Source organism: Urtica dioica, chromosome 10 (genome assembly GCF_054948205.1).
Source record: "Urtica dioica subsp. dioica isolate 48M chromosome 10, U.dioica_male_clone48M_v1_H2, whole genome shotgun sequence".
Classification (NCBI taxonomy): Eukaryota; Viridiplantae; Streptophyta; class Magnoliopsida; order Rosales; family Urticaceae; genus Urtica; species Urtica dioica.
Genome location: NC_142765.1, coordinates 17,189,578 through 17,260,842, shown reverse-complemented (window position 1 = coordinate 17,260,842; position 71,265 = coordinate 17,189,578). Strand labels below are relative to the sequence as shown.

At 36.1% G+C, this 71,265-nt stretch overlaps 5 protein-coding genes across 8 annotated transcripts; 1 reads left to right on the top strand and 4 right to left on the bottom strand.

The window, feature by feature from the left end:
- Window positions 1-7,378: 7,378 nt before the first annotated feature.
- Window positions 7,379-10,029, bottom strand: LOC149383615 (membrane-associated kinase regulator, putative (DUF1645)). The gene has a single exon (XM_089629500.1). The coding sequence runs from the start codon at window positions 9,844-9,846 to the stop codon at window positions 8,953-8,955; it is 894 nt and encodes a 297-aa protein (XP_089485626.1). The 5' UTR covers window positions 9,847-10,029; the 3' UTR covers window positions 7,379-8,952.
- A 7,465-nt stretch (window positions 10,030-17,494) lies between these two features.
- Window positions 17,495-18,667, bottom strand: LOC149383614 (uncharacterized). The gene is made up of 4 exons (XM_089627854.1): window positions 18,579-18,667; window positions 18,402-18,506; window positions 17,844-18,338; window positions 17,495-17,515 (listed from the first exon to the last, which is right to left on the bottom strand). Exons 1-4 carry the CDS (start codon window positions 18,585-18,587, stop codon window positions 17,495-17,497), a joined length of 630 nt encoding a protein of 209 aa, XP_089483980.1. The 5' UTR covers window positions 18,588-18,667.
- Window positions 18,668-25,097: 6,430 nt separating this feature from the next.
- Window positions 25,098-28,050, bottom strand: LOC149383613 (putative inactive poly [ADP-ribose] polymerase SRO5). Its single transcript, XM_089629484.1, has 5 exons — window positions 27,146-28,050; window positions 26,623-26,870; window positions 26,388-26,524; window positions 26,205-26,300; window positions 25,098-25,490 (listed from the first exon to the last, which is right to left on the bottom strand). Exons 1-5 carry the CDS (start codon window positions 27,679-27,681, stop codon window positions 25,470-25,472), a joined length of 1,038 nt encoding a protein of 345 aa, XP_089485610.1. The 5' UTR covers window positions 27,682-28,050; the 3' UTR covers window positions 25,098-25,469.
- Window positions 28,051-30,487: 2,437 nt separating this feature from the next.
- Window positions 30,488-67,359, bottom strand: ATM (Serine/Threonine-kinase ATM-like protein). 4 transcript variants are annotated; one of them, XM_089628892.1, is made up of 80 exons: window positions 67,258-67,359; window positions 66,998-67,155; window positions 66,420-66,528; window positions 66,172-66,315; window positions 65,326-65,487; window positions 65,026-65,221; window positions 64,722-64,878; window positions 64,290-64,429; window positions 64,140-64,191; window positions 63,762-63,865; window positions 63,530-63,628; window positions 63,030-63,086; window positions 62,861-62,942; window positions 62,299-62,373; window positions 61,892-61,933; window positions 61,690-61,757; window positions 61,079-61,127; window positions 60,416-60,487; window positions 59,900-60,055; window positions 59,701-59,790; window positions 59,407-59,594; window positions 58,289-58,889; window positions 58,135-58,206; window positions 57,864-58,028; window positions 57,404-57,529; window positions 56,830-56,957; window positions 56,261-56,417; window positions 55,862-55,908; window positions 55,717-55,780; window positions 55,499-55,573; window positions 55,194-55,313; window positions 54,825-55,007; window positions 54,327-54,448; window positions 54,175-54,244; window positions 53,922-54,049; window positions 53,433-53,574; window positions 53,215-53,355; window positions 52,787-52,885; window positions 44,502-44,548; window positions 44,226-44,409; window positions 43,912-44,130; window positions 43,493-43,564; window positions 43,200-43,269; window positions 42,818-42,935; window positions 42,599-42,722; window positions 41,858-41,992; window positions 41,634-41,735; window positions 41,316-41,363; window positions 41,086-41,190; window positions 40,764-40,850; window positions 40,040-40,336; window positions 39,548-39,657; window positions 39,069-39,135; window positions 38,915-38,989; window positions 38,453-38,575; window positions 37,830-37,994; window positions 37,651-37,749; window positions 37,132-37,283; window positions 36,808-37,006; window positions 36,679-36,723; window positions 36,494-36,577; window positions 36,323-36,406; window positions 36,080-36,160; window positions 35,906-35,995; window positions 35,747-35,809; window positions 35,353-35,493; window positions 35,140-35,196; window positions 34,986-35,045; window positions 34,528-34,622; window positions 34,309-34,417; window positions 33,841-33,930; window positions 33,344-33,423; window positions 33,160-33,238; window positions 32,524-32,570; window positions 32,335-32,434; window positions 32,096-32,227; window positions 31,873-32,007; window positions 31,734-31,799; window positions 31,512-31,655; window positions 30,488-30,835 (listed from the first exon to the last, which is right to left on the bottom strand). In XM_089628892.1, exons 2-80 carry the CDS (start codon window positions 67,073-67,075, stop codon window positions 30,758-30,760), a joined length of 9,018 nt encoding a protein of 3,005 aa, XP_089485018.1. In that variant the 5' UTR covers window positions 67,076-67,155; window positions 67,258-67,359; the 3' UTR covers window positions 30,488-30,757. The 4 variants fall into 4 exon arrangements, with proteins under 4 accessions (XP_089485018.1, XP_089485022.1, XP_089485019.1 ...); XM_089628896.1 differs by having other exon boundaries at window positions 38,489-38,575; window positions 66,998-67,359; XM_089628893.1 differs by having other exon boundaries at window positions 58,135-58,200; window positions 66,998-67,359.
- On the top strand, window positions 46,177-49,927 carry LOC149383612 (uncharacterized). Its single transcript, XM_089628808.1, has 5 exons — window positions 46,177-47,221; window positions 47,345-47,355; window positions 48,568-48,733; window positions 48,845-49,781; window positions 49,861-49,927. Exons 1-5 carry the CDS (start codon window positions 46,177-46,179, stop codon window positions 49,925-49,927), a joined length of 2,226 nt encoding a protein of 741 aa, XP_089484934.1.
- Window positions 67,360-71,265: the final 3,906 nt, after the last annotated feature.

Here is a 71,265-nt window from a genome sequence, read left to right as displayed (position 1 = left end):
GCTGACGCTTTTGATACCTGGACCAGCTCACCTAGAAAAGACATGGACGTGTTTTTAGAACCACTAGTTGAAGAGCTGAAAGAATTGTGGGATACTGGGTTCGAAGTGCGAGATGGGGCGAACGATGAAGTGTTTCGGTTGCGTGTCACGCTTCTATGGACGATAAACGACTTTCCGGCTTGATCGTATTTGTCGGGATGGAGTGTCCAAGGGTATCTTGTGTGCCCCGCGTGCAACATTGAGACGCCATCTATGAAAGTCAGAAACAGGATCGTCTACTATGACCATCGTCGATTCTTGCCTAGGCCTCACCGATTGAGGAAAAGCATTGATCACTACATAGATCGTCACAAGAAGCGCCGTAAACCTGTCAAGTTGACTGCGCAAGACATACTCGATCAGTTTGCTAGTGTTTCTTCCACGACAACTGGTAAAAATGCCGGTAAACGAAAACGTGCTGAGTGGAATTAAATTGGACCAATCCATTGGTTGCCGAGATGCGAGCTCAGATGGATGCCCAACAAGCCGAGCTGCAGGAGATGCGGCAACAGATCGCCTTCCTCAGCCAGATGCACAACCAGCCTCCCACGACTCCCAAACCTCCGCCTGCACCGCAACCAAGTGGGACTGATCAGCATACGCTAGGTTCCACGCCGGGTTCTACGCCTGGTTCTATGGATTTCTTGCGAGACCATCCCTACGAAAGCGGCGAAAAGAGCGGCAGCGCGTCAGACAATGGTGGACGAGGACGCGGAAGCGGTTCCCGAAGTTCTGGCAACTTATTCGGTAGAGGGAATTCTACTATCGATAAGTTTTATAGGAAAAAAAAATTAGGAATTAATTTTTTTTCGCTTTTTTAGAATGAATTTGTATTTTTAATTAAGAATTCTATTTTCAGAATATTATTTCTAATTAATTTAGAATTTTTTTAATTAATTTTTATTTAATTCTAAATGAATTTTGATTTAATTTTCTAATTTTGAATTTACCCGCCAATTTCAATAAATTTGGCAGGAAAATAGCTTGGGCAGTTGGTGCGACATGTCGCACCTGAAAGTGTCGCACCTAAAGGTATGATTATTGCCTTTAGCGACGGGCTTTTAGGTGCGACTAAGTCGCACCTAATAAACTTTTAGGTGCGACATTATACATATTTGATGCGACATACGTCGCACCAGATGACGATTTTTGTCCTAGTGTATGAGATGTGGGTGATGGCTTCAAGGATGATGAAATCTCGTGGTCATCTTCTTCCTCCAGTCATCTTGGCGGTGGCTTTCACCATTGTTTATCAAACTTATTTGGTCACGAGATTATAGTGTTTTTTTTCATTTTTAGAGTAATTGTAAATATTTTTATTTTATTGATCTGTTTTTCTTGGTTTGGATTGTTTTGGAGATGGATTAGCCGTCGTTCACTTTTTGATTGTGGATTAGCCATCATCATCTCTGTAGTTATCGGACTGAAGTTGATTGGATCTATCCGTTAATAATGGATATTTTAAAAGAGTTACAGAGTGTGCTAGGATTTTATTATACTTGTGGTACTTTCTTTTTGTCGAAAACATGAAATGTGTGATCATCTTAATTTAATGTTACATTCACCTTTATTTAAGTCATTTTATTTAAGTCAGTAGTGTTTTTTTTACTAAGGTGTTTTATGACCACCCGTAGAATTTCAATATATATATATATATATATATATATATATATATAAAGGCACGAAACCACACAGTGTTTAAGGGGTATTATAACCATCTTTAAAAAAAATTGCATTTTTTCATAGTTTTTAATTTTTTTTTAATTTATCACAAATATTTACAAATTATCACTCATTCAACTTTTTTTTTCGCATATTAGCCCGCTATAACTTAAATTTATGGCTTCGTGTGTGTATATATATATATATATATAAACATATATCACCAATCATTTCCCAATTATCTTTTTTTTTCCTCTCTTTCTACTTTTAGTCTTTTATCACTTTTTGGGTTTTGGCATCGTTCCGGCTGATGATAAAGTGATAATGATGTACAGAGAATAATGTTGGGTCAGTTTCTCTAGTTAAATAAAAAAAAATTCCAACAATTGGGATTAACCTTGCAATATTGAAGAATTGTATAGCGCAGAAAGGCATAACGAGAATTAATTAAAGGCTTCATCAACTACTTACTTGCGAACTTCAAAAAAAAAAAAAAAAAAATACTAAACAAACAATGAAGTTTTTTTTAATATTTCTATTGTACATGATGAACTATATTTAGCTCGTGATGTAATAATACATATAAAATTGAGTTTTGTCAATGATCATAATAAATTAACCAATCGTTGTGAGTGTGTGTGTGTGTGTGTCTATATATATATATATATATATATATATATATATATATATATATATATATAAAATCATTGAAAGTTGGTTGCCATACCATTAAATAGACATATGAATTCTAAATTTTATCACAGACAAATACAATGTGATAATTGTTGAATTGCCAAGCAGTATTCCTGTATAATAATAAAAAAAAAAAAGTTATCACTATTTTTTGGAGCCAAAAAAAAAAAAAAAAAAAAACCTGTTCATAATGAATACGTGTAAACATTACTCATCTACTAAATCTTTTGGTCATTATATCAATAATAATAAATAAATAAATAAAACTAAATCCTTTGGTCATGAGAAAAAAGACAAACTAAGATCATGGAGTAAGAGATAAGTCACGTCTCTTTCTTAAGAATCTTTTTTTTTTTAATTATTTTTCATTTATAAATTAAACTTTTTCGCATAACATGATTTTCCTCAACTTCACACTAATTTATCGAACAATATAGTAAAGAGAATCTTTTTTTCATAGTGTCCCCTTTTTCAAGGTTTAATAGAAGCTTCTGTGTGCTTCAATCAATCAATATTAACTCATGTCATTCGTTGCAAGTTAAATTTTTTGTCACGACGTTTCTTTTTTAGTAGGGCATTTTATTAACAATGATACAAGTAGATATATACAAATATGAAGACTCTACTATGGCATCACACAAACAAACTTCAAAAATTAAATAAATATGAGCAATGTTACCCGTGAGATTCGATAACACGTCTTATCCGTAAAATGAGAAGTGATATTATCAATTGACTCAAACAAACTTGGGTGACGTTTTTGCTACGAAGCAAGTGAGCTAATTAAAATGTATGTTTAGTCAAAAGTTGTGAATTTTTTTTCTACTATAATATTGTCAATTTTTATTTTATAATCATTGAAAATATTGAAATTATGTTTAGACAGAGTCAAGATGTCGCACACAATAAAGAGTCAATATATGCGACAACTTATTATGATGCAAATGATAGATAAACAAATAAACATGCGTCAATAAAATGACAGAAGATGTGGTAACTCAGTTCGGTGCAACGTCACCTACTCTGGAAGACATTGTACTTAGTGGAAAGAAAATTCAATATATGAAAAGTAGTAAAAGTACAACAATGAACTTATATGAACAATTCATACTTCAATTCCATTTTCCTAAAATACTACTCGTGAATTTCAACTCAAGCTCTCCTGAATCTAAGTTCTCCTCACTTCCACTCTCAAACATTTTCTCGTGTGTTTGGTAGATCTCAACAGCAAGGCACGTGAACAAGCAACCACGCAATTACAGAACTCACAACAATCCTCTCACACTTGATGAATCAGAAGATGTGTTTCGAGAACTACACCACAAACCCGATCGTGCACGTGTAAAAACCCTAAAAGTGTGAATGAATGTCTCAAAAGCTACTAAGGGTGAAGCGCACGGCTTTTATAGTAGTCTTCAACTATTGAAGTCAATCTAGGGTTTTCTTACTCATACATGAAAGAAAACTAATGTAGAAAGTCTTCCGCGAAACATTCTAGCATTTCAGAAAACTTGCCAAAAGTACAATTATGCACACAGAGACAAAGATGTCTCAATATATCTTGGAGCATGTTATCAAACATCATGCTAGACAAATTTGTAGTAAAAAATAAGCCAACAACACACGTATCAACAAATACATTATTGATTATAAAATGTTTGATCTTAATTTTAGATTTTTAATAATAAATCATTTTGGTCATAGTAGATCACTTCTTCTAGAACGATTATTTCTTATTTTAAATCAAGAGTAGGGGACTTTTCTTTAGATCATAGATAACACGACAAATATAAATATCAAATACCAATCCACCAAGAAAATGAGGACCTGCATTTTATAAAATTTAAAATAACTAGAATCCATTTATGGCATATCATGTATAAAAAATTGTACACACTAATTTAGAGGAACTCTAAAGTTTCTTTAATAATCCCTCTAAAATTATTTGATGAATACACAACCCACCATTAGAAAGACCAAACCTTGAGACTAACAATACGATAAATATATCTTTATGGCATAAACTCACAATTGACATGTAAAAGCACATAACCAAAACCATATAAAGGTGGCAATGAGAGTATAGACGACAATTTTTTTTAGTGCCGTCTATTTCTTTAGCCAAATCATGACAAGTCACGTGGTTGTGGCAAGGAATAGACCGTTTTTTAAAAAAAAATGAGCGATGAAGCTCGTTATTAGAGTTGTCTATTTCCTTTATCAACGTTTTCGTCGAATTTATCAGTATTAATGCTTGTAAAAGGTTAACATGTCAATTTTAACTTGTTAAACTTTTGGATTTAACATAACTTTTGTAGTAAGGTTCTTAAGACAATTTCCGAAAAGGAAGAAAAAAAATAGTTAAATTTTCAATAAAAATATATCTAAGTGAACTCTCATTATAATGCAACATTGTCATCGTGATTCGTCTACTGACTTGTACCAAGATATCTAAGTGAACAATATCTCATTATGATTTGTACCAAGATTTTGGACCAAAATCTACTAAACCCAAATAAATCCTAAATTATGATTATCTATTTTCACTAAATACAAAAATATCCTTACTTTTAATAATATTTGATTTTCTTTCTTATTTAATTATTTGACTTTCTTTTCGTTTTGGGTTCAGCTCTCTTCCACTCTTCTCTTTTCGTTTTTCAGTTCCTCATCTTTGTTTGGGTTCATCTTTGTTTTTTCAATTTATCTTTTTAGTTTAGGGTTAGAGATTTTCATGAAAAATATTTGATCCTATTCAAAGTGTTTAAGTCGTTGAATTTCTGTGGTTTTTGAAGTTAAAAAACAAAGAAAAAACGATTCTCGAGATTCTGGAAAATTTTGAAAAGCATCTGAAAATTTATGGGTTTTCGTTGAAGATTTATTGACATTGATGTCAATAAATATGCATTTTTATTGACATTAATGTAAATAAATCTTCAACGAAAACCCAAAAATTTTCAGAAACTTTTCAAAATTATCCAGAATCAAATCTTCAACGAAAACCCAGAAACGTTGAAGATTTATTGACATTGATGTCAATAAATATGCATTTTTATTGACATCAATGTCAATAAATCTTCAACGATTCTGGAAAATTCCTTTGAAGATTCTGAAAAATTCCTTTGAAGATTTATTGACATTGATGTAAATAAAAATGCATATTTATTAACATCAATGTCAATAAATCTTCAACGATTCTGGAAAATTCCTTTGAAGATTAATCTTCAACGATTCTAGAAAATTCCTTTGAAGATTTATTGACATTGATGCCAATAAATATGCATTTTTATTGACATCAACGTCAATAAATCTGATCAACGAAAACCCATAAATTTTCAGAAACTTTTAAAAATTATCCAGAATCCCGAGAATCGTTTTTTCTTTGTTTTTTAACTTTAAAAACCACAGAAATTCTACGCGGAATCCATGGCGGGCTATTCCGGTGGACACTTCGAGGTCGCCGCCGCCGGGATGGCCATGGGCTGCTCTCCGGCGGCCATGACCGTCGTTCCCAGGAGCTTTAGCGTCGAAGATTCCCAGGGCTGCTCTCCGGGTTTTTGTAATGATGTTTGTTTTCATAATATAAACTAAATAATTGTTTTTGTTTTATTAATTAACTAATAAAAATAAACTAAATATGAAGGATAAATATGTAATTACTCATTTCATTAAGTCATAGTTTAGGATTTATTTGGGTTTAGTAGATTTTGGTCCAAAATCATGGTACAAGTCATAGAATATGAATAATCCCTTACTAATATTATATGTGTATCTTTGTCGTAATATAGTTGGAAACTTGGAATGGGAAGATTATTATCTGCTAATCAGCATTTATTACCTATTTTTTACTTAATATTTTTGCATCTCTTTGAGCTGAAACGACTTTGTTTGTGGACACTCAAATTGTAATTTGATTTTCGAACCACACAATGACCTGATATTGTGGAACATGACATAAGTATTGCGTACACAATCGCTGTTCGAATGTTTCAATAGATTTGATATATAGTAATGTTTCTTATGTAGAATTAATACATAGAACAATCTTGAAGCTTGTTTATTGTTGTTTTGTAGTTGTTGTTGTTGTTGTTGTTGTTTTTTTTATTTATTTTTTTATTTTTTTTATTTTTTTTGGGTGCGCGTGCGATTTTGGCCATAATAAACTAATAAAGTAGTACAATAAGTTAGAGATGAATTAGCAGCTAGTGTTTACAAAAAGTAGCGTTGCTTGCACAAAGAGAACCAATTAGCATACTAACTCCAATTTACTTAATAATGAAAGGTAGGAAAAAGATGTGTGAAAACTTGATTTCTTGAATAATACTTTTTGACAAGTTAAACTATTTGTGCTGTATAAATGCTAATCAAGTTGATTATATTTTTTTATGCTGATCTATGCGTTGGGTTTCTTCACATATTGATATTGACTTTTCAGCTTAATTAAAGCCATATATATTGTAAGTAATGGTCGTAAATTACATTTTATCTTGACTTTTGATTAAAAATTAATAATAATCTTGTCTTGTAAGTTTACCCATCGTAATCGGTGATCTCTAGAGTTGGCCTTTTATTCCCATTTGATTATTGTTTAAAAAATAATAGTGTATATACTATATACTTATATTTATTATTATAAAAAGACCATGTGTATATCACCGCCCATTAAACATTTAATCCTACTCGCCGAATTCTAGTAGTATTTGAAGACGAAAAACATGCATATCGCCATATTTTATGGGTATAACCTCTAAAATACGGGCACAAATACCATTAAACAACTAGATCATATATAGTTTTTTTCAATTTTGAACAACTATTTTGAAAGATCGTATTGCAAGGACGCGTGGAAAACAAACTGTATATGTTATTGGTATATATTTATTCTATTTTTAAATTGTATTAGGTCACGTACTCATTTCTTTATTTGGAACAATTAAATACGGGATAATAAAAAAAACACAAATAGATCAAGCTAACTATAAACATCGAATAATTTCCCAATCATCCAGACTAAAGTATCTAATGGGCGAGATCCCAAAAAAAAGTACAAAAGTACGAAAGGAAAACGTGATAAGTGCAAACTGAATAAAGCACTCGTTGATGCTATGATTTTTAATCCGCACTAAAAATTAGTGCGAGAGAGTAATCATATTAGATGTATCGGAATCTTTGTAATTGTTTATCTTTCAGGAGTTTTAGTTCTCTTAATTGATTATTTTATGCTCTTTCTCTGAACAGTCTCAGTATTATATAAGATTTTATCTACATTGCGAATTTTCTGTATTTACTTTTTTTTATCAATATCTTAAATAATACATATTTTATTCATATATATATATATAATATAATGAATCATAATCTAAAAGTATTGTTCACAACTTATTCTTATCCAATTATATTATGACACATCATATTTTTTTTCTTTGCTTTGATTTTCCTTCTTTCGCTGATGTCAATCGATTCCAATTATGATACATCATTTTTTTTTAGTAACTTCTTTTTTTTTTGCTTAGGCTTAAACTGCCTTGCTGTTTGCTTATAGTACCCCATCTTTTTCATTTCCAAACGATTCCTTTTTTTTTTTTTAATTATTATTTTCATTTTCATCTCCAACCGCTCATGTTCTCTCTCTCTCTCTCTCTCTCTCTCGCTCTCTCTCTCTCTCTCTCTCTCTCTCTCTCTCTCTCTCTCTCTCTCTCTCTCTCTCTCTCTCTCTCTCTCTCTCTCTGTTTCTCAAGGCAAGGCTCATTCGTCTCCCTCTCCTTTTTTTCTCATCTCACTTCAAACCTCTTTCTCTACGTTCCTCTCCTCCATCTCTGATTTTTTTTTTCTCATCTTCATCTTTCGTGTTATATGTCACTAAACTTCAACGTATCCTCAATATATACACTAAACTTCAATTTATCCTCAATATTCTCCAACTAGCGTACATACTATTTTTATATGTCACTATAATGTATTATCTTATTAATTATTTATTCAAATTATTAACTTATCCTCCTTCTACAGATAAACAATACTGGATTTTCAAGGAAGTATCCTATAATAGAGACCCCAAGCTATTTTCAATCATATTGCATTTTTCTAGAATATTTAAAATATCTATAAATTAGTCTATCACCGTGTGAGAACCCACACTTCTTTTCCAAAGTGGAAAAGAAAAGTAAAATCCACCAAATAAGGTTGCAAGATATATCTCAAAATTAACATAGCCAGAAAATTACACATATTCAACTCGCACATCACACAGCATGTACCCAAAAAAAAAAAAAAAAAACCTAGCTAATGAAAGCACTCAAACCCTTATTAAAAAAAAAAAACTATAAAAGCATTGATCACTATATATTTATATTTATGTATGGTATACCTCTTCAAAAAAAAAAATTGAGTTTAGGTGGTATTCCTATGGTAATATTACACAAAAACGTAACAAAATCATTATATTACAAGTAATTACACTCAATAATTATCCTACGTAATGTATAAATGAAATAAAAAAAACGCGATTTAAATAAGCATTCTTATATATATAAATAAATTTTTAAAAAAAAAGCGGTTTCAAAATGGATGTAAATTCCTACTTAGACCGTTGACATTGGAAAGAAACCCCACCAAGTCCTTCTTCTTGTTGTACGGCCTCTTTTCCTCCTCCTCCGTCGTCTCTTCCGTCGCCGCCGCAACTTTCCCGCCCTTTTTCGTCGCCGCCTCTTTCGGTCCACCGTCGCTGGTGCTCCGATTCAGTATAAAGTCCCGAAGATTCCACCGCCGCGAACCCGCCGTCGAGGTCGTCCTCGTCGTCGTCGTTGTTCCGGTGGACCTGCTCTTCTTCTTCTCGGAAGCGGAGATCCGATTCTTCTTCTTGTTCTTACTGTTGTTTGGATCCCACGCGCAGTACGTGCCTGGTCTCAGACCGTCGATGATGAGCTCGTCGTCGACCTCCGACGACGACGAACACGACGTCGAAGTCCACTCTTCTTCTCCCATCAGCTTCCCCAGAGGCTGTCTCCGCCGAGGCGGAGGCGGCGGAGAAGGAAGAGGAAGGGCGATTCCGTCATTTCCGCGGCTCGTCTCTTTCAATTTCGCCGTTTTCGCTTCTTCTAGGTCAACCAAGGTCTTGCCAAACAGAGGATACACATACACAGCCTTGATCTGACCGTTGTGGAAGATCTCGTCCGCCGATATCGGCGAGTCTCTCGCCGCCGCGAACGCGAATTCGAACTCCGATTCTCCGTCGTCGTTTTCATCTCCCGCGCTGTTGTCGTTTCGGCTGTGGAGCCATGGCTGGTCGTCGTCGTCGTCGAAGAGAAAATTGGCGGCGGAGTCGGGGTTTTCGCGGCGGAGCTCGCTGACGACTCTGGCGGCGATCTCGGCGAGGTTTCCGGCGGAGGAGGAGGAATAGGCGTTGGTGGTGAAGCTGGGGGAGAGGGAAATCAAGGGACCTGCTTGCAACATTTTGTTTCTCTTTGGGGCGTAAAAGCAAATAGTTGCTTTGTTTTCCTCTCTTTTTTAACAAAGTGAGAACTTTTTATCAGAGGTCTATAGGATGTGTGATGTGTGTGTATATATACATAACATATATATTTTATGGCTCTCCTCTACTGCGTGGCTCTGGGTGATATATATATATATATATATATATATATATATATATATATAATTAAGTGTGAGTTTTATTTTATTTACACAAAAATGATTTATTTGTTTTTTTGTTTTTGCAGAGAGAGAGAGGTTAGGTGGAAATGACCAAAAGTGTGGGGCTTACTTATTTATATATTGTTTATAGTGGAAGATGATGGGATAGTTTATTTATTTAAAGACAATAAAAATAAATATTATTTGGGTGGATTTCTCTCTCTTTTTTTTCTTTTCTTCCTTTTTAATAAAGATTTCTCTTTTTTTATGTGGTCCTTGATTCCTTATTCTTATTGTAGAAAATTCTGAAGCCAAAACTTGGATGGATAAATGTTTAAACTATGATGGAGAGATATATAATCCAAAAGGTGGTAATTAAGAAAAAAATTATATGCATGGAAGTTGTTCTTTTTTGTCTTAAAATAAAATATATTATTTCATCGTTTTATATTTATTATTTCAATCTCCGGTTTGTTATCACCTTATCATCAACGCGACTCTAATGCCGCCACCTGTCGGTTGTGATATGTTATAAATAAAAATTCTTTTATAAACGTGTCTTATTTAAACAAGGCACAATTGTTTAATATTATAATATATTATCAATTAGGTACCTAATTACATTGGCTTTTGCAAGAAGTTGTAAACCGTACGTCATAAGTATTTTTATACTATTTGTCTACAATATATACATATCCCCCCTCTTTGATAGTGTAACGTACATTTAATTATTTAATGCGTAAAGTATATGATTTTGATGTTTTGCAGCTGAAATGTATTGGTTGGTATGTGTGTGAGAACAAAACTCAGGGGAAATCTATTCATCACGAATTTACTTGTAGCTGAGGCTTTTTGCTTCACTAGCACGTAAGAGTGTTCACATGTATTATCATTGATTATTAGTAATATGACTATTATTGTTGTTGTTAATGGGAAAAATCGCATGTGTTTTTGGCTGCTTTTTTCAGATATTTTTTCATGCCTCTAATTATTCTTTTAGTTTGGCCGAACCATATCCTTCGCTGGATCAATTAATATGGCTTTTTTTCTTTCTGAAATGTCAAGTGTCACAAACTATAATTTTAAACTTCCAATATTTGCATATTTGTTATTTCTCTTGTTTTCTTTTTAACTTTTACAGTGTATGAACCATGAGATGTTTGTGCATGCGTGCAATAGCATATGAAAATAATTTTTAGCGACGGTATTTTAGCGTCGTTTTCTCTAGAAGTGTTGTTAATCTCAATATAATTCGATTGTATTATAGTAAATCAATTAAAATGCGTCATGTCAATTTTAGTTAACGCCGGTGTAATTATTTAGCTGTTTGCGATAGTCGCAAAATTGGTGTTGCGACTTTTTTGAGCGCCGTAGTAATATTTAGAGGCTCTTCATTACTTTTTATTCCAATAGGACTCGTATTTCAAGTTTCAACCAAGTAATTAGTTTAATCATCCAATACTAAGAAAATATAATGAAAGGTCAATCACATATGCACCATATTATGTATATATGATGGTAGAGCCGTGAATATTTCAAAGAGTTTTTTTTTTCACAAGAATAAAATATAAACCACGTCCTTGCATATTTTTATATATTTTTCTTAAACATATCGAATATCAATATTATTTTATTTGTGAAAATATCATGGATATCTTATATAAAACATTACGTAATCGAATTTGGTAAGCTTATTTTTGGGCAAACAGGTATTTTTTTTTTTTTTTAGTATTAGTACTGCATGTGAAATTTCATGGTTGACCTGAATAATACGGGATCCACGGTTATTCATGGTCCGGATACTGGTGAGAATATCAAATAAATTACATCAAATAGCAAACATTTAACCGTCTTCCAAACTAAGTCTTAGTTATTAACTATTATTGTAACGTTTGTTACATATATGATAAATTAAAGTATCATTTTTTAAAATATTTTATTATATTAAATAAGTGAAATTCAAAATAAATTGTTGTTACATGGAGTTTGGCATTTTGGTTCAGGCAATCCTCTTGTCCCCCATGTTGTTCATCACATCACACAGGATATTTGTTATTTATCTATGTCAGGATGCGACGTGACTTCGCTAACAACTTTTTAACTGGCCACGGTGGATGCACTACAACATTTACAACATTTACCGACGATTTTATTCGTCGGTAATAACCCTAAAATCGTCGCTAAATGTATTTAGCGACGATATTAGCGACGATAAAAGTCGTCGCTAATTCGCCGTGCCTAAATATATTTAGCGACGATTTAATCGTCGGTAAATATTTAGCGACGATATTAGCGACGATAAAATCGTCCGTAAATGTTGTAACCAGAAGTTTTTATTCATTTTGAAACAGACAATTAGCGACGAAATTGTCGTCGCTAATTACCGCGGGAAAAAATCCCGCGTCAATTAGCGACGACAAAGTCGTCGCTAAATGTTGTGACGAGAAGTTTTTTTCGTTGTGAAACAGAGTTTTAGCGACGATTTTGTCGTCGCTAATCACTAGGACAAAAGACGTTATCCGGTGCGACGGATGTCGCACCCAATGCCTCAAATGTCGCACCTAATGGTTTATTAGGTGCGACAATAGGTGCGACACTGTCGCACCTGATAACCCGTCGCAGAAGGTATTGGGTGCGACATGTCGCACCTAATAGGTACCCCATTAGGTGCGACATTTTCAGGTGCGACTAATCGCACCTAATGCCCAAGTTATTTTCCTGCCAAATTTTGTAGAATTGGCGGGTAATGGCATATCGGGTGCGACATGTCGCACCTGAAAGTTTTCGCGCCATGGTATTCGGTGCGACAATGTCGCACCCAATACGTTTGTTTAATTAAAAAAAAATACAAAATTAAAAAAAGTAAATTAACAAAATAATATTAATTAAACAAAATTCTAAATGAATTAGAAATAATATTCTAAAAATAGAATTCTTAATTAAAAATACAAATTCTTTACAAAAAACGAAAAAAAATTAATTCCTATTTTTTTTTCTTATAAAACTTATCGATAGTAGAATTTCCTCTGCCGAATAAGTTGCCAGAACTTCGAGAACCGCTTCCTCGTCCTCGTCCACCGCTGCCTGACGCGCTGCCGCTCGTTCCGCCGCTTCCGTAAGGACGATCTCGCAAGTAATCCATAGAACCTGGCGTGGAACCTGGCGTGGAAGGCGATCTGTTGCCGCATCAGTTGCAGCTCGGCTTGTTGGGCATCCATCTGAGCTCGCATCTCGGCAACCAATGGATCGGTCTGAGATGACGAACTTGACGAGCCTCCATCTAGCGTTTGGGCAACACCCAACGATGACCTTGGGATCGAAGGCCCTAAACCGACTTCCCAGTCTCTGCGCACTCCCAAAACATCGCGCATCGCGTACATCTCCGCATCTTCTTGGGAGATCACGATGTTTTGCTCCTCCGCTTGCCGCAAAATATCTATCGTCTGGGCGGTGACTTGATCCTTCAAAATAAAACCACAAAAAACTTATAAGATAAGAAGAAATAAAGTAATTAAATATAGTAAATAAAAAAAATTAACTTACGTATTGCGTCTTCGCGAAGTCCGTCGTCCACGATCCCTTAGCGTCCTGGTGTTTTTCTAACCATATCGCTAAAGCCGAGCCTATACTCCCATCTTCTCTTCGCTGTAATTTTTCAACATTAAAATATGAATCACATATATATTACATATTAATTTTAAGAGACTTACGTTCCTCGAGCGATGACCAAAAAAACTAAGCGAGCCTTGCCTCGCCTTCGTCTTCTTCATCTTCGAATTTTCCCGGTTGCGGAGAGATTTCGCCTGCAAGACATAAATACGTGAAGTTTAATTTTAAGAAATTCGAATAATCATCGGAAGTTCAACTCATACCTTATGCTCTGGCGAGTCGAACACCTCTATTGCTTTCAACCAGGCTTCCTGGTTGTAGCCATCGGGAGTTTCACTTTTAGCGAGGTCCTTACTCCCGCAAAATGTCTTGAAGAAGAGCTGCGACAACCTCGACTTCTGGCCACGACGCATCCTCTTCGCATCGCGAATGATAGCCATATCAATCTCGTTGCGAATAGGATCTGCAGGCACAAGCTCGCCACTCTCGGGATGTGCATAAACGAAGTTATACTCGTTATGAATCGAGTTCATAAGAGCCGCCACACTCTGCGCAGGCACATGATTCCAGTCTGGGAGGTCGACTGGAATGGTACTCTTGATCAGGTTTCCTAATCGGTTTTGGAACGTCCCGATCAACGGATTTTGCTCCCTGACGTCTTGGTAGAACGCCTGCGCATTCTGATCGTAGCGAACTGTGTTCGCTCCAGGGGTCCCAACACGAGCTCTCGCAGAAACGACGCCAGTCGTTGGTCCCCGCTTCTTCCTCGGCATCTGCGGGGGGTCATGCTCTCCTCCAGATGGGTCCTGACCTGAAGTAGACATCCTGCAAAATGAATTGTAGTTAGTATCAAGTACTCTTTTTTCATGCACAACCAAGGTGGCAAGTTGTACGCAGTTAGTACCACGGGCCACATACTATACGCTAGACTCATTTCCCCAAACGGGTTGAACCCATCAGAAGCTAGTCCCAGACGTACGTTACGAGGCTCTGCAGCGAAATTTGGGTGTCTCTTTTGTGATACATTCTTCCCCGTTGGCTTCCATCTGCTCTCATTGCAAATTGGGCACACTTCAGCTTTCTCGAGATCTTTTCGAAATAACACACAATTGTTGATGCACGCGTCAATCATATCGTATCCCATGCCGAAACGCTTCAGCTTCGCCTTTGCCTCGTAGTGTTTTTCCGGAATTCGATTACCAATTGGGTGAGACTTCCTCAAGAGCTGCAACAATTCTGTAAACGACTTGTTCGTCCAATGGTTCGTGACTTTGATGTGCATCAACGAAACCAAGAACGACAAAGACGAAAACTCTTTGCACCCAGGGTACAATTCTGCTTCCAACTCAGCGAACAAATCTTCCACCTGCTCATCTGCACGCACTTCACTCGGAGTCGGATCCGTAAAATCGTCGAAGTCCTCGTGATCCATTAGATCATGGAGAGCATCGTGCAATCCACCGACTCCTCTTTGGTTAGTCTCGCTGGCAGCTTCTATCATTCGACGTTCGCCGTGATGATACCATTCGGTGTATCCCGGAGTAAACCCCTTGTTCAAAAGGTGATTCTTTACGACCCCGATGTCCAGACATCTCACGTTATTGCAAGACTTACAAGGACAACGATAATGACCGTTTTCGTTCGGGAGTCTGCTTGCAACGCGGATAAACTCGTTAACCCCTGTTTTATATTGCAAACTCAACCGATTGTTCTCGGTAATCCAGTCCCTACTTGGATTTGACATTCTTCTGAATGAGACAGGAAATTGGGGGATAAAACTGAATCGTTAGAATTCATTTTGTAGGATTGAATTATTAGGAAATTGAGAGGTAAAATTGAGAGTGAATCGTTAATATTTGAAATTTAGAGTGAATTATTATGAAATTGAGAGTGATGAATTGTTAGGAAATTGATAGTGGATCGTTAATATTTGAAAGATTCGAGAGCGAATTTGTAAGAATGAAAGAGAAATTGTGATTGACATGTATTAATTTTGAAAAGTGGTTAGAATTCGTTAATATATACAAATTCACTACTGATTTCATTAACGAGTTAACCAATTTCGACAAATTAGTTAATTCGTTAAAATATATTATCAAAAGAGTTAATTTTCTTGAGATATACGTTTTATTCTACCGAAAATTCGGCAGAGTTTCCCCTAAAATATTGACTAACCAAAATCTGCAATTAAAACAAAAACACATATATAACCAACCAAGACTATCTTATTAACATACTAAATACTAAATTGAACCAAGACTATCTTATTAACATACTAAATACTTAAACAAATCATGTTACAATTACATTAAATTACACTAAACACGTTACTAATTAATTTAATATATTAACTTAATTAATCTAATCTATCATATTACACATTATTAAAAAAAATTGACTATTACTATATGCTACTATTTTCATCAAAGTTCTATTATCATTTAATCTAACATGTTACTATTTTCATATATATTACTAATTAATCTATACGAAATAATCTAAAAATATTAAATAATCTATAAATATTAATAATTACAAATACCTAACGTTTTTCCGAGGCGACGACGAGGCACTGAGACGACGGGGCTACGAGTGACCAAGCTGCGGCGATGGCTGGGCCGAGGGTGGGCCGGGAGCTGGTCTATAGCCCTTCAAGAAGTTCTCTGCAAAAAAAGAAAAGAAGAAAAGGAAAAAAAAAAGATTAGTTGTGTGACCGATTGACAAGGCATTGAAATATCTAACGTGTTTTACGTACGTCCGATAATTCCGATCTCTTCTTCACCTGGTTGCACTGCCAAACAGAATCCCACTTGTACTCCCTGCACCGAAGAGAGAGTGAGACAGAGAGAGAGAGAGAGAGTGAGACAGAGAGAGAGAGAGACAGAGAGAGAGAGAGAGTGTGTGAGGCTTACCTGGAGGACGGCGCCGGGAATGGAGGCGGGGCTGGTCCGCCGGAGACGAGCGTCGGGCTGGAGGCGGGGCTGGTGGCGCCGGGGACGAGCGTCGGGCGCTGGAGGCGGGGCTGGTGGCGCCGGGGACGAGCGTCGGGCTGGAGGCGGGGCTGGTGGCGCCGGGGACGAGCGTCGGAGAGAGAGAGAGAGAAGAGAGAGTTAGAGAGAGAGAGAGAGAGAGAGAGAGAGAGAGAGAGAGAGTGTGAGGCTTACCTGGAGGACGGCGCCGGGAATGGAGGCGGGGCTGGTCCGCCGGAGACGAGCGTCGGGCTGGAGGCGGGGCTGGTGGCGCCGGGGACGAGCGTCGGGCGCTGGAGGCGGGGCTGGTGGCGCCGGGGACGAGCGTCGGTCGGGCTGGAGGCGGGGCTGGTGGCGCCGGGGACGAGCGTCGGAGAGAGAGAGAGAAGAGAGAGTTAGAGAGTGAGAGAGTGAGGTTGGGCGAAGAAGAAGACGCTCGGGTATATAAATACCCTAAAACTATTAGGTGCGACATTGTCGCACCTAATAGTCATAAGTGTCGCACCTAATATGACTTTTAGGTGCGACACTGTCGCACCCAATGTGAAATTCCAGAACCCAAAACATTCGGGGGGAACTTCTGACCGTTTTAAATTTTTTAACCCATTAGGTGCGACACCTGTCGCACCCAATGATATTAGGTGCGACATATGTCGCACCTAATAGTATCCGGTGCGACAATTTCATATCAGGTGCGACAAAGTCGCACCGGATAGCCATAAACATCAGCGAAATTTTTAGGCGCATGGAAGACTATTAGGTGCGACATGTCGCACCTAATATGTTCTTAGGTGCGACATTTAGGTGCGACATGTCGCACCTAATACCCTTCCGCACCCAATATGTTAATTTGTAGTAGTGAATTCACGCGGGAATTTTTCCCGCGCCAATTAGCGACGACGAAGTCGTCGCTAAAACATTGTGTGAATGATAATTAGCGACGATCAAATCGTCGCTAATTATTATTATTATTTTTTTTCGTCGTTAATTATTTTTTTTTACGGTTTTTTTGTTGTGAAATTCTAAAATGAAAAATCATATAAAAACTAAATTATATTATCCAAATCAACAACTATATAAAATCCGGTTACGTACGTTTTCGGTTATCGAGAAATATGTAAATAATAAATACACAAAAGAACTAATAAACCACTAGTCGCGACGTTTGCTTTGTCGTCCCGCCACTCGTTTTCCCCCTCCTCGACGAGAAACGCTCTTCTGCTGGCGCTGAAGTTCTGCAGGCTGCGGCGTCGGAGTAGACTGACTTGGTCCGTCGGGCGTCGTCTGCTGGCTGGCGTCGGGAGTCCTTTGCTGGCCGCCCGTCGGAGTGCGGACGTCGGGCGTCGGAGTGTGGACGTCGGCCGTCGGAGTCTGCTGGCTGTGGGATGACGGAGCCTGCTGCGAACTCTGCGGAAATTGGGACATGAACGAGCTAAGGTTGAGGCCGGGCACCTGACTCTGTATTGTCTCGGCGAACGCGGCGAGGGTCGATGCCAACACCTCCTGCGAGACATATCCTGGTTGCGACGTCCCAGCCTCCGAACCGTAGACTTCGGCGACTTCAGCCGCCATCCGTGCTCCCTGTGGCACCAAACGTCCGACGCCGGTCAAGTGATCAGTCCGCGAACCCATAATATCGCGGATCGCCTGCTGCTCTAGAACGGAAATATCAACGTCCGCTCCTTGGTGCTCAGCCTCCGCTCGCAACGTGTTGAACCTAGCGACCAGTCGATCCTGATATAATTAACTAGTTAGTATATATTAATCGAAAAATAAGAAAAATAAATGTAAACTTACATAACGTGCGGAGGCTTCAGGAGTCAGCCATTCAGACTTGTCGGACTGATGTTGGCGCTTGTAGTTCGCAAACAAGCTCTCGAATGCGCCTGTCTCGACGCTCTTCTGCATGTAAACAAAACTTCAAGTGTTAGATAATTTTAACGATATGATGTATCATATAAACATAAAACTTACGTTTTTCATGCGGTGGGTCGAGAACCCAATCGTCCCCTGTCGAGTCTTCGTCTTCTTCTTCGCGCGATTCGCCTTATTCTTCGCTTGTATAGCCTGTTGTAATATAAGTAAACGTACACGTAAATAACAAATCGTTTAATAAACATTCGAGTAACGTAAATGATTCAGATGAACGAGGACGTCCAACCTCAACGCAGATCCGGAGACAGTTCGGATTCAGATGGCAGAGGTTCAAGTCGTAGATCAAGCGGAGAAGGTGGAGATGAAGGTGGATCAGAGGGAGGTGGTGGAGGTTCATATCGGGCTGGAGGTTCCTTTAGTGCTGGAGGTTCATATGGTGATGTCGACGGTGCTCAAGTTGGAGACGCACAATCGGAAAAAGATTATGATCGTCTTCATCACCCTGCCTTTATTGATTCAGGATACGGGCGCGGAGGTCAGGGCGGAGGTATGAATGATGCCATGTCATTTACGTCTAGCAATGACGTTGATTACTTGTCCTACAACTTCGGATCGGTATCAATTGGTCCTCAAGGCACGGAGTCCTCTTATGATGACGGATCTTCCAGTTACAACCATGATTACTATGGATCAAGTCAAGCTCCCGAAACGGTGCAACCAGTTCCAGGTTATTCCATACATTCCATGTCTGTTGCTTCATCTCAGTATGAGTACGACTATCACTTGGATAGGTACTTCGTGCATGTGCTCATTACATGAGTTGGTATGATTACTGTATGACCGCTGCATACGGTTGCTATGAGTAGTCATTTATATTCCTTCTATGTTGAATTTGTTGAACTATAGTATTTGGTGGATTGTGTTGAACTTTATCATTTTGATTTGTACTATTGAACTTACTTTTTGTTGTGTTTGTAATTTGGTATTGTGTTGAAACATTGTACACTATTTTTAATTTTATGAATTTTATCCTACGTACTTTGTATGTTTTTTGTATATTTCTTTTATGAATTCCCCTTGGTATATACGGTATTTGACGGTATTCCTCTACGGTAACGGTAAGTTCAACTGTACCGGTTTCTTCTTTTTTTTTTCCTACTTTTCCCGATATTCCTTTACGGTACCAGGGGTTACTAGTAAATTCTGAAGCTCGGAACGGTAACGGTAACAGTATTTCGATCCTTGCAACAAACATCATTGTTGAAAATAAATGTCTAATGGTACGAATGACTATGTTGCATGAACACGAAGCGAAACAAACGTCCTAAAACCCGTACGGCATTGAGAGGATGATGGGCTACCATTGAAGATATGCAAAACACGACAATAACTTGACCGTAACATTTTGTAATTATTCTTTCAAAGTCCGTACCTTTTCCATGAACATAAGTTTGACCCATCCTAGTTGAGGAGGAGACATTTTATCTTCGACGAGAGAGTCGAACTTGTTAGAGGTGTGGAGCTAGGAATGGCAGTTTAATCCGAAACCCGTTAACCCGTCGGGTATCCGAGCTAAACGGGCCGGGTGATACCCGCTCAAATGGGTTAACGGGTAATACCCATTATCATTTTTAGCGGGTACGGGTCGGGTGGCGGAAATAACATACCCGATCCGTTAACCCGTTAACCTGACATGTAAACATTAAAAAAAAACCCTAGAATTTTGATATAACTTATACGTACTCTCACACATATAATTTCAGCTTTTATACTACTATATAATCTATGTAGTAGTGACAATTTTTTTCTTATAATATGAGTCAATTTTTTTTATTAAAAAAAAGCGGGTTAACGGGTGCATATTTTTTGCACCCGTCACCCGGCGGGTATACCCGTTACCCGCCCGTTTAAATTGACGGGTTAACGTGTATGGACTAACAGATATTTTTTTTGGCGGGTACGGGTATGGTAATGGTGTACCCGCTAAAACCCGTACCCGTTGCAATTCCTATGTGGAGCCTAATCGGCGTCGAGATGACGATTGAAGACCTTACGACTGAGCCCTAATGTTTTCCCTATAAATACTCTATGCGCCGATGTTCTTTGTAGAGCGCAAGAGAATTGTAAACACATTTTCTCCCGATTTGAGTTTTAGTGAAAATCTGCAGCGGCAAAATGGACATAACTTTCACATTGAAAGTGTAACATTATAATTTTGTGTGTGCTAATTTTTGTTTTTTGCAAATTTATTTTCTGATTTTAGGTCAGATGTGTCGAATCCTTATAAAACTAACATAAGTCAGCATTGGAGATTGCGCCTTTTGAATCTCGAGAAGTGATTACTCGCTATTTCAAAATAGTACTCAACGAGGCAGTACTCTCGTGGACTAATTCATTATGCCTTCCAAATTAGAAAACACCGCTATCAAGCTCTCTTTCTTCTTTCATTAAATCGCTCAAAACTTAGGTAAAATAACCCAGCATATTCCAACTATGTTTTTCCGTAGAAGAGTCTATGGACACATAAACATCAGTCCTTTACTAGGCCCAAGCTGTACTCCTAGAATATACATAATAAGCAAAAGAAAACGAAGAATAAGAAAAGCTGTGCACTTCTAGAAGATAAGTTTTAGATAATATGAAAAATTGACATTGGAATCAGAGCTTCTTTGTCATCTTTTGTGTGTTGACTAAAAGTCAATTTACTTGCTATTGAAACCGTAAGATTGCAAAACTTATATCTGTGTGATGTTGATTGCAAAATTTATACTGGTCTAATGTGCATCCAATTCAAACATGTATATAAATAAGAGAACGCTATACTTTTCATTAGGCAAAGAATAAGACAACATTTGTTACGAAAGTAACAATAAGATCATATTAGTAGACATATTTAATGGATTAAAAATAGAAGAAAATCACTTTTGAAGTTTTGTTTGATGTTACATACCATTTAGAAATCAGAATTAGAAACCAGACAGGCTGTAATGCATTTATATATGTCATGTTTTCGTTGGACTAAGATGCACTAATGTGCTACTAATTACCAAAATATTCTATTTTCTATATCATAATTCAAAATAAATAAATCCCATTATATGTGGTAATTGCATGATTGGGAAAGTTTTTTTTTTAATTTTTCATCCTTGGTTACTATGTATTCAATTTTTTTTTTTTTTTTTTTTTGGCTAAAACTGAACATTAGGCGTAGGCACGGATTATAGTTTTACTTATGTTCTAAGAAAAACAGTATTAAGGAATCCCTTTGTTTAAATTCTCGTTTTAAATGTGTAGAATTCTGAAATGCATAGACACCAATGATAAATATGATAATACACATTCCTAACCAAAGCATGTGCTCATGTCTACAATGAGCTTTTTTAACCAACTTTTTTTTTTTTCCCGCCGGATCTCAAGTTTTGAAGAAGCTCCGAAAGAGTGTAAATCAGCGACGATGCAACTATTGAGAGACCGCTGCTCTAAATTGCGGGATTTTCAAATTTATTTTTATTTTTTTTACTTATGCGTACTTTTTTTTTCCCTATAAATTGTTAATTTTTCTTTAAAAATGCTAAATCTTCCATAAAATATGAAAAATTCAGATTTTTATCAATATAAAGGCGTTTGTGACTTCTAAGTACTAATGTGTATTGATTATTTAAAGAGTGTGAAAACAATATAGTGTTTTGTGTCATAGCGCCTTACGGTGTTTGATCTTTCTGATTACCAAATTTGAACCAAATCCATCAACCTCTATTATTATCATGTTTAAAAAATAAAAATAAACACCTATATTATAACCGTTTCATACAACCCCCCATTCGAGCATTTGAGTGCCTTGGGGACCCTTTGGTAAAAAAATTAACCTCCCACTAAAAGTCATCTACCCGATTGTGTAAGCAAGCTATTGCTATACAAAAAATGGAAAAACTATAATGACTTTTTAAGTTATGGCAAAACGTGTTTTGCTATTATGATATATTGAGCACGTCTATGTTGAATGAAAGATTTCATCATTCTGGGCATTTCTTGCCTACTAGAGTTTTGAAAGGGGACAAAAACAAAATTGAGACAGACTCATTAAAAAGTTACTTCTCATCTTTTTTTTTTTTTTTTTTTGGTTGGTTATCTTCTCATCGTAATATCTAGCCTTTGAGAACAAGTTAGAAAATAGCTTAACATAGCAAACAAACAAAAAGTGGCGAATTATCATACTTCTTTGACCAATCTTACATGAAAATCGCATGACTTTGAGAAGTTTAAAATACGGTGTAATTATTCAAGAATATTCAATCTTGATAGAATATATCCAAAAAAAACAATCAACTCGATTAATTATCACACCTGCATATTTTTATATGTTAGCATTATTTAAAAAATAATTACAAAAATGTAAGACAAACTGCAAAGTATTTAAAAATTAATCAACGGAGATAAAAAAAAAAAAAAAAAAAAGTAGTAAAGTAGACAGAGAAAAGATAACCGATTAAGAAAAAATAAATATAAAAAATACAAAACTTTAATCGGATTATAATAAAGTAAAATAAAGACGTTTGGGCTTTTAAGACGATCTCTTTAAAGCAATATTGTTCTTCTGCGGGGTGCTAGAAATGACGAGCAAGAGCTTCTAAACAGCTATTTGAGATTTTTTTTTTCATTTCTATAAATGAAACAATAAACAATAAACAAAGTTAAATAGAGCCAAAAAATAGTAGATAATTTTTGTATAAAAAATCATAAACTTAAAAAAAAAAAAATTACAACACAATTTTCATGATAAAAATCCTAGACACACTATTTTTAGGATTAATTTTAAGAAAACACTGCCGCGTACAATTGCAAGATCAAGGATATGGGCCATGTTTTAGAAATCTAAAATGTAATCTATTCTCGGGCAGCAGAGGCCCGGCAAGGGAACCAGGTGTAATAGTATAGTCTCTTTTGCTTTATTTATTATTATTATTATTTTTTCTAATTACCTTTCTTTTTCATTACTCTTCATAACTTTTATTAGTAGACAAATAAAGTTTATTTTCATAGGCCACGAAGACGTGGATATTTCTAGTAGATTGGTTGATTCTTCTTTATTATTATTATTATTATTATTATTATTATTATTATTATTATTATTATTATTATTAGTTGAATCAAATCAATGGATCAATCCTTGTAATCAATCGATTTCGTTTTCAATTTTATATTGACAACTTGAACATGCTCTTCCTCTTCAAGTTCAGGGTTGGTTCGACTTGTATGTAGTCTATTTCTATTTCAATTTTGTCGTTGTAGTCAGGGATCTAGATTATGGGGGGCTAATTTACAACAAAAAATTCAAGGGGAACTGATTTGTAAATTTTGAAAGTAAAAAAATGTAAAAATAAAATTAAAAAATAGCAAAAAGTGCAAAAAAAAAAAAAAAAATTGAGGGGGGGCTATAGCCCCCTCTCACTCCCATGTGGCTTTGTGTCTGATTGTAGTATTTATATTTTTTATGATTTAGATTTTAGATATATAAGCTCCATCAATAAGACAATATTAACACTTATATACAAGAAGCCTTTTTTGAAAAAAGTTAGTCACAAACAAAAAATATGTTATGTCAATTACCACTTATAAACAACCATAAACAAAATGCACTTATAAAGAACTTCGAAGAATTTTTCGGCACCAACAATTAATAAGTTATGCTCCGTAACACTTATAAACCACAACAAACTCGAATTATATCAAATTATGTGGTAAGTTTTCAAAATTATGTCGATTTTGTGTTTCGAAATCTAGTGAGGGTTTTTCAAATTTGGCTGAGTACGAATTCGAGAATATTAAGAATTTTTTAATTTGAATTGGACGGTTTCAAATTTAGGATATTATTTTAGAATTAACATTCATTGTATATTGTTTCTTTCCTTGAATATTCAACAAAGCGGTGAACTAGTGGAGGGTATTATTATGTTCTCCGAACATTCAATTTTAGTGGCTTATGACTACTACTTAAATATTTGGCTATTTTGCTAATCCTATATTATAATTGGGCGAGTCGATCTCTACAGCATTAGAGACCCGCTCAATCAGATTAATTGGGTTCTAAAAATCTACCCGACGTCGGACATGATAAAATTAACCAATCGAGACACGGTGATTGTCTTACTCGGGTCAACATCCTCACGCCAAACCACGAAGCCACGGTCATTGCTCATTGCAAGCTCACTTTTCGTTTTCCAACTTGCGGCCGGTATCAATGGTAGTTGAGCCACTAGGGCAAAACTAACCATTACTATATAAGCAATTGGTTCCAAGGTCAAATTTGTGTTTTCATTTGGAATACAAAGACGTCTTATTCTTTTCTTCCTTGTCAAATTTGCTCATCACAAAGCCTATAGGGAATTCCATGACCCATTAAATACACATATATTATATGTAGATAGAGTGTACACTTTTCAAAGGTGTTGGTGAAATAATTATATTAGTCTTTACCTCACGCCAACTATGGGTTAACGGAATAAGTATCAACTTAATGCGTACGCGTTAGAGAACAATTAAGTAAAAAAATAATATACACATACATAAAGAGATATCCAAAACAAGCCTCTTTTGAGGCATATGAATTGAACAATCATCTAATGAAAAAGAATCAGAGTCATATATAATAATAGAGCATTTTATCTATGAGTAAAGTAGAGAATCATCAAACAACACCACTGTTTGTGAATATCACTTCCACTTCCAAAAAAAAAAAACCCATGTAAGTTAAGGGAAACACACTCCCAAACACCACTACTCACTGAGATGCCAAATAAACCTGAGCCATCCAAATTTCAAGCCCCTCTCTAAAAGCATTTTAGTGGATCCCCTGGTTAGAGTCCTCTCGTGTAATCAAAAGATTGAATTCTATAAAGAAATAAAATGCCCTCTTATCGTTTACTTCTCATCGCTTCTGTTTCCTTCATCCAATTATTCGCCTTTGTAATTCATATCTACAATCAAACCCCTCTATTGCTGTCCTCTATATTTCTGCACAAACAAAACACGTAGACATTAGTGAGTACCAAATGAGATAATTATGTCGTTAACATCTTATGCAAAACAATATATGTATATATCATCGATAAAGGATATTCTTTTTCCACTTTTCCCTGTGAAATTGGGACTAATCGTCCAAAGGTATGTGCCTAAAAAGCCTGGAATAAAGGAGGCTTAAAAAAGAGAGAGGCAATTGGACCAAAAACATTTGGTCCAACAATATGCCTTATAATATTCGTTAGTCAGATACACATCTCCTTCCACTTGTATGTATATGTGTATGTGTATGTGTACGTGTATGTATATGTGTATACTACTTAGGCCAAGGAAGAAAATCCTAACCTCTATACTTCACAAACAAGTAAAATTTTAGGCCTTGTTGCCCACTTTCAGAGCCTAATCAAAGCTTTAAAGAGTTCCTTGATACCTTTATTTATTTATTTTTAATTTCCATTCGATTTAAAGTCAAAAGTTAAGGTCTCTTATCTATAAGGGGCTCAAAACCCATGCTGGGTTTCAAATTTCAAATACAAAAATACAACTATTAGTTTCCAAAAGAGCCAAAGATAGAAAAACCAGTTATAAATTATGATACAGATATAGCCCATGAATAACTATTGTAAGACAATAATAAAGCAACTAAAAATAGGAACCCATAAACAAAAAAAAAAAAAAAAACAAAAAAAAAAAGAATCAAGTTTTCACCTTTTCCCTGAACATCTTGATAGCCGAGATCAATAGTTCGTCCCCTGCGATTTGCCTTACTCGTTGTATCAACTCGTGCCGTGATATCTTCTTCTCCTGAAGAATAAATAAGCAATGACATCAAACAAAACTCAGTTGAAATGATTCTATTAATAATAACATTAAAAACAACCAAAAACATACTCTGTGGTTTCTGTAATGCTTGGACACCAAGGCAACCGAGTGCGGAGGAAGAAACTTGGAGAGCACGGAAATCAGCATCGGAAACGGAACCCACGGCGATGTCGGTCTCCTTGTCGCCTCTCTAACCCTCCCTCGCTCTGCAAATAGAAAGAAAAAAAAAATTCTAAGAAATAGTCCTTATATAAGGCATTTATCATCTAGAGATACACAAGAGTTTATTATTGATTTATTATACCTTTGAGGGGAAGAGAAGCTGTGAAAGTGACGACGAATTCAGGCAAAACGCACGTGTTCATATGAGTGCTCCAAATGATGTGCCTCGTGGGTCTCGATAAATCGTCGACGCCCGAGTCGAACTCGTCGCGACTCGGACAGCACTGATCAGAGCCAGGTTTTACGGCCTCCGGTTTTCCCACTATCACACGACACATAATTAAGTGTCGTATTTCGTTTTCGTCGTTTGATTCGGAACCTTCTTCCAGGCTGAACGCAAAATTAGAAATTTATTTAATTTAATAATTATAAAAGTCAGAGGTTAAAACTTGTCAACCAATATTTGACCAAAAAAAAAAAAAAAATTATTAATTAAATAAAATAATAAGAGAGAAAAGAGAAAGTAAAACAAATCGGCGCCTGAGATTTTAGATAGGGACTTAATTCACGAGCAAGTAATGAATCGTTGATTTTGTCTTTTTCTTCTCTCAATTTTATAATGATTGTGTGGGTTTTAGGGTTAGGGTTTTGAACACGAAACGTACCACTGAATCAGAGAACCGTCGGGGAAGAGGTATAGACCTTGACCGTACGAACCGCCATTGTTGTGGCTGCTCCGATTGTCTCTGATTCGAGCGAAGCCGTGGCTGAAGATCTTCGAAACTTCGTCGGCGGAGGAAGTTGAGAACCAGGCGTACCTTACGTTGGCGTCGCCGCCGGATTTCTCCGCCATGGCTCGCTCGAAGATCCGAAACGCGGCGAGCCTCGCTCGGCCGACCAAGCTCGAGTGCGAGTTCCGGTGAATCGCCTCAATCTTCGTCTTCGCTCCGACCTCCGGTCCCAATCCGGCCACCAGTCGCCGGCGAATTAGGCCGTGAAATTTGTCGTCCTCTCGCAGCCGGATCATGCTTCCGTCGCCGGAAAATACGGAGGAACAGCCGGAGATTCCGCTCTCGCAGTCGGAGATCGTCGAACCGCTGTTGTTTTCGTCGTCGTCTGAGGAAAGAGACGGATCGATTCGCTTGCCCTGGTCAGCCGAGCTCGGACGCCATTGAAATTGAACTCCTTCCTTGTTTTCCATTATCTTTGTACAAAAACTAAACTTAAAAAAAAAAAAAAAACTAAGAATAATCTGGTATGTAAATTCAATTACACTTAATGCACAAAAGCAGAATGTAAAAAAAGAGAAAAATAGCTTCCTATATTTTGTGTGTATTTCAAATCGAACTCAACGTCGACATTTTTTTCTTCTTCCTATTTGGATATATGTATATGTGTGTATATATATGAATGAGATTTGAGAAACTATAGTATTTAATTAGGGAAAGATACGGGTTTTGCTTGGAGAAAAAGGTTGAAGAAAAGAGCGGTTACAGAGGCATGAAACTAACGGAACCGCCTTTTATTTTCTTTTGTTTCCTAATGGCGGCGAGGTGGTTATTGATTTTGTTTTTATTTTTTTTATTCAGATTAATATTGATCAAATTGGGCTTTGTTGTCTTTATTGGGCTCGTGGGCTTTTTATCCAATCTATTGGCGGTTACCCAAATCCCAAGGAAGTATTTGTGATGTGCAATGACGTGGTTGCCCTTTGAACTAATATGGTCGGTAGTGGGTAAGCAATGACTCATCATCATGATCATGTGATGGGCAGAGGAAAACTATGGGTTTGCGTTTAATTGTTTGTTTATTTGTTCATAGTATTAAATTAATAATTCTTTAGGTATTATTATAAGAGAAATTCATTTTTGTAGACTTCAAAATTATCAAAATATTAAGATTAGATTTATCAGTTTAATAATATCCGAAATTGAATTTTTGGATACTTTTCAGACAAAAATATCCTTGAAAGTCAATATATATATATAGAGCATCGGATTTTGACGAATTTCATTGGATTTCATCGGATTTTGGTGGAGATTTTGGGCAGAAGGTCATCGAAAAAATCTGATGAATCTCATCGGATTTTACCAAGTTTGAAATGAGAGAGGAAGATAAGTTATTTGAATTTCTGGGGCATTTTTGTCCAAAAATTATCTAAAAGTCCAATTTATGATATTATTAAACTAATGAGTTTAGTCTTAATATTTTGATAATTTTGAAGTCTACAAAATGAAATTTATCTATTATAACTAGATATTTTGATTAAAATTAGGTTAAATTAAATCCACAGTGGAGATAAGGCTGAATGGATCAGAATGATTTATTGACAGGCTTATGAATTTGTTTAATTTTTTTTTCCCTAGATATGATTACCATTTTTACTGCAAATATTTAAGCGTAATTTTACCTTCTTATTCCCTTGAACGTGTAGTGTGAGAGGTGAGATCTTTTCTCCCCCCCCCCCCCCCCCAGTAATTTATTTATTAGCTAAAGTTTCAGGATTAGATTATGTCTATTTTCTTTAATGATTTTTATTTCACCAAGATAACCTTGATTTTGCTTTTCCATTAATTATTTAAGGACGGTATTAAAAAAAAGGAATTACTTAAGAGCCAGTTTAATGCAGTTAATATTACATTTTTTTGGTAAAAAAAATAATATTAAATATTAAAGTTCAGAAGAGAGAAAAAAACAAGAGGCTCAAAACGTGTGGCAAAAATACAGCCCAAATGAGTGAGTTTTAAATTTTAATTGAGAAAGCGTACGTCGACAAGGTAAACAGAATAAGAAAAATATGGTTCCCTTTTTATCAGAGTTCCTTTCGCATGACTCTCTTTTTTTTCTTTTTTTTTGTTTTTTTTGTTTTTGTGGGTGTGTGTGTGTGCCTTGCGCGTAAAGATAGACGCACGTTCTTGGTCCCCCAAAAATGAATTCTTTTCTTCCCCAACAGGACCAAAACAAAACCTGTGAGTTAAGTTATTATATTGAAATTTATATCCCTATTTTCTCTCCCAATAAATGTGCATCTTTCTTGTGAATTAAATATTGTCCTAGGCAGGCTCGTAATTAGTAACAATCATATATAGATCTCAATAAAGGATATAGCCATATATTAAACAAGTAGTATGTCTAAGACTTCCTACTCAATAGGGTTTGCAATTAGTAATATTAATACAATTATTCGTTGCAATTAGCTATATTGAATTAGTTTCGTTTTTATTAAGTTTCATATTAAATGCTACTACATTTTTTTTTTCTTAATCACCAAGTGTCGAAGGCTTTAACACATTAGGTTCCCGTAATAATGTTGAGTTACTAATTCTGATTCTCCTTTACTAATATAGCACGTAGCGACATTTAGAATTATATATGGCACACTCACATGACAATTACGTATCACAATTGCATTCAAAACTCTTGAAAAGCACTAATAGCCAATTAATAAACCCACCACGTGGAGCTGATCTAGTAGCTATCCTTTCATAACCCAGCATACACATTTTAGAGCAAGAAAGAGCTTGTCTTCTAGCGTACAGTTTTTGCTGTACTGAATCTAGCCATTATGAGATAGTTAACAAATAGACTGGAAAAGCGAAGAAGCAAAGATGAACATCTCCGGCTCTAGACTATAATCGTGTGGCATTTTGATCCCCGAACCTACTTTTTTTTTTGTACGATTTTGTTGAAAGAATGTATTTGTTTTATAAAAAAAATTACTACCTATTAACTTACAGCATGCTTATAAACTAAACTATGTCGTTAAAATAATCTGATTAAATTATGTTTTGATCTTAAAATTGCCAAAAAAAAAAAAGTTAAATAATTAGATATTTTTTATTGCATTTTATTACTTTAAAGACATTTTTTAAAATATAAATGAGTTATTCTGTAGATATGTGTGTTGAATTTTAAATAAATAAAACCACTATTTAAAAAAGGACCAACATGCTACAAAATTAATATACTAAGGACGAAAATGCTCTTAAAAAAAAAAAACTCGCAACTTTAAAACTTATTTAAAGTTTCTTCAAACACGATATCCTGAAAGGTCCTTTCACTGTCAAAAAAAATTATTGAACATTCACACTATCCTATAAGATAGTTTCCGAAGCAACTTCGTGATGTCCATGACTTTTACGAAAAAAAACGAAATAATAGAGGACAAAATTGTACAAAATAAAAAGGCAACTGTACAATACAAAATTTGGCGGTGCCAAAATTTAGGTACGCATTATGTACAAGATTCAAAACCCAAACAAGGCGATGAATGAAAATCACAACCAAGAACCCCAACCAGGAAACATTTGACAGAGTCGCTCGGGATCGATTGCGTCTTGTATTAGCTGTTGAACCTGCGCACCCAATTTTTAACAATTTTATACAAGCTATCAAAAGAAAATTATAAAAAAAAAATAGCGGAATTGACTCTAATGCCCTTGGACTATTCACGCTCCCACCGTTTGATTTCGGTCCCTAGTTGCTAAATTATAAAATATGATTTCAGAAAGTTCATAATCGCCAAATAATTATAGGGAGGAATGATGGCAAAAATACTCAAAATTTGCTTTAACTGATAATTATATACTCATTTTTTTTACTTGGGGAAAAATACCTCATATTATAAATTTATTTACGTGTAAATACTTTTGCCGTTAAAATTTTAGTTTGAACTTAACAATGCAAGTAGTTATGATGCTACTAAATAGTAATATGTGGTATTTTTGTCGAAGGAAAAAAAATATATATAAATAGTGTTTTGTCTAAATATTGGGTATTTTTGTCACAATTTCCCCTAAATATAATATATGGACTAAAATGGGTAAATATAAGGGCCAAACCAGTGGCCACATATAGTTCTCAATTCTCACCACACATGTAAAATAAAATAATTGAAAAACCTAAAAAAAAAATTGGTAGTATATTTCAGATATTTTTATGGAAACAGAAAAATAATTCAACGGGGATATGATAGGAATAGGATGGTATAAAATAAAATGATAATTTAGAGGGCAGAGAATGAAAAATGACCTGGCCGTTTACGCTTCGCATTTCACCATCTTCGTATCCGTCCAATTTCTGTTTGACTCGCATCAGGGCTCGCGTCGCGTCTTTGTTCCCTTCGTACTCCTCTTGAGACCCTTCCAAGCTCAAATCAAGCTCATCATCCATTTCCTAATCACACACCATCCATGTTTTACAACACTAATCCATAGTTTTCATTGCTGTTATTTATAAAGCTAAATGTTGGACCTTTTGGCGTTGCAAGGCTTTCAGAGGAGATAGAGCCCACTTGTACAACGGATCATGTATAAAAACCTGCCACAGAATTCCGTCACATATCAAGAAGAAAAAAATTTAAAAACAAAACTTTTGAGGAGTTTTGTGTTACCTCGACGATGGTCAAGAGTGCTTCTTTATTGGTCCTCATAACAGAAAGTGTCTCCTCGCAACATCTTCTGAAAACCCCTTCTACTCCGGTGACGCCCATTCCGTCGATGATGTCTCTCGTGAGCCTAAACGGGACCTGAGAGACAACTCAAACAATGTTATATGTATATATGGCTCGAGCTAATCGAAATGTGAAAAAAGTCATTGGTGAGAAGAGAACAAACCCGCTCTGGGGTCTTGAGCATCAAGCCTTGCTCAAAGGCAACGCCAAGATCAATGTGAACAACTTCCGCTGTGGCTTGGTCGATTAGGATGTTCATTGCGTGACGGTCCCCAAGACCCACGATATAACCAACCTTAATACCAGGAAAAAAAAAAAAAAAATCAGTTCCGCAAGAGTAATTTAATCCGGTTTTTGGGTGGTGACCAAAAAAAAGGCTTGGAACAATGAACGAGCAGTGACCATTGAGCTGGCGGCCACGCTTCGTGTGTAAGCAAGTCTCTTCTCGAACCAGTCAGCTGGTTGTAAAAACCTCTCCAAGAAAAAGTGATGCATTACTGGCCTGTATATGAAGTGCATGGTTAATTTGTTGCATTTGTGAAAGATGTCATATGAGAATAGAATTATATACACCCAACAAAGAAGACACACCTGAATTTCTCACTAACTTCCTTGAAAGCCTTGCGTTTGTCTTTCGCCTGAAAAATAAAAAATATAAACCAAAGTAACTTAAAACCTATGTGTTATTATAAAAATATAATATAAAGATGCATGTTGCTAGTAGTAAACGATCACTAAACCCTTTATGTTATTCGGTCAGAAATCATTTACATGACCATAACTGACAAACTGTTCTGTAATCAATAAATATAATTGAGTTTTATATTTCATGTCTACTTGCAGTTTTTGTATGAATGGACTCTCAGTTAAAGCTAAAAATGGCTTATTAGCTTATTAAGCATGGTTTTAGCTTTTTCTAAAAGCCCAACCGTTTTAAAGTGATTGGTAAAAATAGCTTTTAGTAAAAGTTGAAAAGCGCTTTTGCAGAATATAGAAGAAAATTAAAAAGCAAGGTTTTCATAGCTTTTGAGAAAAGCTGTTTTTTTCAAAAGCTGAATTTAAACACTCTTTGTAAATGTCTAATCTAAACAATTATCCCAAAAGATGGTTTACGATTCATTAGCAGTTTCTTTTTTTTAAGCAGTTGGATATATATATATATATATATATATATATAAAATATATATAAAATATATATATATACAGTAAAAGGAAATGAGAACTTGCATTTGCCATTTGCTCACGACATTTAAGAAAAGGCCAGTCTCCTACTCCATATCGACCATGGGCACCTCCATTTCTAGCGCTGAAATTTTGAGGAAAAGAAACACATTTATTTCTTTCAGCAGCATCTCAAACCTGAGTACATCGTTAGAGAAAGAAGAAGAAAAATTTAAGATCTATACTTTACCTTCCTATAAGATATTCTCCAAGAGGAAGAGTTCCATTGACCCATTCAAGAACACCAGCACTGGGAGTAAAGGGAACAACCTGTATCATTAACATATCTTATTTCAGTATATAATGATATCAATCATCGGACCTTTTTTTTGTAATAAATAAGCACAGCCTTCTTTAATTGATACCTACTCCTTTACTATGATAGACCATAAAAATCAAGGATAAAAAATTAGAGACTGACTTCCATATTAAGAATGCCCGATCGTTAACACAGTAAGTCAATCCTGTTTATAACCCGAGTTGGCTAATATCCTCTTAAATTTTATATTCTTTCCGTAAAAGGAACTCAAGTTAGCAATTATAATGCTCATGTAGCAATAACTTAAACAGATACGAATCTGATTCTAGAAGGATGCACTACAAATAATCTCTATTTTCCAATGCAATGAATAAAGTCGGAATCTGCTTAAACTCCAGCTAAAATGGCTTCATGATTTAAAAACATACCTTGTATGTGCGCACGCCTAATCTCCTTTTCCACGTGTCACGATGGTTTTGTAAAAAGGTGTTGACCAGATCAAAACATTGTTCCATTACCTATTATTTCATACAAGGATCTCTCTCAAATCAAAGAAAAACGTAATAGCGTTGCACATTTTGGCACCATAAACTCACACTTCTTTATAGCTATCACAAACAAATCTTGTCCCTATAATAGAAGGTATTAGTAAATGCAGAGCAACAAATGGTCAACAACGAACAACATAATAAAATAAATCACATGGGAAAGGATTGGGTGTCTAGAAGCATGAATAGTCAAGATCTACTTCTGACTAGGCATTCCTAAATTACCAGAACAAGAATTTGAGCATGTGTTTTCTAAAGGTTTCCTTGAGCTATAAAGAAACAGGATTTAATTTAATATTAATAATTGAAATATTTCGAATGGCAAGCATGGGTAAATATAAATCTTACAGCATCTTGTCTCAGGTCATCATTTCCAGATTTCGCAAGTTGCTTATATACGCGCCCATCAGAACCCGTGCATTCAACCACTTTTGGAGCATTTATACCATTCATTACTCTACACGTTCATCAGCATAGTTTAGATTTTTTTTTTTTAGTCAGAAACGGACCACATACAGTATTAAGCTGTAGCTTGATGCGAAACAGTTTCAAAAAGAGGAGACTTACAAAACTGAGTCACCCAATCCTTTGAAATGCGGGAAAGAGCCTACATGATATTGACAGTTGCGGTCAACTGGGAAAGTTGCTGTCACTACAGGTACCTATAGTTTCAGTATAGAAACAAAGTTATTAGGAACCGGCGATACAACGGAAAAAATATAGACCGAGCCAAAAAGTTAAAGGAAAGATCCAATCAAATCCAAAAATCACATGGTATCACTATCTCTCAATTGGTCTTATTGCTAGTTCTTGCAGTATTTTATTAACATTTACACGTCTATTGCCAACTACATTTGTTCCGTTTAGAGTACTTTTTTTTATTCCATGGTTACTAGTTAGCTATTGCCAAATACATTCACACGTCTTGCCAATATCCATCATCGGAACTATGCTAAGATATCTAGTTTCAAGGAAAATAGAAGAGTCTGTCATTTTATATTTTCCCAGTTTAGAATTTTACTTACAAGTTCCAATTGCCGAAGATTACGTAGATCTCGGGGTAGTGTAATCCTTCTATTGGTATCCTGTTGGAAAAATAAGTTAGGAACCATGCACTTCTTTTATTTATAAAATGACATTAACAGAAATTGATATTATTTTAAAAACACGTATATGAACCTCTCTTTTTGTTTCTAGTTCTGCAAGTCTGATATAGATTTCCACCATTTGTTTCATCTGTATGCAATAGTCAATACATATATACACTTAGTACGAAATAGCATCATCAGTAAAGTGCTTAAAATTGAAATGGGGATAAAACATATGTTCTGGTATTAAAAAAAATACAAATAAAAAAAATGATTTCTGAAGGAGGGAGAATTCCACAGTTACTTGTTTAATGATAGATCCATGATAAGCTGATAGCTCTTCTAAAAGATTTTCCGCTGCAAGCTTTTTATCCATGTCCACCACAAATGAGTTTCTACTCCGTTGCTTATCCTTTATACGATCACCATTTGCAAGGGCTAGAAGCTAGAGTCACCCGAACCCGGAATAAAAGAAGAAGAGAAAAAAATTAAAACTAAATGAAATATAAAGCCCATGCATACGTTGTTGAAAAGTTCATGTTAACATGTGAAGTTCTCTAATGCAAAAGCACTAAGAGCACAGTTGCATGCTACCTATGATTTAGCATCTGTCCAACCAAGCAAATTTTTTTTTTTTTTTTTTTTTTTTATTATTTTATTTTTTAAGAAACACTCAAACTTTTATAAAAGAATATTACCTGAAAGATTGTATGGTATGGATGGTCGATGGCCATTTTCTTCAGAAGAGAAACCAAAGCAAACTGAAAATGTTTACATGAAATTATTTGATCCTGATCCAATAGTGACGGAGCTTTATATAATAAAAAAAGGAAAATGCAGGAATGTTTGCTCATTACTTGGAAACTTTGAGGTCCTGAGCTGTCCTTTGCGCTACCCATTCTTGACGCAATTTGGTAGACCAGTGGTATAAATTTGTATGACTGAACCTGTTACAGATATAAAAAAATGGTTAAGGCACCTAATATGTTACATTTAATACGCTTCACAAACCAACAAATTTATTTGTGTACCTCATTGCTAGTGGCAAGCATGCTATTCACAATCTGCTGTTTATGAGATATACTGAACCAGAGGGAAACTAGTCGAAACATCTAAAAAGCACACGGAAGTTAGCATTTTCAACGGGATACTAAATTAAGAGGCGTGAAAATTTCAAATACTAATTACTAACATAGGGATGATAACAAATAATTATTTTTGCTTCCCAGATCCAAACCATGGAAAAATCAAAGTATGAAGCTATACGTACATACCAGTTTAACATCATATTTGTCACCAACAACCAAACAACGTTTATATCCCTCCAATGCTATACTAAGAAAATTGTCCCTATCATCCTGAAAATGAATACAATTAGTTAGGTAACTAGTTTTGTCAATAAGAGCGTAAACATAAATCATGAATCTTATGCAGGAAATAAGTACCTGCAGTTTTTCAGCCTCCTCCTTGTCTATCGTAAGTTGCTTTTGCAACTCTTGTATTTTAATGGAATAGTCAGCTTTATCCCCCTGATCAATTGAAACAATAATTTTTTTAAATAATCATGTACACTAAAGAAGCAGACTCGGAATATTTTTTTTAGATATCAGTGAATGGAACCTAGAGATACCTTTGAACTTCTTAGCCGTTTAATAAGTGCTTCCAACTCCTTTGTCTGTGGGGTCAACATTTACAGTTATTTAGAAACCCATCTATATGCTGTAGCTTACAGTATCATTTAAGGTGAAACTAGTGTTACCTTGTGTTTCCTCAAGCGTTTTGCGGCCTGCCATTCATTGGAGGTAAGCCTCTCCTCGTGACTCCTGAAAAGAGCATCTGCATAGTGTGCAAGATGAAAATGACATTGGCCTTGTCTTTCGACAGATCTCTTGTTAGTCTTCTCCTTCTCAGCAAGTGACACAGCAGGTTTTAGGTAAATCTCTAAAATGGTTCTTGAGCTGAAATTTTCATTACCAACCCATGCACAGAAAAATGTAAGACAGTTATTTATCGGCAGTCATAGATGTTATTATAATAAAAGAAGAAACATAAACAAGATTGGTTCTTTGAAGTGATATTTAACTTGCTAGATCTAGTTTCTGCCAGCCACTTTCCGACCAGGCGATAAACCTCTGAAGACTCTTTATTTGATTGGTAGTTCTGAGAGATGTATTTTGCAAGGCTGATAGCCATCTCATGCTGACCTTGTGAACGCAAAAGCTTTGCTTCTTCAAGCTGAAAAATTAATTAGTGGTGTCAGTAGGAGAAATAAAATGCTTCAAATATACATAACGGGAAAGACTTGCATCGTTGAGATATCTTTAAAACGGTAAAAATAACCAGAATAATAGATAAAATAAAAAAAACGCTCAAACTGAACAAAGTTAGAATTTTGTAAATAACTTAATTGTGGCCGATCTTAAAACGAAAAGAATTATAGAAGTAACCTAGAAAGCATTATGAACGACAGAAGTACATGATAAATATGACTAGAAGCATACTATACAGGGTCTAAAAGATAGATAAAGCAAGGAGAATATGACCAGAAGTACATGATACAGAGAGCACAAATAAGTGTTCTCTGAAAGATTAGAAAACATACCCTCCCAAGCCAATAAGGGGTGGAACCATGTTTTCCTGATTCCACAATGAGGAGCTTATGCTCATGCAAAAAAGCAGCTGCTTGAGAAAATCTAGAGCCCTGTTAAACGACAAGACGCACCAGAAGTGTGTTAGCAAATAAAAAATAACATGGACAATATCCTAACAATGCTAAAGTACCTTTCGAAGGGTAGATGCAGATTGCAAAAGATGTTGCATTGTCGAATCATTACAACTTAAGATATGAAGTAGGACCCGCCTAAAAGCTATAAATGGCTCTATCAAATCCATATGTAGGTGTGCACGTTCCAAAATCGAACTCCAATCTTTCTCTAGCCAAGATAACTGATTGGCATTCAAACAAAATGTTAGGTGTCTCGATAAACATTTAATTTGTCTACATATGTTAAAAATTCCAATTCGACAAACTGATTATAAACAAAGCTGGTTTTAAGTACAGAATATTTCAGGTGCAGAACTAAATATACTTATATTTCAGGCCCCGCCCACTTGACAATACTACTCCAGAGAAACAGTTTAGCAGATTTTATATCACTTCGCTCCTACTATGCAAACAAATTAAAATAGCATAACAGCTTCCCAATATTTTTGTTGATGGTTTTTTTTTTTTGGGGGATAAATTTTTGTCAATGGTCTTTATCTGTTTTTTTTTTCATAATTGGTGGCATTGCATCACTTGCCTTAACACAAAATTTGAAAATGAGGAATCAAGTCATCAGATCAATAATCAGAACAATTTATGTGTTATATCATAGAAAGAGACTTGCTGAAAACTGCAATACCTTATCCAGAGTTGGAACTACAGGTCCTGAAATCACCTTTTGCTTATTTAAATAGAGCTCCGTTCCGACATATGGAGATGTCCTCCATCGTAAATCCCAAGCAATACCAAGATGATAGAGAATCTACATAAGGTACAGTTCAACATTTAAACAAAAGTTGAAATGTCTTTACACTAATTTTTTACTCTTCCGTAGCTCTCCCAATTTTGAAGTTCCGAAAGTTATGCATACAAGTATTAGAATCGGACAAACTACAGAGATCTTGTAGCCACCAGGTACAAAGTTTTTTTAGAGCATCATGATAATCTGATATTTGTATCACGATTTACCACTTAAATAGGCAGAACATATTTCATTTATACGAACAGAAACATGCAAATCTAGAACCTAGGACTCGAGAGATCCTTAGATGCGTTTAATTTAGTTCGCCTACTTCACCACATAAGTGAATATACTTAGTACCTGGAGTTTAATAACTGACGAATAGATGTGTTCTGTGCTTTCTTCACTTGCATGGGAAACAGAGTAAACAAGTTCCTGATCAAGCTTACATGCATAAGCAAACCAGCATAATAAAAAAGAAATTCTTCTGGAGAGAAACAAAGTTGGAAATTACCTGCTTTGATTCTCTGAGTTGTGTATGAAACTCATTGAAATCTCCTTCTTGCAGCGCCCGCAGACAACTAAGTACAACAAGTTGTAGAGAATAAGCAATTTATACATGAATATGTGTTCCGCCGATCGCATTAAATTTACCTCCAAAGTCTCCATATGTTATTTTGTTATTTTATAGATACAAAGAGGTTTTATTAATTATAAAGAATAATATACATCAGAAGTAAGTAGATTTTTTGGCCAAAAAGCCAAACTGCACACAAACAAACACGCGGATCCTGCCAACAATCCTAGAAAAACAACCACCACAATAAACAATCATTTTTACATTATAAAGCCCCTGGTCAAAATTCATAGAAACAGTCTCTCTGTTATTTGTGTTCATATGAATTTAGAGAAGATAAATAAACATTATAAAAGTACAATAATGAGGCGATAATTTATGAAGAAAAAACAAATTTGCACTCCAATTCCTTTTACCTATGCAAATTTTCATTAAAATGACCACCATTTGTTGAAAGACTGGGCAAGCTATCTCCTGTGTATAGCATTGAAAAATCCCAGTTCCCAGCACGCCAAGCAGCCTCGTACTGCAAATAGTTATAAAAAGAAAAACCATTACAGTAAGGACAGACCTTTGACGACCCAAAATATATGCATATATATATATATATATATATATATATATATATGTATCATTTTAAAAACTGCGATACAATAACAAAATGCACTAAGCTAATCTCCACTCAGCTCAGCAAAGGAAAACTGCCAAGCCTCTTAACACATGGAAAAACAACCATAACGCAGTATTATAATCAATCTTATCAACTATTTAGGTAAGAATCTGTCCTAAAAAATCCACTGTTGAAAATTAACCCACCGTTTGCCTCCAAAAAAAATTTATATGTAAATGTTTCAATAAAAGAAAACAGATAGGCTACTTTTACAAGTCAAAAAATGAGGATAAGGAACCTGCAACTCCGTGAACTCTTGATCATGCTCAAAACGATCCTTCCTTGAGGTAAGACCTTGACAATACAAATCAAGCACATGCATGCAACCAATTCTTTGTAAAGATCTTATAAGACCTTTATAAGGCTTCTGCTGCCTGTCTTTTAGTGCAGAAATCACTGAACTGTCTTCAAATGATGAATTTTGGGAACCAGAATCTTTTGAGATCAAAGCAGCTGAGCGTACTTGCAGGTCATAAGATTCAAGAGCCTTGCCCCAATTTCCCTCGTGCTCAAAAGTAACTATTTGAGAAGTCAGCTAACGTTTCCACCATTCGGCAACAAACAACAAAATTGTGAGAAAATATTTAAGTACAAAGGTAAAATGTCAGGTTAAATTGTATTTATTGAAAAATTAAGTACAAAAGTAAAACAGAAAATGTTTTGAAATTTTTAAAGGGTCCAGTGGCTATCTAGCCATATGAAACGTTGGAAATTTTTAAATAGCCAACGTTTCGTTAATTTTTTGTAAATAGCCACGTATATCTAATTACGCAGAGTAAATTTCTAGTAAATATGCGTAAATAACGTTGGTTACGTCATATTTTTGGCTATTTACAAAACATTTATGGCTATTTACGAAAAATTTACAAAGTGTTGGCTAAAATGCAACTGCTTATATTTTTGTGGCTTATATATCGCTAAATATTTGATATTTAAAGCAGAAGTAAATTTTGTTTACTTACTTTGTGGGACTGGACAATCCCATATAAGCTGTCAGGTTCATTAATATGAGTGATTGCTGATACAAGTATTTCGATATGATTCGGTAACTGGAGAAGAATCACCAACAAATATAGAGTTAGATGTACAGTCTTTGACATAGATAAGATATTCCTGAACATATATACTGTACACAACTAAGTGTGTCAACATGTATAATTTTACAGAAGGTCCTCCATAGTCTTGCATTTTTCGCACAACAGATCTTATACTAGAAACTAAAAGCTTGCTCCTACTAGAAAAAAGCGTCAAAAGCAAAGAATATAATCTGTACGTCTTACTAACCATTTCAACGTCAGAGAAATCTGGGTTACCCAGGGTGAGACCATTGAAATGCTCTTCACACCAATGCTCCACATACATCACGGCCGTGAAGAATGAGCCGCAGATCTAACATGGATGTCAAAGAAATCAACGCTTTACCATGGCTAACATCTATTATCACCGCCAATTTTTTTCACCCCCAAATGAATAGAAAGAAAAATAAGTACAAGCATGGAAGTTTATAAACTCACAACTGCTGATGAGGCAACAAGAAGATAATCAATGGAGAGCCAATACACCTGGTAACAACTCATCGTTAGCAAAATAAATAGATATGACAAAGCACATCATAAGCTAAAGCCGATTGAACACAAGCCAAAACAGAAGATCCATGTGATAGAAGCAAAACTTTCAAATTAGAAACTTATTTAAGTCACATCAGGATAAGTTACATTTATTTAAAAACTATCAATGAGACAGAAAATATACCTTAAATTTAACTACATTTTATAATTTTGCTAAAGCAAAAAAATAAATAAATAAAAAGCCAAGAAATAAATAAAAAATACCTTGTTCCATAAAGAAGTGGAGTTTGACATTGGCTTCAATGTAGCTGCTGAAGCTTTAGCCTTTCCAGCAGTTGGACGGGTTTTAGAGCCATGACTAGAAGGCTTATATAGGAAAGAGATGAAGGCATTAAGAACATTTTTCCGTCAATAAAAATCCGTTCAAATAAATCAATAAAATTAAAATTGCAAAGAAATGAGAAAATGAAGACTTCCATATGTACAACCTTGGAAATTTCTTGCTTTGATGATACAGAAGATCTTTCCAAAACATGATGTAATCGAAGTTCATTAAGGGCAGTCAGCACGACTTGAATTGACTTGGCTAATAAGTTAGACTCTTTAAAAATATGTTCTTGCACCTGCATACAAAGTCGTCACAAAACCTCATTTATCTTCCAAACAATCAAACAAAAGATGTAGATACATGGCTTTTGTCAGAGGGTTGCAAAGTTCCGATGACCAATGAAAGGATTGTAAATGACATAATTCCAACATTGGTTTTATCTTCTAAGTGTATTCCAACGTCACACAATTTAGCTCTATTTATCAATCACACCATCGGTTGTAAAGTCAAGACAAGACTTAATGCATACATGTTCTTTTATACCATGTTAAGAAATGACCGCTAAACATATTTTTTTTTTTTTTGAAACGAGACTCTTTATATAAACATGGCATTAAGCCTAATAATAAAAGCGTCGTGCGAGAGCACAGCTGGACCGTGTCTTACCTCCCACAAAGAATAAAGAACAATTTAAATTTTTTATATAAGGTAAACTTCATTAAAATTAAAATGTCAGCACAATTATAAATATATCTTCTTGCACAATCAAGAGTAAATCAGGGCAGGAGAAACTTTGGTGTCAGCCTACGAAAATTTACCATTATGTCAATGGATTAAATGAGTGGACAAACAAACGGAATTGACCACAATAAAAATAAAATAAAATAGATCAAGAAACAACCTGCAAAGAAATCAATTGTTGGAGATCAATATCTTCATCCCTCCTCCCAGCCAAATTTACAAAAATACTTGGCAACAGAAGCTCTGTGACTTCAGCTTTCAAAAACACAATCTCCTGGCATAATCTGAAAGAATCATTTTCATCAAATAAATTTGCCCGACTAAATGCCTGTTGGGAAACCTAAAACGACAATGTCTATTCCATAACAGTGTAACATACCTTAGAATCACATCATTGCAGTACCCACATAGTACATGGGTAAGCGGACAAACCCACGCCTCAAAAGTTTTACCATGTGTTCCCCATAGAGTTGGATTGTCCAATGACACAGCTTCAGCTAATAGCAAATGTATGGAACCATAGCAGGTTAAGGCATACAGATATACATTAACAGAGAAGCATCTCTACTTAAGTTTTCTATTTAAATAACGTTGTAAGGAGAACAACTCTTATGTACTCTGCTTTTATCACCTCTGTTCTCGAGAGAAAAAAAAATTATAAAATCAAGATAGAACATCGCCTGGATATATGCTCAAACATTAAAGAGATTTATCCCGGATATTGCAATTTTCACTTCAACCATGAAAGTTTTAAGAATTACCTTTGAATTTCATTTCAAGATCTGAAAGCAATTTTTCTACCAGCCCATGATTAACACCCTTGGAGTGAACCTGGATTAGGACATGATTTCCAAATTTAAGCATGCATACTTTATCATATCACACAATAAAAAAAATAAAAAATAAAAAAAATAAAAAAAAAATACAAACTTCACTACAACTATGCTTAATAGTCACTTTTCAAATTTTGACAAGTGAGTTATCACTCAGCCAAACGGCTGCAAAGTACAAGGTCAACACCAGAATCATGCCAAAAATGGAATTGAAACTTTACCTCGATAAGAGATCTCTCGTAATAATCAAGTGACTGCAGAGACCTTTGACCCCTTTCGGTTGAAAGAATTCCCTAATTGCAGAAGAGAATACATAAGATGTAAGCCACGACGAGAAAATGTATTTACATGTCTAGTAGATACGTAGACGACTAACATAAAATGAAAATCTATGTCATAAAACAGTTCATGGATACCGATAGTACAACTCATGTTCTGTTTAAAGTAGGAGGTGACAATAGAAAAGAACACATTTCCATGTTAGGCAACATAACACGATTTTTTTTTAAAGAAACCATTCGACAAGAGCTGCAAAGTACATCAAAAAAAAAAAATACTGAAAAATATGTACAACTCAAACATAACAAACATATTATAGTTGATTTTTTACATGAATCCACATGATCCTTTAAGAGCTTACCCGGAGTGCTTGGGATGCCATATCCACTATTATAACAGAATTGTCCATCAGATACTTCTTTAAAAGCCGTAAAAGAGCAACCAAAAGATCTTCTGATAAGCCTGAATCTAAGTCGCTAACTTCTGGAACGGAATTCTGAACATTAGATCTGCTGGCATGAAGATCTCCATAGCTTCCAGGGAGATGAAAAACGGCTGAATAGGGATCACCTATACCAACCTAAATTCAAAATTTAAACAAAATGATCTTCGATAATGAGGATAACAAAGTATGAAAAGGTAAAAAAAAAGTGCAAGAAAATGTGATTATGATACCCTTGAAATAAAGTCCGACACCAATGCTCCAGCAGTATTTTTCTCATCTGAACCACACTGGTGTACCAATGTCCAGATAGCATTTGCAATTTTATTGTCATTATCCAAACCAGCACCTTGCATGAGATCTTCATATGCTCTGAAAGTTTCATCTGACAACACCTTCTTGTGCAGTGCTTGAAGACTACCAGAACATGCCAGGTATATTAAATTTACAGATGAACCAACAGCTTTCCACAGTTAGAAACAAAAAAGGAACTGGAAAATAAAATTTACCTTGGTAAAAGTAACCTTGGTGGAACATAGCAGGACCGCTTCACCAACTAAAGAAGTGAAATGATATCAAGGAAAAAGTTAACTAAGAGAAGAAAATTATTTTTACTTCAGTCCTGTAACTGCTTGAATAAGATATGTCGTGTACAAAATATATATATATATATATATATATATATATATATTTTTTTTAAAAAGAAACTCGAAAAATATATTAAAACGAGTAAAAAAGAAAGCTTCTACTATGAAGAAGCAAAATACAAGCTAGAAAACGCTGGGCCAATCTCTAGAAAGATCGGCGAGGCTAAAAGAACTGAAATCGGGGTCGAGAATTCCCAGCCAAAAACCTATAGACCGGAACAAGTGATCCCAAAAACTGTCGAAGCAAACAGGCTCTTCTTCAAAAATACGTTTGTTGCGAAGCTTCCAGATGGCCCAACAGACAGCGAGGAAAATGGTCTTGAACCCGGACCGAGCTCTTTTGTCTTTTCCCGCCGATCCGAACCAAAGAAAAAAATCCTCGAAAGAAATTCCGACTTGAGGAGGGAAGACCACTGAGAGGGAAGAGCAAATCTTGTGCCAAACTCCGGAAGAGAAACTGCAGTCTCTAAACAAGTGGACGCGGTTTTCAACATCACTACAGCAAAGGGAGCAGCGCGAGGGAAAACAAGCCATCTGAGGGCTGCGGCGCTGTAAGACGTCCTCTGTACTGAGCTTGTTGGAGACGAGAAGCCATCCGAAAACTTGGACTTTCGACGGAACTTTTGCTTTCCAAACCAGGTCAACGAAAGGCCACTCGGGGCGGCCCGAAGAGATGGAAATGCTAGAAGACATGGATTTGACCGAGAAACCTTCGGAGTCGTCAAGCCACACTCGCCGGTCTACCATACCATTCCAAATCTTGACGTTTTCTAGCTTAGAAAGAAGGTTTGAGACTTCATCTACTTCCCTCGACGAAAGATTTCTTGAAAGTTTAAGGTCCCAAGAAACCTTCCCGATTTCCGAGGGGTCTGGAATGACGAAGAAACCGACTTTTTCTGAAAGGGCAGGGCAGATCCTAGCCAGACCAGGGAATTCCGCTTCGAGGGTAGAGTCGGTAAGCCAGGGATCTTTCCAGAAACGAACTAAAGATCCATCGTGAACTTTCCAGCTAACGCGAGAGTAGAAGGAGTCACTAGCTGAGAAAACGGATTTCCAAGGACTTCGGAGCGTAGAAGAGGAGGCGATCCCTAGGTCGAAACCGTTGTCCCTGAGGCCGTGGATAGCCTTTATAGTACGGTGCCATAAAGATTCGGGCTCCTTCGGGAACCTCCAGAGCTACTTTGCGAGGAGGCTAGTGTTCTTGTCTTCGATTTTGCCAATTCCTAAACCTCCCTTGTTTTTCGGGAGACAACAAACATCCCAAGAAACCGAGTGAACCCTGTTAGTCGGTAGAGAATATTAGCTGCGCCTATTTTAGGAATTAGCTTTAATTGTATTGTTTGTTTTTATTCTGATTTTATTATGCTGTAATTATAACAGATTTTTATTGCTTTATTTTAGGAAGTAGTTAACCTAATTGTACTCTATAAATATTTCCGATTAATGAGAATAGAACCATTCCGCTCAATACTTTTCTCATATGGTATCAGAGCAGCAAACACCCTAAACACTTATCTAATCGGTTCAGCCAATTATCATGATTGATCCGAGTATTATTAGTACCGGTTCAACCGGAAATTCCCCTCGGTCTGGTGGACCGAGTTCCTCTACTGGTCATTCCGATCAAAACCATACCAACACCCTCTCCATAACCTCCCACAGGCTGAATGGAGGAAATTTCATGGAGTGGTCTCAATCGGTCAAATTGTATGTCCAAGGTAAAGGAAAATTTGGCTACCTTTCAGGATCTACTGTGCAGCCGAAAAAATCTGATGTAGCCTATGCAACGTGGGAGGCTGAAAACTCCATGATCATGTCGTGGTTGGTGAATTCTATGGAGACGAGTCTAGGAAGATCATACCTCTTCCTACCAACCGCTAGCGAAATCTGGAGTGCAGTAAAAGAGACCTACTCGGATCTCGGCAACGCTGCCCAACTGTTCGAGATAAAGACTCGTCTGAGAAAAGCAAGACAAGGTGAGAAGACTGTCACTCAATACTATACTGATCTAAGGACTCTATGGCAGGAACTAGATCTGTATTGCAGCTATGAGTGGAGCTGCTCCACCGACAGTGCACTCTATCAGACAATGGAGGAGAAAGACCGAGTCTTCGACTTCTTGGCCGGGCTAAACAAAGATCTCGATGAAGTCAGGGGAAGAATCCTCAGACGAGAGCCACTGCCCAATTCCCGAGAGGCTTTTGCAGAGGTACGAAGAGAAGAAAGCCGTCGCCAGGTTATGCTCGGGCCGAAAGGCAATGAACCTGCAAACCCGGTTGAAACTACGGCCATGACGAGTCGCTTCCAAAAGAGAGGTGAACTTCCCATCTGCGACCACTGCCACAAACCCGGCCATGTGAAAGCCAAGTGCTGGAAACTTCATGGAAAGCCTGAAGACTTCCAGCCATCACATCGATCAGCTCGTGACAAGGCTGCCTCCCACGCCACTCACGTCTTCACCGAGTCAGCAACTTCCGAACAGCCCTTCTTCACCAAAGAAAACTTAGAACAAATGTTTAACTTGTGGAATTGTCATCAGTCATCATCATCCACAACCCCATCATCTTCCTTAGCTCAAAAAGGTACTTTTATATCAGCCATGAATGTCAAAATCAGAGATACTAATCCTTGGATCATAGACTCTGGGGCAACAGACCATATGGTAGGATCATCTTATGTTTTTAGCTCCTATTTTCCTTGTTCAGGTTCCCTAAAGGTAAAAATTGCTAACGGCTCTTTCCTACCAATTGCTGGAAAGGGTTCTGTCATTGTCTCACCACTCCTTACCCTATAAATAATGTGTTACATGTTCCCAATCTTGCATGTAGCCTTTTATCTGTGAGCAAACTTGTCTTCGGTTCTTTCTACCAGTTTACCTTTAATTCCTTTGGTTGCTTTCTTCAGGACCGGCGCTCGGGGAAGATGATTGGCAATGTTAAGGAAAGTGGGGGACTCTTCTACATAGACTCCAACTTGAGTAAACAAATTCAGCAACCTCAGACTTCTAGTTTATTATCATTATCTGATGAAATATTGTTATGGCATTTTCGGTTAGGTCATCCTAGTTTTGGATACTTAAAACATTTATTTCCTGTTTTGTTTAAGAATAAAGATGTGGACTCTTTGCAATGTGAAATCTGCCAACTAGCTAAGCATAAAAGATCTGTTTTTCCTGCTCTAAAGTACATGCCGAGTAAACCTTTTTCTCTAATACATAGTGACTTGTGGGGGCCTTCAAGGGTTACAAATCTCTCAGGATCTAGGTGGTTTATCACTTTCATTGATGACCATACTAGAAATACTTGGATTTATTTATTAAAAGAAAAATCTGATGCTGCTAGTACGTTCAAATTTTTTTACAAAATGATAAAAAATCAGTTTCAAACTCATATCAAAATTCTCAGAACTGATAATGGAAGGGAGTACTTCAATAAAATTATGGGAGATTTTTTAAATGAAAAAGGCATAATCCACCACAGTTCGTGTGTTGATACACCGCAACAAAATGGTATTGCCGAAAGAAAAAATAGACATCTATTAGAAGTTACCCGAGCTTTAATGTTTTCTATGAATGTTCCAAAAAGATTTTGGGGTGAGGCAATACTTACTGCTTCATATCTAATTAATAGAATGCCAAGCAAAGTATTGAACTATAACACACCAATAAATACTCCTCAAAAATATTTTCTTGAAAACCGATGCTTTACACATGTTCCTCTGAAAGTCTTTGGTTGTGTTGTCTTTATTCATGTTCATGATAAGAATAGGGGAAAATTAGATCCTAGAGCGATTAAGTGCATTTTTTTAGGATATTCACCGACTCAAAAAGGTTTTAAATGTTTTGATCCGAGCTCGGGTAAACTCTTCACAAGTAGTGATGTCACATTTTTTGAATCAAAACCTTTTTTTTGAAAAAACCTATCTTCAGGGGGAGATCACTCATATTGAAGATCGTTTTTGGGAATTAACTGATGTTTTACCAAGGCAAGTAACAAATGAAAACTTAGAACCTGATAATGTTAATGCCACACCGAATATTTCACCAGATAATGACACTCAAACTAGTTCTGCTGAGGACCCAACTTCTGAATTACGTGTTCACTCAAGGGGGAGTCACGAGTCTCCGATACTTGAAACAATGTCTTCATCGGATCCAAGCTCCAGTCAAGGTAACAATTCTCCCACTCTTTCTGATTAAACCTTAGAAGAACCGGCCCATATTGAACAAAGTAACACCTTTGAACCATTACAAACTCAATTTGAGGACCCAATAGCCCTTAGGAAAGGTGTTCGAGAATGCACCAAACATCCCCTTTATCCATTGTCAAACTATGTATCCTACCTGAACCTATCTCCAGCCTTTAGAGCGTTTATCACCCGCATAACCACTGATGAGATCCCGAGTTCTATACAGGAAGCACCAAGTATTCCACGGTGGAAAGAGGCTGTCTTGGAAGAGATGCGAGCACTCAAGAAGAATGACACGTGGGAGGTGACACACCTGCCTGAGGGAAAGCATGTTGTTGGTTGTAAGTGGATATTCACGATCAAATATCAAGCTGATGGTCAGGTAGAGCGTTACAAAGCCAGACTTGTCGCTCGAGGTTTTACACAAACCTACGGGCTGGATTATGAAGAAACATTCGCTCCGGTGGCAAAGCTCAACACGGTACGAGTCTTATTGTCCCTAGCTGTGAACCAAGATTGGTCTCTGTTACAGTTTGATGTAAAAAACGCATTCCTAAATGGAGACTTGGAGGAAGAGGTGTTCATGCAACTTCCACCTGGATTTGACAAACATCCTAGTGGAGATGTGTGCAGACTAAAGAAGGCGTTATATGGTCTCAAGCAATCACCTCGAGCATGGTTCGGAAGATTCTCCAAGGCCATGAAGGAGAAGGACTATCGGCAAGCTCATTCTGATCACACAATGTTCTACAAACATAACAAGGAAGGTAAAATCGCCATCCTAATTGTGTATGTAGATGATATAGTGATGACAGGCAGCGACGAAAGTGAGCTGACTGAGTTAAAAGAATTTCTGGCAAAACAATTCGAGATTAAGGACTTGGGAAATCTCAAGTACTTCTTGGGAATGGAGATAGCTCGATCAGACCGCGGAATTGCCGTTTCTCAACGAAAGTATGTGTTGGATTTGTTAAAATAAACCGGTCTACTTGGCTGCAAACCGTGTTCTACTCCGATTGATCCAAATCACAAGCTCCGAAGAGAAGAAGAAGATGTTCCAGCAAATAAAGGGAGATATCAACGACTTGTTGGAAAACTGATTTACCTGGCTCACACTCGACCTGACATTGCCTATGCTGTGAGCCTGGTTAGTCAATTTATGCATAATCCTTCATAAAAACATCTCGAGGCAGTTTATAGAATCATGCACTACCTCAAAGGAAGTCCAGGAAAGGGTCTACTCTTCACTAAAAATCAGAGCAGACAAGTTGAGGTCTTCACGGATGCTGATTGGGGAGGAAACTCAGACGATCGAAGATCTACCTCAGCCTATTGCACGTTCATTTGGGGAAATCTTGTGACATGGAGGACAAAGAAGCAGCATGTGGTCTCTAGAAGCAGTGCTGAATCGGAATTTAGAGCTATGGCTCAAGGATTATGCGAGGTGATGTGGTTGAGAGGCATCCTGGAAGAATTGAAGATCAATTTCGAAGCTCATATGCAACTGTTTTGTGACAACAAATCAGCAATCAGCATTGCACACAATCCAGTCCAGCATGACCGAACTAAGCACGTGGAGATTGATCGTCATTTCATCAAGGAGAAGTTGGAGAGAGGAGAAATCTGTATACCTTTTGTTCCAACAACGGAACAACTCGCAGATGTACTTACCAAAGGGCTTTATCGTCAAAAGTTTGAAGAACTCGTTAGCAAGTTGGGCATGATAGATATCTTTGCACCAACTTGAGGGGGAGTGTTAGTCGGTAGAGAATATTAGCTGCGCCTATTTTAGGAATTAGCTTTAATTGTATTGTTTGTTTTTATTCTGATTTTATTATGCTGTAATTATAACAGATTTTTATTGCTTTATTTTAAGAAGTAGTTAACCTAATTGTACTCTATAAATATTTCCGATTAATGAGAATAGAACCATTCCGCTCAATACTTTTCTCATAAACCCCCTTAGCATCTTCGTACCCGTCCCATAGGAAGTCTCTCATCAGCTTCTCGATGATCCCACAAATCCCCTTCGGCATACGGAAGATCGACAAGAAGTGGTTAGGAATGGCCGAAAGAACGGCTTTAATAAGAACCAGCTTTCCCCCTTTTGAGAGAAAACCTCGCTGCCAACCTGAAAGGCGTTTAGCCACTTTAGCAACAACCGGATCCCAAAAGTCTTTGTTCCTTGGATTTCCTCCGAGCGGCGCTCCGAGGTAGGAGATCGGCCAACACTCCGAAGAGCAACCAAAACTACCAGCCAAAGACGCAACTGATGGAGAGGAGGTTTTGATACCGACAAAAGAACTTTTGGGAAGATTCACCTTCAGCCCGGAGACCTCACAAAAAAGCTTGACTGTATTGTGGAGCTGAGACCAGTTTTCTTGGGAGTTATGGCCAAAAACAAGAGTGTCGTCCGCAAACTGGAGATGAGAGATAGGCAGCCTTTCCGCACCGACGTAAAGAGGAGTAAACGTACCCGAAGCACAATCTCGTGATATCATCCTAGAAAGGACATCTGCGACCAGCGTGAAGAGAAAAGGAGACATTGGATCGCCTTGCCTCAATCCTCTAGAACAAAAAAGCTTTTCGCGAGGTTTTCCGTTCACGATAACCGAAATCGAAGAAGATAGACAGCCGGAGATCCACTTTCTCCATCGAGGATCGAACCCTTTCTTGGCGAGAACCAAGTCGAGAAACTCCCAATTAACTCTATCATACGCCTTTTCTAGATCGAGTTTAAGGACCACTCCTTCCTCCCCGCTCTTGGAGACAGCCTCAACCACCTCGTTAGCGATAAGAATGAGATCGGACATGTGACGGCCCTCCACGAAAGCAGCCTGTTCTTCCGCCACTGTTTCCCACATTATCTCGCGGATACGGTTACAAAGCACTTTAGAGATGAGTTTGTATAAGCTCGAGATCAAGCTTATCAGACGGAAATCTGCGACTCTCCTCGATTCCACTTTTTTGGGTATCAAACACAGGTGAGTCTCGTTAACGCTATGGTTGATGACTCCGTTGTACCAAAAATCGGAAAAGACTGATAAGATGTCGGTCTTCAAAACCTCCCACATGTCTTGAAAAAAAGCCATAGAGAAACCATCCGGACCCGGGGATTTATCTCGAGCCAAACTAAACAAAGCCACTTTAATTTCTTTTTCAGAGAAAGGGGCAATCAAGTCTCTTTTACTTTCAGCCGAAATGGGTTGCCACAGAATGCCTTCATCTTCGAAAGCTCTGACCGGTTCCGCCCGAAACAAAGAGGAGTAAAACTCGTTGATCTCTCGAACAATCTCTACAGAGTCATCAATCACCACTCCGTCGTTTCTCTCCAATTTCCAAATCCCATTTTTGGCTTTCCTCGAGTTTAAGAGCAGATGGAAATATTTGGAGTTGATGTCTCCTTCTTTGGCCCAAGTAATCTTCGAGGAGATGTGGAGCTTTCGATTTTCCTTTAGGCTGATTTCCTTAAGGGTGCTTTTAATCTCAAAACGTTCTCGCCGAAGATCCTCAGACCAGCCCGGCCCCCCTTCAAAGCCATCAATCAACGTAAGGCGAGACTCGGAGGCGTGCTTAAGACCTTCCGATCCCCGTTTGTTCTCCGCTGCCCAGACCCGGATGTGTCCTTTAAGGACTTGCAGCTTATGCATGAAGGCGTGGCCTTCCCAGCCGTGGTGAAGAAGATTAAGGTCGGACCACCGGGACTTAACCAAGTCCCGGAAAGAGGATTCTTCTAGCCACCGGTTGTCAAAACGAAAAGGAGCCGGACCCCAAGAAGGGGGTGAGGTAGAAAAAGAAATCGCCGAATGGTCCGAAACCCGACGGAGAAGAGCCTCTTGTTCTCCGTATGGAAACAAAGATTTCCAGCCTCTACCGAGAAGGAAGCGGTCGAGGCGGCAACAAAATATTTAGAAGGAAGCTGTCGTGTACAAAATATTTAGAAGTTCATGATTACATACCTTCAACAAATGCTCTCTTGGAGAATACGTTCGGCATAAGTTATCATGGAAAGTCCTAACTTCATCAAAAATATGAGTTTCTGGAAAAGGTTCCAATTCCTGCCACAAACAATTGAATAACTTAAGGGGCAGGACTCCAGCAATATAGTTTAGACTGAACGATATATAAAAGGGTCCATTAGATATATAGCCTTATTTACATAATTTGCTATTTAGCCAACCTTTAGTAAGTTTTGGGTAAATAACCATAAGCCATTATTTACACGTTCAAAAAGCTTAACATTAACAACAAAAAGGAACAAAAAAAAAAGTGTAAATACGTCAAGTCTGTGGCTATGTACCTAATATTTACTGAAGGTTGGCTAAATAGCAATTCCGAAAGTCTAAGCGGATTAGTTTCCTAATTTTTTGTATATAAAATTGATTACACTAATGAACTCATGAAGAGATGGATCGGAATCCAGAGTCAGCTGGAGAAGCAAAGATAAAACTTGTGATGATTCAGCTCCAATTTGCTCTCCATTAGATTTAGAGGGAACACAGCAAGTCACCAACTTTGAAACCAAAAACTGCACATAATGGTAATCATATAAGAAGAAAGGATGACATGGATGGATACACTAATGAACAAACGGAAGATACATACATGAAGATGTTCTTCAAACACAATTTTCATTTCACTGGATGGGTTACTTTTGTAACTTCTTAGTAATGCAGAAATGATGCGACAACATTGATCTTGTAAAGCCCGGGAACCGATTAATTGGCCACTCAAATTCAGAAGATAACTGCATTGAACGTGCAATAAGAATAAGAAATCATTATGTGAGTAGCGTAAGCAACATACTTTGTTTTTGAAGAAACAGTATTTCAATATATAATTTCAGGAATCAAGAGAAGCCCAAACCCAACAAATACAATATTACAACACACTTACGCAATCTCGTACGAGAACAGCTAATGGAAAAACTTCAATAGTTTTGCGTTATATAGGTAGCCAATAAGCAACGTTATGGTTAATCTTCTCTTCCTTGACTGGTAAAAAATATAATTTGATAAAGCATACCCTAAGCACCACTAAATTTACCTTCAGCATGCATTATAGGTTTATATGGATAAGATATATAACACTCACTTGAAAGTGCTTGCAACAGCAACTCTGTCTCCAAGTATATCTATAAGCACCTCGATTCCAGCCAATCGGTGACATTTATGCCTATGATTGACTGCTGAAGCAATTTTATAGTGCATTTCAAGTATAAACTGCAAGTTAAAGAGCATTTTATTTACATCAGAAGAATTAAACAGAAAATGATGACAATACAAATATAAAAAGGGGGGCAGAGAGAAAGATTTATATATATAAAGAAAATAAACTTCATAATCACCATGAAAACTCTATCCGGACGGAAAATGTTTAATTTATCAACAACACCAGCTCTTATAGGATAATCCTCCCTGCGTATGTCCAAACAAAGCATTTTAGTTGAAATTTCTAAAAGATTGAAAACTAAGCTAATACAGTCATTAAGGGACTCACATCTCTAGAAAACCATCCACAACTGTGCGCATTGCTCGTTCAACTGTGTCTCTGGAAAAGAATGGAACAGCAGGCTCTGCCAAACAAGACACAAGGGACAGAATTTGGCTGACAATAGATACCTAAAAAAGGCAGGTCATGGTATTATTATTTTTTTTTAAAACACAGAAATGACTTAATTAGACGTTAAACAGAGCACCAAAGCTAGATTGCATAGTTCATCAATCACAGACTTGAAAGACATAGACTCAAAAGCACGTCTATCTTGTGCATATAAAATCATTTCGAGACCATAGAACTCGTCATTAGTATTTTTTTTTTTTTTTTTTTAAGAATTCACCACTAGTATTATAAAATGCATGACATGGTAACTACAATTTCTCTTTCCTAGCAATTGACTAATCTAGTAACAGTAATCATATTCAACTTTTGACTAAAATGAGATACTGAATTTAAGGTAAAACTTGTAATTCGTTGGCATTGTATATATTCACAGACCATATGCTTCTTTATGAGGGTGTCGCGCTCATTCTCAGATATCTTTGCAAGTTGTAAAATTGAATTCTGAAGCACAACTCCTGCCTCTCCACCAGATGTCTTACTGCAGTGCAACGCAATACAAACCGAAAAGATCTGCACAAAGTGATCCTTGACCAGATTTGACAACGGTTGGCCTGCAATCTGAAAAAAAGACCATGTTAGACAAATAACTGAATATCTCAATCATCATAATAATACAATCTTGGAGATGCCTGAGCCTGACACATGAAAATTACGATTGTAACAGCAAACCCATATCAATATAGCCCTTCGCAAGAAAAACAAATATAAAAGAGTTCTTCTGATTTTCCACATGTCTGGTTGTACCTTAGCAACCCAGTTGAGGCTAGAACTGTCACCATGCAGAGCCATAGTTGGAAGAAGCCAATTGCAGCAGTATTGCATGAAAAAAGTAGGCTCGCTTTCTGAGACAAAGAGTTGTCTTATCTGCATAGAATTTGAGATATAACAGATGTTCCAAAAAGAAGAAAGTACATACTGATAAAATATAAGTAGCATTTAAGCGAAATGGAAAGCAGAAAATAACATCAGAAAATAATTTTTTGATGGATGTAGTCACTGGTAAAGCTTATGAAAAAACATTAACTTTAAGTCGCATACATATACTTTACCTCAACGAGTGCTGGTAAGCTTACACCACAAGTAACCCAACAAAACAGGATGGATCCTATGAGTTCTTCTATATACTGCAAAGAAATTGACATTTATCTTCTTCCAGTCAATACACAATATGAAGCCCATAAGTAAATTCATGGCCAATATAACAGTAGTGAAATCATTAAGAATAAAACCACCAGTCAAATTTTACAAGATGAAAATCAGACTATACCTTAAACCTACTTGTATACTGTAGCTTTTTGGAAAGATTATCAAGTGCTGCAAAGACCAAATCTCTAGAAGAAAACAAAGATGATGTCAATTACCACAGGCTTAACATATCAAATCAATTTTTCAGTTCAAAACGCATTACAGACCTTTCACAAGGATCAGTGGCGGAAATTACACACAGCATAAATACTGCCTGCACGTAAATAGAAACCTCTTGAGCCCCTTTAATCGAAAAATAAATGAAATGGAGAACAAACGAGATATACGTACCATGTGACTGGTAAATAAGAAAATAAATTAATAGAAAAATCAGGCCTAATTTACCTGGTTCTACAGCAGCATGATTGCTGGCCGATTTGCATATAAATTACTTGGGTTTACACTAATAAATATTAAATACTTAACAAACATAATCTAAATTGTTTCCATCGCGTCACATTCTACACTGGGCTATTAAAATTCTTCTTTTAGAAGACTACCATCCGCCTTTGGTATTGTAAAATGATATATTTATAAGCCTGACTAAACAAGAGCAACATATGTACCTGCACTTCTATTTTCTCACTGTGGAATGCAAGGTACATAAGAGTGACTATAATAGTTTCCATTCTGGGACGGGGCTGCGGACCAGCAGCTAATGCCTGACTAGCCGTGACAACTTTTTCTTTTGAGGAAACAACCAATGTAATCCCAAAGTTGGAACTAGCAAAACAGTCCCGACACACACACACACACACGCAGACAAAAAGAAGTTAGAATAAGGAAATAATGGGTGTTTTAAAAGTCATTTTGAATGTGAATAATCTAGATTTGATATGCAATTTTTTATTTTTATTTTTTTTTAATGAAGTTACCGTTTCAAAAAAAAAATTGCATAGCAAATCTAGATTATTCACATTCAAAGTCACAATGAAATTTATAAGTACAAAACAGTTTAGAAGTAAAAATTACTTCCATTTTTTATGTGAAACTATTAAGAGTGTTAAAGAGTTTTCTCAATCTGATGCACTAGGAAATCCTTTGATTCAACACTACATGTGAAACAAAATCTTTGAAAGCTCTAACAATTGAAGACCACACAATGTAAGTTTAGATACATGATAGAAGAACCCACCAAATATCTTGGAATAACTCCCCATGACCATCCCATGTCTGGAAAAGAACACCAATCCGTCTAGCCGTAGAGAATCTAACACGATAGTCATCATCCCGAAGCATCATAAGTAACCTCTCAATCATGGTCTGTACAAGGAAAAAAATTTGAACTGTTACATTGTGCTGGCTAATTCCAAACAAGAAATTAAGTATAATGTATAATTACGAAATTAGCCCTTAGTACCACAGAAGTGATAACAAGCAAAACAAACATAATGCCAGCCCGGGAACGTTGTCTATATAGGAAATAATTCGCTTACTAGTGTTTAGAACTTATTTTCAGCAGCTTTCCAACTTCATTTCGGCAACAGATACATAAGAAAATGATCTATAGTTCCAAGACTGAATAGCCAGGAAGATATGGCGCAGGTAAAATTCATTACGAGCTTCATAAACTACTCAACTCTGTGGTCAACATAAAAAGCTATCTACCAACTAGCATTACCAACAACACCATTTATCCTAGAAGCTAAGATTAGCTTCATACATCCTGATTGTACAACAAACGAAATAAATGTACACGTAAAAATAACCTGGCCAATTGGTGGACTAAGCAAGACAAAATCACATATGCAGTTGATCAGCTTCACACGTCCAGTCCAATCAAGATGATCAAAATCGGCAATTTTATGAACCAGATCTCCAAGATGCTTCAAGCTCTGTAAACATCCAAAAGCAGTTTTTCAATTGAACAACCAAAAGATTCCGTATAATCTCACTGTGAGCTTGAAGTGAAAAAAGAGATTTCAGAGACCATTTTATAAAACACAAGCACGGTTTTACTAGATTAAATAATAAAATACTGTTCCATAAATCTTGCATACAGACAATGATCGAAAAGAATGCATAGAATCCTGAGAGTCAATGGAATGCATATAAAGAAGTGCTTGAATCACTAGGAACAGCATAAAACAAATGCAATGCTTTAGGCGCCCATAACATCTTTCAAATTAATACTATGAAAGAGAGTTGACAAAAAATTCTAAGAATAACCTGTTGAGCATTTATGTCTTTCAGAGAAAAAGAGACCATTTTATCACTCCGAATATCTTCCAAAGATAATAAAGTCCCAAGAAAAGCACGAATATTAGATAGCGTGTCAACACAGTCAAGCCCAAGACTTGACATAGTCTCGACCATGTCATCCATATGATTGATCTGCAAATAAAACAGGAAAATGTCATGTAAACATATTAAAAGCTGAGCCAACATGTATACCATGCATCTATGAATGTTAACTTTGTTGTCAGTGTCTAGCTCGTACCATGCGTGTAATATTTGAAGAAGAAGACCAGTAGGGATTTCGGCAAAGGTTGTATAGAATTCCTTCCTGCACCTACTTGCAAATAGGGTTAGAAGATTTGTTGCCCAAAAAAAAAAAACAAGAGTGCGTAACTTGCGGAGTACATTTAGCATACCTTTGAATCACATTCTATTTCTAGAAATTGAAATAATATATCCCAAGTAGCCACAGGATGGACTGAGAAAAAACCGGAGATAAGTGATACCATTGCCAACTTCCATTTCTCTACAGAGGAAAATACATCACTAGAAATCTTCCCACTGCCAGTTGAAGTATCTAGCTCTTGGGAATCATCATTCATATCCAGTTCCAAGTCCATAATTCTACTTTTGTCGCCAATTAAAGGACCAGTCTCAGAAACAGATGTAGAAGATGCAGTAAACGCTTGCTCACCCCTTTTAGAGTGAGAACTTGATAAACGCTTGCAATTTTCTTCATATCCTTCAGCAAGTGTCTTTAAAAGTCTCTCCATTGACTGTATAACTGTATCATGGAATGCAAAGTTGGAAGAGCTTTGTTCTCTCTTCCCAAAAAGAGGAGAGGAGACAAAACTCTTGAAGGAAGTAACAAGAGCAAAGTCACTGACAACGAAGTCATAGCTGGAGAAACCCGACAAAAGATCCTTTTGGTTTTGAATAACAGCATTAGCCCGATCCAGCATGTTTAACAGGTGCTGCGCTATTTTTGAGGGGAACGAAGAAATTCCCTCTTCTTGCCTGGAATAAACCAGGATAAAATCAATACAAAAACTCCAATATGGAACAAAAACCGCGAGAAAATGCTATATCTCAAATCAGCATAAGTTTCACATGATCTGAAAAATAAAGATCTTCAGATATTCATTTTGTAGTGATTAGCCGAAGCAAAAGTTCATCTCTAGAATTAGATCCCTTACCTTCATGTTGTTGGATTTTCTTGTAACTTTCCAACCACCAGACTAACAATCATTTTCGCGTAAAATACTCGAACCAGAATGAATGAGGCCAGAATTTACAAAATGATAATATTTTTTTAAAACAATATATTTTAATAACAAGGATCCTGGAGATGGCCAGGATAGTTTCATTAAAAGTGAACCTGCACACTCCCAACGTTCCCGCACCGCACGCAAAAATACCATGTTTTCATCGATTTTTCTTTCTATAGAAATAGTTTTCTTATAAAGACTAAATATAAAGACACATGCGACATGATCAATTCAACTTTTACGGGAAATAAGAAACATAGACAAACCTCACAAAATATGAGCCATAGATGAAGTTTGACGATAGCGCACAAAACGATATTAATTCAGAAAGCGGCCTAGCTTCAATATCAATGTCTGCTAGAGCTCCAAGAACAACGGTCTCCATTTCAAACAGCGTCTGATCTCTCAACTGCCGTGGAAGATGTGAGCTTGAATGGCTCGGGGAGGAGGAAACCTAACCACAAATACCAGACTGAATAATATAGATAAATAAAATAAATAAAGAAGTGGCTTTTGAACTTCAAAGTTTGCAATTCCGTTATGAAATAAGATTATGGTACCTTAACAGAAGAATCAAGATCTATGTTTGCAAGAACTTCAATGGAGCATTCAAAAAATACGTTCACATAGTCCTGATCAAGTTCTTCAGCCTACAATAAAAAGATTATAATCTAGTTTTAGTGGAAACTTCACTGTAATTTTTTTTTTTATTATTGAAAAGGCATGTATGCATTAATACCATGACAAATAACCAAGTACCTTAACCCAGTCACTCATAGATAAATTAAGATCTTGAGAGGCATAGGACTGGGGAACTTGTCTGTGGCATTGCTTAAAAGGAACACAACCAGCGGAAAGAGCATAAACAGCTGCCGGCAACAATAATACTATTTGCTCATTTAACATAGAAGACTCCTGTATGTCAAAACCCATTCAGCTAGATCAGCGAAATAGACATAGTTATTAAGCAATAGATTTCCAGCAACCTAATCTCTGTGATCTTTCTGATCGGCAAAGACTGTTTCACATCCCTTTGGGGTAACGAACTTGTTTTATAAATTTTAATTGACCCACAATTCTTGAATATTAACCAAGTTGATGGGAAGCTAACAGTGCCCCAGATCATTTGGAGTAAACAATGATTGTAGAGTATACAACATAACTTGCGTATCCGCCACCCATGTGGTTATAACTTTCCAATTCGTTTTGGCAAAAAAAGAAAACCATTAAGACAAGTTATTAGTTATTACAGATGTATAGGAAACAAAAATAGACCTTCCAGTTAAGATGGCCCAACACTGCCTTCAGCAGGCTTTTCCGAAGATACAACATGTCTCGAAAATCACCCTGCACAAGCACAAAAATAGTAATATACCACATATGTCAGCCTTGTATATGGGCTTTGAATTACTTGTAATTTCAAAACGATTCATTGGTCTCAGCGAACAGCCCTAAGTGGCACCAGACTGCGAAGACGGTTGTTTTGGCTTCATGTTGGGGGGTCTGGTGTAATTTCGAGGAGTCTAACCTCTGTTTAGAGGGCTTTATCGGACAGAATTAACAAAAGTCTTGGCTCTGCTCATTGTGTACTGAGTTTTTTTTTTTATCTTCTTTTCTTTACATGATCTATTTCGATACTGGGCTAGTGCTCTCTAGGCTGATTCCTTCAGGATTTTGCCAGCTAAGAATATTTTGTTGTATAAGATTTGCTGCTTCTGAAATAAATTATCCCATTGGTCTCATCTCAAGCAAAAATGTGTCTAAAACAGGAGCTAGTGGAACTAAGTTCAACACACTAATCTAAGCAGTTGGTTAATTCGTGCATAAATAAAAAAATAAAAAATAAAAAATAAAAAAAAAACAAAAAAAAACAAGCATTTGCATTCCAATCACATAACTAAACAAGGATTAAATGAGTTTTGAATCAAAATAACTTACTAGAGAACCTCTCGAGGAGAAGTAGCATGAAATGAAGTACAAAACCGACCTGGTTTACAACACACTTTATTACTTTCAGACTGAAAGCTATAGAGGAGATCAGAGTGAAATAAATAAGCAAATGCAGGAGAATTTCAATCCATCTCTACTTCCTAACCAACTTATTTTCAAGGAACAGAATATGCTAATAGCTGCATTTCATACAAAAGATGGGACATGCTTTTACTATCACATCCCAAGACGAGGTCTCTATCCAATAATTGAATTATATTCCACTTAAATCAATACTCGGTCCACTCTCAAATTCCATTGACATGAATTTTTAAACAGATTAATCTTATTATATTTTGAACAAGAGACAAGATTGTATAATATGATGGGAAGAGAAAAATTACAATGGAGAAACAATGATTCCAGATCTAATCTCTTTAAACTATTGTACTTACCTCTCGAAACATAAATCAAAGTTGTAACAATCAGTTTCACATCTCACATTAAAAACCAAGTCCACGAGTAATCATAACATGCATCTTCCCAAAAGAAAACTAATAATAATAATAATAATAACTTTACTTATCCCATTATAGTCAAATATCAATAAATACACTTACACTGATGGCATTCGCTTGAATAATCTCAAATCCCATATATCCTGAGGTACACTCGGTGTATAAGCATCCTGGAAAAATAAACTTTGTAATAAGATTTGTAGATAAAAACCTTCTACATTACAAAAACATGGGTTGACATAGCAATCGCCTAGCTACATAGGAAGCACCGAAACAATGTTAACGAGTATGTTCTCATACTCACACTTGAAATCATGTTACAGAGAAGTAAAAGAGCCGCATCAACCTGCACCAACCAATGGATAGAGCTTGTATCATGGCCTTCTTGAGAAACGAAACATTTCAAAATTGGAAGATATTGAACTATAAGGACAAGCTTCAAGTCTACAAAAAACTTAGATTTCCAGTCTACAATTAAAAAAATAGCTATTTAAAAATAAAATAAAAATAAAAAAATGCTCACTGACGAGAGAAGAATACTGTTTGAAAACTAAATTTCTAAAACGAAAACTACAATTTCATCAAACACACATTCAATTTCTAAAAAAGATCAAAATAATTGACAAAACAAACACATTCAATTCTGTAGATTTTTTGGAAGAAACTGGTATCTCGAAAATATGAACATAAAAAATAATTGAAGCAACTTACAACAGCAGATACATTACTGAATATTGGTAACCCATGCATCAAACAGCTCCATAGTTGCCGCCAACTACAATTGAACTGCAGAATATTAACGGAAAAAATTATTGTGGAACAGAATAAAATACATTACCAATAGTTTAGTGAAATTCAACATGTCAGTCCAAAAGTGTCAAGGGCAGCTTACAAGTTTTCTGTTAGTGAGAACTCAGTTGTGTGGCATAAATATTTCATACCAAAACATAATTAAGTGAGATATTTTTTTATATATAAAAACAAAACAAATATTTTCTTGATACAGTTTGAAAGCTACCGAGACGAAAGGTTACATGCTGAAAAATCCATAACCGAGCCAGACCGAATATAACAATGTATTCACATTTTTTTCAAAATTCCGATAGATCAGTGTAAATTCCGCATCTTCAAAGATAACATATACATAAAATAAACACTTAAAAATGTACAAGGTGTAGGTTTCATACTAATTAAAAAAAAAAAAAAAAAGTAGGATACAAGAATCATTTCATGAATATGAACTCAAGAAAAGAAGGGGATGAAAAAAAACTACCTCATTTGAGGCAGAAGACCTTGATAATGTTGTAATCTCTGAACCTGATAGCAGCAACACAGAAGAGAGTTCTTGCAAACTCCTTTAGTTTGAAAGTAAAAAAATGTGAGATACCGAAAGTGTAGAAAAACTAGGGAAAAAGGAGAAAAAAAAAATATAAATTCCATACCTCAAAGTCCATAACAACCCATCATAAGCATGCCCTGTATTTGCATCATTCATGATTCTGCACGATGTATCAGGTTATTAAATTTATAAGGGAACATTTTATTTGTAAAGCTTAATGCAAGAATTGGCTTTCAGGTTCTTTAAAAAAAAAAAAAAAATTAAAGAGACTAAATTAAATTAAAAAGGAGAAAAAAGAAAGCTCGCCAAAAACGAAGCAAAGTAGCTTTCCGGTTCTTTTTTTGTTGTAGTCTTTTCACTACCTTCGGTGTTATTCCTTAATAAAACTTCTTTTTTTTTAATTTTTTTAAGCACATTCCCAATGGCCTTTTTATTGACCGCAAAAAGACAATGATATTGTTGTCTATCATGTAAGATCATTATACAGAGGATAGGTATCCTCACCCTAAAAAAGAAGTCCAATCACACAGTACATAATGAAACTTATGAAGGATTTGTGCACCAAGAATTGAAAGACTACTACATTCAATTTAGCATGAACACCTTTCAAAGCTTGTAGATATGCCCTCAAACCAGTAGATAAAGAGGTCTTTTCTAATCCGATTATGATAGCTACGAGTGAGACAACAGAATGCAGCATGCCTGTAATACAGTTCATTTAAGTTAATTGAACATAATCCTATCAAAAATCCCTGAAAGACCTTTCAAATCCAAAAGATAGTTCTTTCATTGCACTTGAAACCATGCAACTATAATTCATGATTAATCAGCTTACCACAGCCATTTTCCTCTCATAAGCGCTTCTCTTAGGCGTGAAGCAGCATTCTCTCTCTTCATCCTTTTCTCAGAGGATGGTGTTTTGGTCATGTTAGCACATGCCTGTAGTGTAGCGAAATTAGATAGCAACTAGAAGTTTCAGCTCTTTAAAGGCAGAAAAATTAAATGAATTTTTAAGTTACTTGGTTCCCTTTTAAAAATTTATTTCTACTTTCCTTAATCTCAAGTATTTGAAGGGAAAAAAATGCTATAACACCCTTGTTTCCTTATAAATATTGGTCGAGATAAAAATGACAGAGTGCGAAGTTAGGACGTGTGCATCTAGAGAACAAGTATCACATACAGTACCCTAAATGCATAACTTAAAAATGTTTACCCTGTATAGTACATCAGCCGCAAGCTCAAACAGACCTTTAGCAAGGTCTCCCCTGATAAGCAGAAGATATAATAAGGTTTAAGTAGCAGATACATACCCATCACAGCACACAAAAATGATAAAATAAAAAGAGGAATTCAGAATACCAACATGGACACACTACCACCACATGCAAGACTTTGATCTAATTCCTTGCACACCACGTCGAGAAGCTGCTCAACTAAAATGCTTCCGTCAGTCGGACCTCTAATTAGACTTAGCTGTAACCTTGCATACAAGGTAAGTGCATCCTACAAAAGGAACACCCGCATAATACATGAAACAAAAAACATGCAAGTGACAAGTCATACTTAGAGGAAATTGGCTTTAAATGTTTTATTTGATTATTGAAGAAAAAAATGTGTGTGTATATATATATATATATATGTATGTATATATAAGAATAGTGTTTGTAGAGAAAGTAAAAAGCTTGTAAAAAAAAGTTTGCAAAGAGGACAACACCAATCTCTAACAACATCTGAGACCAAGAACTCTCAAAAAGCTTAATTCTATAACACACCGGAGCTACAAGGACAAGGATACCTTAAGAGGTCGGTCAAGTGTTGTCAACCAACGACGGAATACAAATTGCTGTACAGCACTATGGATTTCCATCAATTGACAATCCAAATTGGGACCGTCTTTCAACAAGTACTTGTTGATACAATCCATAAGTTTGCATGAAACCTTGTCCTCATCCCTGAAAACATGATAAGTATAAGTTTGCATAAACCTTTTTATTGGAGTGAAGAGATAGATAGAACAAAGACGACCATAACTACAAGTCTCAGTGTCATTCTCTACGTTATTGACAATAATAGCAACATGAGCATAGTTTAGGACTAACCTTATATAAATGAATATTTCTATAAATCCCCTAACAATGTCTTCTCTCAGGTGATTCGAGAAATCCCCAGGAGAATTCTCCATCAGTGATTGGAGAGTCAGAATGCAGCGAAAAATCTCGTCTTTGGAAATATGCCGACTATCATTCTTCCCAGACAAACTTGATTCCACATAAGCAATGTACAGACGAACAAGGCCTGATCAAGACAAAATAGGATTGCTATGAAAATTGAGAGGTGATATCATCAACTAAACTTGTTAAATAGATATATGCTCCCAGTTCGGGTAAGTTACTACTCACTGGAATATGTACGCATCCTCATATGGAAACGATAATCTCTGAAAGTCAAGAGATGCCGAAGAATGATCCCATATTCTGGGTGAAAGCTTGGGGCAGTGCCCAAGATCTCCCATATATGATTAAAAAGAAGTTTAACCACGTGCAGTAAAGGCAAGATTTTACCTAAAACAGTATCCAAAAGAAAATTATAGTTGATGGTTCATAGCATGTAACACCTGAATTCATTTTTCATACTAAATAGAATCAACTAGTTTCAGGTTGTAAATAAAAAAAATGTTTAAGAATTACCTAAAAAAATCAAACAGCAACTATTCGTTGTACTTGTACATAACAAGTTAATTCATACATCACAAAAGTTAGAGAGGGTTGGGACCCGGTAGACTATGCCAATAGGACTTATCGCGGCCACTGGAGGTCTAGTCAGTCAGTCCACTGTGTTTCAAATAAGCTAAGTGTCGAAACCATGAAACTTGTGCGTTCAAACATTTCTTAATAAATCTAGCTGTATAGTTTATGGAAGAAAAAAAAAACTTCTAAATCTTAATTACCAGACTAATAGAATGTTCTAAAAAAAAAATACACACTCAAACTACCATAGGCTTACATTATCACCTCAGACATTAATTACTAGCCTAGTCCCTAATGATGTCAGCAGAAGAAAAACACTGAATCTCTTCGCAGTTTGAGTGCGCCATAACACATATTCAAAAGACAAACGGAAAAATAAATACGCAACATCTATCCACTCGGAGAAAATCCAACAAAAGATAAAATTTTCTTTGTTACACTCCACCAAGAATAACATGGGTATTTCTTTCCTACTCTGAAAGACATAGTTCAACATACCAGATAACTTGGAATCATGTGCTCGTTGAACTACAATCCGAAGAGTTTTGGCAAACACCGACTTTGGCAACCGTCGCTTGCTCGAGGATACCTCCAAGGAGATGCATTGCATCACTAGTGTAACGAGAAAAGGCCATGTTTCAGCTGCAGAAAAAGAGTGCCGGTAATCAATCAATATTACCAAAAAAGAGTATTTTAAAATTGTTCATAAATTAGGAATGAACTTCCGTGTCAATATCTGTTCTCACAATGACAAATTTCGCTCGGTTTCAGCTCTGCTGTTTTCTGTCCAAGAAACTTGCTAAAGGCGATTGATCTCTCTCCTTTTAACCACGTATTCAACAGCTTTATCCCTTCCTATACACGTGAATCAAACTCAGAAAATGATATGAGTATTCGTAAACAAACAAACCAAATTCAAAAATACTAAACCAAAATGTCAAAAGCATTCGCTGGCCGAGGAAAAGTGCAAATGGTAAAGCAAAAGTTCTTATTAATTCGAAGCATGAACAACACAATCTAAAACAATGGAGTTCCTGTTTGGCTGCTAAGAAAGTACAGACTAGTCTCTGTTATTCAGAGCTTCAACAGGAAAAATTCGTTATATACACATTCGTTTCATCATTTCACATCGTCGATCAAGATTAACAAAACCGCGTTATACATTAATTCCATCTCCAGTCATCACATTCTGATTCAACATTCAAAACGCTCACACCATCGTCCAAAAACGCATTACTATTTATTCACGCTGCGCATTTTGTCGGCTAACAAGCAGAACGAAGTAAAAAAAAGAAAAAAAAACTGCATATAAAAACAAAATTACTTCTCGAGCTTTGGCTTTATCAGAAGAGAGCTTTGAAACGATCTCCTGAACGTCTCTGGAAGAGACGATCGCCGACATTCAAGCTCCGATTGCGAAACCAGACTCGTGCGAAGAATCAAACCCCTAGGGTTTTCGTTTGGCTGCTTTATTGTGTTTTTCTGGCGAGAAAGATTTGGCGGGAAAGTGAGTGAAGCGAACCAGTGAATACAGTAGTAATAATAATAATATATATAGACAGAGTAGAAAGGAACGAGTGCGACCTTTTTCCCTTATTTTTTCTCTAGTGAGTGAGAGCGAGAGTTTCGAAAGCTCAAAGTTAAAGAGGAAAAGAAAAACGAAAATAGTGACGACGAGTGTTCGAAAATTTCGGGGTAATGACAAATTCGCAATTAATAGTGGTGTTGGAAAAAGAGCGAGTGGTGCGAAGTGGGAACGATGGGGATGAAATAACCTTTGGACCTTTGTCTAAGCGGTAGATTTACGAAAAATACCCCTCTCCGTACTAAGTACTAACTAATAGCCTGGGCCTATAATCTGGGCCTCTTTGTAACAGCATTATAATATCTTGGGTATTTTCCAAATACCTCGTATATGATGGCTATTTGCTGAATACCTCGAATTTTCTACCATTTCTTAAATATCTAAATTTATATTCAGATAGTTCTTCTAAATGAAACAGTAAATAACTAATAAAAAGGTAAATGAAATGATAAATAATTAAAAAGTAGTTCAAGTTCTTCATTCGACAATGTAACTATTGTCCGTGCTCATTATTTCAAATACTTGCTCATCTCTCTTAGTGCCTAGAAACAGGGATGGAAGTATTTTCATCCCGTAATTATCATCGACGGGACGTTTTCGAAAAATTATTTTAAAGGTACTTTGTTTTCGACATGTGTGATGAACGCAAACGAGCAGATTTATCCACTGGCATTCGATGTTGGTGATTTTTAGTCAACGTTCGGATAGTTATACTTCTTGGCGAAGTTGAAGGAAGCAATTAAAAAGAAGGAACATTAAGTCATTATGTCGGATAGAATCAATGGAATCAAACGCGCCATTGAAAAGGTTTTTACTCATTATAAACATGGATATCGCATATTTCATCTACTGAAAAACGTGAAGAATAAGTTCAAAGATTTGACAAAGAAAGTGAAGTGGAAATTATGTAGTGCTGCAAAGGCATACATGATAGTTGAGTTGGAAATGTTTATGCTTGTGATTGATGAAGAGAACCTAGCACTTCGAGCCTATCTTCATAATGTCGGCCAAGCAAATAGGCATGCCCTCACTTCAGTGAGAAAAGGTAATCAATTGTAACGACGAACAATGCAGAGTCTCTCAACTCTCTCACTTCAGCGAGAAACGATACTCAATTATGATGACGAAAAATGTAGAGTCTCTCAACTCTCTCGCTTCAGCGAGAAAAGGTACTCAATTATGATGACGAACAATGCAGAGTGTCTCAACTCTGTCCTTATCAAAGCTTGGAGTTCTCGATTTCAAAAATATTTGATTTTTTGAGGGAGAAAATGACAAAATGATTTCGAACAGAGGGAAGAAGCCTTGAAAATCATGAAGGTCCTTTCTGTAGGCGCGAACAAGAAGCTTGTCGGTTACCTTGGCGAAGGTGCTGGAATGGAGGTACTAATTTAGTTTTAATTTTCTTTCATTTTAGTTTCTTTGTTGTAGCTACAAGTTACTAACGAGTATAGTGATAACATTGTAACTAATGTAGTCAAACAAAATAATTTTATTGACAGTTTTAGTGTAAGACTTAGTGTACCTATTACTATTTACAGTGCTGATTCACAAGTTAGTAACGAATTTAGTGACACATTATAACTAATTATGTCAAACGAATAACTTTACTAACAGTTTAATGTGACAAACTTGTAACTAATTACAGTACTGATTGAATATTTTGTAATTAATTTACGTAAATTATCAATTAATAATGACATAATTTGTTGGTTGCACAGGTCCAACCCTTCCCCCGTCTACGAGTTCAAGGTCATTGACAAATATGGACTATCATGGGTATCAATTTATACCATAAGACATGTACATGTCGGGTGTTTCAAGTTGACAACTTCATATGCCCCCATGGAATTGCAGCTTGTCGGCATTGGAACTTTGTTGTTGGGGACTGTGTTTTAACGAATTATACGACAGAGAACAGGTTATCTAGTTATACAGGTGTCATTCATCCACACGGCAATAAGGAGACATGAAAAATCTCTGAAGAAGTGAAACATATTAAGGTCAACGCACCAAGATGCTACAACCCACCCACAAGAAGATAAAAAAGAAATAGGTTGCCCTCTGCTGGGGAAGGGGATATGGCTTCTAGACATAAATGCTCTCGACGCGCAGATTAGGACACAATCGTAAAACCTGCTAAAACCCAATTCATGTGGCAGAACGACGCGCGTTATAGTTTTATAATTTTATGTTACACATTATTATACTTGTATTCATATATTAGTTGCACCCTAGTTTTTTTATTTTTTTTATTCTGTTTTAAAATACGTTCTTTTGTTGAATTTAACTACGATAAGTTAATGATTTTTCAATAAATCACAGGAATAGAGTCACTAAGGCCATGTTTGGTATTCCTCTCAAAAACAATTTTTTAGTTTTTGAGTTGAAAAAATTGAAAACAAAAATTGAAAACATATTTGGTTTAAGTTTTTGAAAAAAAATTTCAAAAATTTTTGAAGTTGTTTTGGAAAAAAGTAAAGAAAACTGAAAACAAATAAAAGGTGTTTTTGAAAAAAAATTTATTCTCTTCTCTCCTCTTTCTTCTCATCTTCTCTTTTCATTCTTTCAAAAACAAAAATGAAAACTATACCAAACACTTTTTCAGTTTTTTCACCTTCTAAAAAAAAAATGAAAACTGTACCAAACAGTTTTTTGAAAACAACTACAAAACAGTTTTTCAGTACAACTACAAAAATTAGAAAACAGAAAATAAAAACTTTTTGAGTTAATTACCAAACACAACCTAAATCTCCTAAATAAAGTCACAGAAAACTGTAACAATCACGAATAAGTGACGTGTTTGTCACTAAGTCACGTGAACAAACTCACTAACTCACTAAATTTATCACTAATTGTGACGAACATGTAAGTAATAGTTACAGGCATGTCACTAATTTGGTAATTTAGTGACTTGTTTGCAACATATCGTAGTAATTTAGTGTTGGTCGTTCACATTACAAAACGCTCTCACTATCCAATGGACTAAAAAACTCTTATTGAGAAGGCGAGCAGATAAAGGCATAAGGCGAAAAGGGTAGTGGTTGATACGGTGGAGGTAGGATTCAACGAAGTAGATTTCAATGAGTACATCGAGAATCATTCGAGTGAGAAACATGTTCCGATCGCAGTCGCTCACCCCATGCTGCCAGTCTTTTTCGGCGAGAACTGAGAGGAGGTTTTGAAAGCAGATGGAGCTATTATGGAAGACAAGGAAACAGGAAAGAGACATTTTGTTTCAAACTATCAATTATCAGCCGCCGCCCAAAGACTAGCTGAACAGGAGCCATAAATTGAATTTGTTAGAGTGTTGTAATTCGTGTGTCTGTGCTTTCTTATGTCTTTTATTATCCTAATTCGAGCATTTGTTGGTGGCATTTCATAGCATTTTTTGGTTACATTTAATAGCATTTGTATTAATTCATAACTAATCTCAATCAAATAGTGACAAACAAGTAACTAATATATTGCAGCTCTAAACCTTATACAAATCACTTATTGTTGCTATTTAATAGGCATTTGTTGGTGGCATTTAATTGCATTTATTGGTGGTATTTAATAGCATTTGTACGCGATGGGGGTGTGCACGGTTTGATCCGGTCTAAAACCAGTCAAAAAATCAAACCGACATATTTTAGTTTCAAGATGTAACTAAGATCCTAAGCCCATGAGGTCTCCTAGGCCCAAAAAAAGCTCTTGATAATTACAAGTTAACACTTCACAAATTATTGACAAGCTAGTAATTAATTGATAGTTAAAAACTTGTCCATTTTTAGTTATATTGTTCTCACTGATTACATATTAGTGACAAATTAGTAACTATTTTGTGAAAAACTTGTCAATTATATGAGCTTGTTAATTTTAATTAATTACCAATTTGTCTCTAAATAGTTACATTATTCTTTGAGGATTTTCTTCATGTTCTTGACTTGGTGGAGGAAGGTCCCGGGAGGAAGAAATCTAGAGTTCGTGGAAAGGGCTGAGAAGGCTCGTCAAGCGTCTGATTA

What these genes read in the sequence shown, in the direction of transcription:
- LOC149383615 (XM_089629500.1), bottom strand. Translation starts at nt 9,846, where the DNA reads ATGTTGCAAGCAGGTCCCTTGATTTCCCTCTCCCCCAGCTTCACCACC.
- LOC149383614 (XM_089627854.1), bottom strand. An exon ending in CTGAAGCCTCCGCACGTTAT is followed by an intron (nt 18,339 to 18,401) that starts GTAAGTTTACAT and finishes TAATTATATCAG; the next exon opens with GATCGACTGGTCGCTAGGTT. An exon ending in CTACTCCGACGCCGCAGCCT is followed by an intron (nt 17,516 to 17,843) that starts GCAGAACTTCAG and finishes ACAATGTTTTAG; the next exon opens with CGACGACTTCGTCGTCGCTA.
- LOC149383613 (XM_089629484.1), bottom strand. Translation starts at nt 27,681, where the DNA reads ATGGAAAACAAGGAAGGAGTTCAATTTCAATGGCGTCCGAGCTCGGCT. An exon ending in AGCTTCTCTTCCCCTCAAAG is followed by an intron (nt 26,525 to 26,622) that starts GTATAATAAATC and finishes TTCTATTTGCAG; the next exon opens with AGCGAGGGAGGGTTAGAGAG. An exon ending in AGCATTACAGAAACCACAGA is followed by an intron (nt 26,301 to 26,387) that starts GTATGTTTTTGG and finishes TTTATTCTTCAG; the next exon opens with GAGAAGAAGATATCACGGCA.
- LOC149383612 (XM_089628808.1), top strand. Translation starts at nt 46,177, where the DNA reads ATGATTGATCCGAGTATTATTAGTACCGGTTCAACCGGAAATTCCCCT. An exon ending in GGACCCAACTTCTGAATTAC is followed by an intron (nt 48,734 to 48,844) that starts GTGTTCACTCAA and finishes ATTAAACCTTAG; the next exon opens with AAGAACCGGCCCATATTGAA. An exon ending in ATTGCCGTTTCTCAACGAAA is followed by an intron (nt 49,782 to 49,860) that starts GTATGTGTTGGA and finishes CCAAATCACAAG; the next exon opens with CTCCGAAGAGAAGAAGAAGA.
- ATM (XM_089628892.1), bottom strand. Translation starts at nt 67,075, where the DNA reads ATGTCGGCGATCGTCTCTTCCAGAGACGTTCAGGAGATCGTTTCAAAG. An exon ending in AACGGCTAAGAAGTTCAAAG is followed by an intron (nt 36,578 to 36,678) that starts GTATCTCTAGGT and finishes TCAATTGATCAG; the next exon opens with GGGGATAAAGCTGACTATTC. An exon ending in GAAGTTAGTGAGAAATTCAG is followed by an intron (nt 32,435 to 32,523) that starts GTGTGTCTTCTT and finishes CTTCATATACAG; the next exon opens with GCCAGTAATGCATCACTTTT.